This window comes from Microtus oregoni, unplaced genomic scaffold (assembly GCF_018167655.1).
Source record: "Microtus oregoni isolate MIOR12 unplaced genomic scaffold, Mior012 000050F_006, whole genome shotgun sequence".
Lineage (NCBI taxonomy): Eukaryota > Metazoa > Chordata > Mammalia > Rodentia > Cricetidae > Microtus > Microtus oregoni.
In genome coordinates, this window is record NW_024543230.1 from 651893 (window position 1) to 708043 (window position 56151).

General features: G+C 45.0%; 2 protein-coding genes across 12 annotated transcripts; both read right to left on the minus strand.

Annotated features, from left to right (window-relative positions):
• Positions 1 to 5133: 5133 nt before the first annotated feature.
• LOC121436899 (protein NYNRIN-like) lies at positions 5134 to 48843 on the minus strand. Of its 11 annotated transcripts, XR_005972868.1 has the most exons (10): positions 39873 to 39933; positions 37457 to 37574; positions 34899 to 35090; positions 19175 to 19285; positions 13122 to 13285; positions 12129 to 12153; positions 10221 to 10645; positions 9604 to 9708; positions 8857 to 8946; positions 5134 to 7131 (listed from the first exon to the last, which is right to left on the minus strand). XR_005972868.1 is itself a non-coding variant. In XM_041636801.1 (4 exons), the coding sequence occupies exon 4, from the start codon at positions 22636 to 22638 to the stop codon at positions 21487 to 21489; it is 1152 nt and encodes a 383-aa protein (XP_041492735.1). In that variant the 5' UTR covers positions 22639 to 23980; positions 34899 to 35090; positions 48227 to 48316; positions 48560 to 48843; the 3' UTR covers positions 20723 to 21486. The 11 variants fall into 11 exon arrangements, 3 of the variants coding, with proteins under 3 accessions (XP_041492735.1, XP_041492736.1, XP_041492737.1); XR_005972870.1 differs by lacking the exons at positions 5134 to 7131; positions 8857 to 8946; positions 9604 to 9708; positions 10221 to 10645 and having other exon boundaries at positions 12019 to 12153; XR_005972864.1 differs by lacking the exons at positions 5134 to 7131; positions 8857 to 8946; positions 9604 to 9708; ... (5 more) ...; positions 37457 to 37574; positions 39873 to 39933 and adding exons at positions 40020 to 40030; positions 41226 to 41284; positions 42427 to 42655; ... (1 more) ...; positions 48227 to 48316; positions 48560 to 48843.
• On the minus strand, positions 41537 to 42159 carry LOC121436900 (c-Myc-binding protein). Its single transcript, XM_041636804.1, has one exon. It carries the CDS (start codon positions 42037 to 42039, stop codon positions 41728 to 41730), a length of 312 nt encoding a protein of 103 aa, XP_041492738.1. The 5' UTR covers positions 42040 to 42159; the 3' UTR covers positions 41537 to 41727.
• Positions 48844 to 56151: the final 7308 nt, after the last annotated feature.

Consider the following 56151-nt stretch of genomic DNA (forward strand, 5'->3'; position numbering starts at 1 on the left):
GTAATAGGAAGGTGATCCAACCCAGGTGAACTCACGAATTAGTTGCTGTTGGTTACAGATGGCCACGTTGAACACGTGGGGGCGGTAGCAGGTTGTCGGTCCTGACCTTCTCCCGGTGAAGCCCCGAGCTCCAGGAGGCGCCAGAAAGCCCAGAGTCAAGGCCTCAGGCACCGGGACGGAAAGGTTCCCGAGTTGACAACGGCACCAATTGTTATTCTTGTTTCTGCCTTTCTTGTCTGCGGGGTTAGAGAGTGGAGACATTATGCAAGACACATGGCGGTGCAGAGTTAGGAAGGAGACACGGACACGTGGCGGTCCCACGTGGGTGCACTTTAATGGGGGAGGGGTAACAAGTAGGGGACGGGTGTGCAGAGACAAAAGGAGAGAGGGAGAGAGGGAGAGAGGGGGGGGCTCGTGGCGACCCCCGCTTTTAACGGGGAATGCAAGGGCGTCTGGGAGAAATGCCCTGTGCCTTTGCGGCTTCCAGTCCAGGGGGATGCTGGGAGCTGTAGTTTTCAAAAGGAACAACAGTAGGAAAAAAAAACCTGGTTCAGGAGTTTCATCAGGGCACCAATGAAATGGATTTACTGTGGGTGCCTGGGACTGCTGGGTTGAGACCATGCGCGGCAGGTCCCCAAACGAAGGTGGCTGGTCCCCAGTCGTCTGGCAGCTGGCTGGTCCCTGGTGAGTGGTGTGGGCAGGCGGCAAGTTGGAGGCACAGATGCTGCAAGTCTCCAGGACTGCTGGGGACCCGAAAGCAGCCAACAACGGCAGCTGCTCTGGCCCAGATGACACCATGGCAGCTCAGATGACAGTGGCAGCACAGCCCTTGGATGCCAAAATGGCCACAGGATATGGCTAGACTCTGGGCATCCATGTGGCTTTTGGTGGCACCATGGGCTACAGACATCACAGACTCTGATTTTGGTCCCAGGCAGCAGCCTAGGCTCAGATGTCTCCGTGGCACCAGGAGGCAGTGTAGGCCACCTAGATCATCATGGCCCCTGCAGCAGAGTAGCCCTAGGACACCAACATGGCCCCAGGTGGCAGCCCAGAACCCTGACATCAGCATGGCCTTCGATAGTACCTGGAGCCACGGCCATCGACTTAGACCCTGACCGCAGTAGGGCCACAGGCACAGACAGGGCCCTTGGCAGCAATCCTGACCTGGATGTCACCATGGCCCCAGGTGGCAGCATAGGCTCTCAGGTTCCAGCATGGTCTGGACTTAGATGTCACCTCGGCCCAAGGTGTCAGTGCAGGCCACTCTGATCAGTAAGACTCCTGAGACAATGTAGCACTTGGATACCAACATGGCTCCAGGTGGCAGACCAGACCCCTAGCATCAGCAAGGCCCTCAATGGTATCATGAACCACAGACATCCACACAGACCCTTGCTGCTATAAGGCCACAGAACGAGTCATGGCCCTCAGCTGCAGCCTGGGTCTGCATGCCACCATGGCACACTGTGGCAGTTCAGGCCACTCAGATCTGTATGGCCCCATAGCCTCAGATTCTTACCTGGCTTTAGGAGACAGCACAGACCCCAGGCATTTGCTTGGCCTTTGGTGGTATCAGAAGCCATGGATATCAACACAGACCCTGGCTGTAGGAATGCCACAAACCCAAACATGGCCCTTCATCACAGCCTGGGCCTGGATGTCACCATGGTCCAGGGTGGCAGCACAGGCCCCAATGTAAGCGTGGCCCTAGAAGACCAATATGGACTTGCATGTTTGACCAGATCCCAGTCATCTCCCCAGCCTTTAGTGGTTACTAAAGCCATAGACATTAACACAGACCCTGGGTGTTACAGTGTCATAGACATGGACACACACCCCCCAGCAGCAGCCCAGGCCCAGATGTCATCGTGCCTCCCAGTGGTAGCACAGATCAATGTGGTCACGGTAGCAGCATAGCCCTTGGACGTCAAAATGGCTACAGATGGTATCCCACACCCCAGGCATCCCCATGGCTTTGGTGGCAACATGGGTTATGAACATCAACATGGACCCTGGCTGTAAGAGAAGCAGATATGGCTGTAGGCATCAGCTCAGGCCTGGGCATCACCCTGGTCCCAGGTGGCAAGGAGGCTGCCAACATCAGCTCATTCCTCACTGCCCTCCCTCTTCAGACCTGCCTCTTACCATAGCACATGAACCACTCTGCTCTTTCTCTCTCGTTTCTCCACCATATACTTGCTCATCATATTGCCACCCAACCGCCCAGTACCTGCATGAGGATGCTTCAGGCAGCCCAGGCCACAAGAACCCAGGCTGCCCCATTGGTCAGATAAGGGTTTTTAAGCAGCTTTGTAACTATGCCAAATGACAGAAAGGAAAATATGCTCATTCGAATAGTGAACAGTAATCCTGCAACAACAACATAAATATGACCAGCCTGTAGATGTGGGCAGCTGCTTAAATATTTAGAAGAGTGGGCACAGCAAACCTAGCCAGAGCTACAGCAGCCTTGTGTGTGTGTGTGTGTGTGTGTGTGTGTGTGTGCGCGCGCGCGCGCGCGCGCGAGAGAGAGAGAGAGAGAGAGAGAGAGAGAGAGAGAGGTAGAGATTACTTAGATTACAATATAACACTGGAACACACTATTTCTCCCCAGTTAAACCAGAGAAAAACAATGAAAAAGAAGAATTCTGACTGCCCATTTGACCTAGGTCACATAGCCATACATTAAGCAATCAAATCCACCGTGGCTTGGGAGGTAAGACTGTGAATGGAAGACCCCACTAGAACTGCATGGCTGGAGAGAAAAATGGCAGGACAACAAACAGAACAACTGATTTCTAGTCCCTGAGATAGCTCAGTGGGTAGAGGTAACTACTCCAAGCCTGACCACACGGTGGAAGGAAAGAGACATCTGCAATGGTAAAAGGAATCACCAACTTCCACAAGATGTACTCTGACCTCCACATCAATAAAATACAGCAAAAAAAATGGAGTCTAACTGGCGTCCTGTGTTGTCAACTTTAATTGTGAGTAAGTACATACTCCAGGCAATCATCCAGATAATGTCAGTCCTGGATTGTCTTTTACAACAGAGATAGCTAGCTACCCCCACCCCTGATATCTGTTCTTTGTCTCCATCTTGCATTTTCATGCATACAGTATGAATTTGCAGGCTGCAGTTGTCTCTAGGATGCTGAGGACCATTAGGAATAAGAAGTACAATCCTGTTCAACCCACTGTGATTATTTGGATGTCTGGAAACTCCCACCTGAGCCTGCTAACTCTTGCCATTTTCATTTCCCACAGCTAATCAAGCAAAACAATGAAGTCCTTATGCGCTCAACTATGTTCATGGCAGCTTTGTCTGTCATAGTCAGAACCTGCAAACAACCTAAATGCCCCTCAACCAAAGAATGGATAAGAAAAATGTGGTTCATTTACACAATGGAGTACTACACAACAGAAAAAAATAACGACAGCTTGAATTTTGCAGGAAATGGATGGAGCTAGAAAACATTGTTTTGAGTGAGGTAACCCAGACACAGGAAGACAAATGTCACATGTACTCACTCATAGGTGGATTTTAAACATAAAGCAAAGAAAGCCAGCCTACAAACCACAATCCCAGAGATCTTAGACAGCAATGAGGACACTAAGAGAGACTTCCATAGATATAATCTACATGGGAAGTACAAAGTAGAAAAAGACAAGATCTCCTGAGTAAACTGGGATCATGGGGACCTTGGGGGAGGATGGAAGGGGGGAGGAGAGAGGAAGGGAGGGGAGCAGAGAAAAATGGAGAGCTCAATAAATATCAATTAAAAAAAGGGTCACCAATGAACTCCGCTGTTAAGTTCTGCTGTAAACGCTGTCACATGTGTGAAAGCAGAGAAGAGAACCACATTATTTAAAAGAAGTTCAATTAACTGACATCTAAAGCAGAAAAAAAAACCTGTTGTCAACAACAGCAGAAGTGTGGCAACACTCCTCAGGGGCTACTTATTCAGGGTGCTGTAGCACTAAATCCATGTCTTCCACGTGTATTTTGAGCATTTATTTGTGTAAGCTCCAATGACCACCCAGGACACACCCAGGACTGAAGATGTTCCCTTTGTGCTTTCCCACTTGGCAGACCGCTGGTAAGAATGACCACCACACTCTGACTGTCACTGGCAGCTGATGCCAACACCACTGGGTACCACTGCAGTAGTGTTTAGGGGCCAATGTACCACAACACATGTTTTCTAATTTAAAAAAAAAAACAATGAAATCCTTAAGAATGGATGTTAGAGCCAGGCCTGGGAGTACAGGCCTGTGATTTCAGCTACTTGGAGGGCTGAGGCAGGAGGAGAGCAAGCTGAAGACCTGCTTAGGTTCGAGGTCAGCCTTTGGTAGGTAATGGGATCATTTAGGTATGGTTAGTAGTAGAGTGCTTGTGGAAAGCCATAGGTTTAATCTACGGAGGGGAGCGGGGGGAAGGTGATGGTTAGCCAAACCACCAGGAGTTTGGAAAATAGGTTCTTCCAATTACCAATTCTGTTCAGCAAATGTCTTTATATCTATGTTCCTGTTTTATCATGCATGAAATGACATTAATGATGCTTATCTATCTCAGGCTTGCTGTGAGGACTTAACAAGATAACTCACATGGTTATTAATAATGCTTACTCTATGGTTCAGAGTGTTCCTACTGCTTTTAGGGCTTACAATTTCATCTGCTAAGGATCTTCAAAGATGGTACTGTTCCCCACAACTTAAGTGCCCCTTCACTTCATTTTGATGGGTTTCTGTCTCCAGTCCCATTCCTCCATAGGAGTCCCTATGCTGCCCCAGCTTGATCTTTGTAACCCTTGCTCTGAACAGGTCCTTTTTTTTTGTTTTGTTTTGGAGCCTGTCCTGGAACTAGCTCTTGTAGACCAGGCTGGTCTCGAACTCACAGAGATCCACCTGCCTCTGCCTCCCAAGTGCAGGGACTAAAGGCGTGCGCCACCACCGCCCGGCTTGAACAGGTCCTTCTTATCTGAAAATTATTGATAACTCTCCATCATTTACAAAAGTTCAGAGTCCTCTGGCCTGATAACCAAGCTCCTTTAGGACCAGGACTGTCTTAGTTAGGGTTTACAGCTGAAACAAAATACCATGACCAAAAAGCAAGTTGGGCATGAAAGGTTTTATTTGACTTAGACTTCTATATTTCTGTTCATAATCGAAAGAAGCCAGGACAGGAACTCAAACAGGAGAGGAACCCAGAGGCAGGAGCTGATGCAGAGGTCATGGAGGGGTGCTGTTTATTTGCTTGATTCACATGGCTTGCTCAGCCTGCTTTCTTACAGAACCCAGTCCAGGAATGGCAGCACCTACCACAGGCTCGGCCCTCTCCTATTGATCACTAATTGAGAAAATGCCTTACAACTGGATCTCACTGGGGCATTTTCTCAACTGAGGCACCTTCCTCTTTGATGACTCTAGATGAGGTCAAGTTGACACACGCAAGCAGACAGTACAAGGACCTAACTAGTCTTTCTGGGCCCACCTCCTGCCAACACACTGTACATCTCAGCCACGTGGCACTTTTCCTCACCATCGCCCCTAGCTGCGTATAAGGTGCTCCTGGTCAGGCCTTCCTCAAGTCTCTCCTCCTTTGGCTGCTTGGTTTCCTCTAATCTCTGTAGCTATTCCTTTCCTATCTTCCTCCAGAGTTTATCATTTTTTAATTACTTGCTAAAATCTGTAAGGATTTCTTAACGTTTCCCTTCCTGTTTCACTACATATTCTGTCCGTGAAGGATGGCATCTAATTTTAAGCACCTATGTACTTAGGACTCTCTGGTTTTAACTCCTGACTTCTCTCTTACATTTTGACCTCCCAAATCCTGACAGACGGCAAATTCCTAGCAGTCACCTCAACCTCAGCATGGTCAAAACTGAATCGATCTCCCCTCCCTCAAACCAGCTTCACCATTTTGCTCTGAATCTTCAAGGGGCATCACTGTTCCCCAAGCCTGAAGCTCTTCATTCTCCACAAAGGAAAGGTTCCCAAATCGTGCTAACTTGCCTTCTCAGCAACTCTCCATTCGTCTTTTCTTCATACCTACTGTCTTCACCCTAGTTCTCATCTTCACCCTCTCTAGCATGAACTCTGCAATAGACTCCTCCCTGCTTCCAATCGTCCATGTTTCCAAAACAACTAGCAACCTTTATCTACCTCCAATGAAAACCTTATCAAGGCACAGCCATGCTATAAAAATCTCATTGGTTCCCAATGCAAAGTTAGACAAAGGACACCGCTTCCTACTGCGTACCAGTAACTGAGCTGTGTATAACAAATGCAATATTGAAGACAAAATGCTCCCCGCCTTTAACTGAGGCAGATGCAGAAAAACTAATAATGTAAGGCTTGTGATGGATATACTCATAGAGCGTTATAGGAACAGAAGACAGAACTCCTTGAGGACAAAGACTATGGCTTCCTAAAATATGTAACCCCAACAGGACTGATTCAGCAGAGAATTTTCCCTGAATCCTGACCATATGCTCTTCTCTGCTCCTGAGCTTCCCTGTACATAAAATGTCTCACAGTGCACACTTCAAGTGAATCCAATGTATAAACTTTGGATTGTGATTTAAATAACACAACCAAGTAAGTCTGAACGTGGGCCAGATATCTGATTGGATTTTAGGTTTCCTATCAGTACTGCCATTTTCAACTTCCTGATCTTCTAGAGGTGTGGAAGAAAGTATTCTAAAATGAATGTCACCATGAAGGTGCCTGAAAAATTGCACAAGGCTGTGGAGTTAGGGGAGTCATACTTGAAACAATGCCGGCAATGCCTAGTAAATCATTGCTAAATCAAACTGATAGACAAAACAACAAATTGATCTTTCAGGGCCTCATATTTTCATAGCAATTTAGCTAAATTACAATATATTTTTGATTAGAACATCTAATGTCTCAAAACTGTTAGTTTTGCTTTTTCTCCCCATCCTAAAGGATGTAAACATCCAGCCCTCTGGTGGCAAATCCAGGGAGGACCAGTGGTGTGGGAACTAGAATCTCAACAGCTGAAGAACTATCCCATGCACCGCATTTCTCTTCTACCTGGTAATGTCACAGCAGGTACAGCACCACAGGGCTCCCAAAGCAGTCTCAGACAGGAATGGAAGTATTCTAAAACAAACGGAAAACAAAGAAATAAAATCACCATTAGAATCTCTGTAGCCAGGACAGAAAACCTGATGTAGGCACAAATATGACCTCTAGGCTGGAAGAAGGCCCTTCTTAGCCTATGCTGCTTAAATCCGTAAGCAATTTCGCCACCTGGTGGCTACTTGGCATTATTGCATTGAGTTGCTTTATACATTGTGTTCTGAGAACTCTAGTTGTTAAAAATCTGGACAGGGCATAAAGCCTCTGAGTGAAATGTTAAGTGAGGCTTTTAAAGGTAATCATATACTTCCTCATATCTTACAGAGTTTTTCTGAGGATCAAAAATGGTACTTATAATTGAGGGTTGAAATTCTTTATTTATGGGGTTTGTGGAATGGCTTAGCTATTATTCCATATCCATGGAAAAAGAAATTATCTGTTAAAAGCAAAACCCTCATGGACCCATTCAGTGCCAATGATACTCATCCTGTAGCCTGCTCATGAACACAATTCAGCCGCTGCTCTACGACAGTACTGTAGCATTTCCAGACACAAGAAGCCATACTGTTCATTTTTATCAGTTTAAATCCTTACTACTATGGGGGAGCACGGAAGCACGGTTCTTAGTTAAGGGAGCCACCTTAGGGTTGGCAAGAGACTTGAACCTAGAGTGGCTCCCAGATACCCAAGCCGAGGTCCCCAGTTAGTTCCTTGGGCAGCTGAGGATGGGGAACCTGAAATGACCCTATCCTAGAGCAATACTGACGAATATCTTGCATATCATCATAGAACCTTCATCTGGTGATGGATGGAGACAGAGACAGAGACCCACACTGGAGCACTGGACTGAGCTCCCAAGGTCCCGATGAGGAGCAGAAGGAGGGAGAACATGAGCAAAGAAGTCGGGACCACGAGGGGAGCACCCACCCACTGAGACAGTGGAGCTGATCTATTGGGAGCTCACCAAGGCCAGCTGAACTGTGACTGAAAAAGCATGGGATAAAACTGGACTCTCTGAGCATGGCGAACAATGAGGGCTGATGAGAACCCAAGGACAATGGCACGGGGTTTTGAACCTACGTAATGTGCTGGCTTTGTGGGAGCCTAGCCAGTTTGGATGTTCACCTTCCTAGAAATGCACGGAGGGGGGAGGACCTAGGACTTACCACAGGGCAGGGAAATCTGACTGCTCTTTGGGCTGGAGAGGGAGGGGGAGAGGAGTGGGGGAGGGGGAGAAGGGTGGGAGGAGGGGGAGGGAAATGGGAGGCTGGGAGGAGGAGGAAATTTTTTTTTCTTTTCTCAATAAAAAAAAAAGTTAAAAAAAATAAATAAATAAATCCTTACTACTGCTAAGAAGTTCTGACTCAAACATCTACGCAAAGCAAGATTATTATTGCATGCAGAGATTGACTGCACCCTAAATAGAATAAAACCTATGCATAGGAACTTTCTGAATGGCAGAATAACAACCTCCCCAAACAGCAATGACTGAGCTGGAGGTGTATGTTGCTAATGAAGCACTTGCCAAGCAAGCACTATGGGCTGAGCCAATTTTCAGTACTGTGTGCGTGCGCACGTGTATACACGCACACACACACACGGGTGCACACACAGACACACATTCAGCAGTCACAATACTAGCAAAAGTGTTGAAATCAACATTTTCAATGTTCTGGAAAATATTAAAATAATCTAATAATCAAGAAAACCATTTTTAAAAAAGCACCGATCTTTATGGCCTTTTACCATTCCTTAGTCCAATACTCCAATCTCCTGGTCACTCTTGAAAACCTTATAAGCTGTGGAAACTAGATGCTGCCAGCACGGGATATCTACCTGGAAAAGAAGGAAGTACAAGTGTAAATCTCTGTAAGCTTAGAAACTGACACGGACTTTTACAATGAATGAAACAAGAGCCACTGTGGCCCATCATGGCGAGGTCAATTGGTAGTGGCACTCTATAGCCGATATCTTTGAGTGCTCATTAACGAAACAATTCCAACAACAGCACTAGGAACCTTCTTATTAACAGAAATGATGATGTACCCACAAAAGCTATTGATAAATACAAATTATAAAATAAAAGGAAACTAAAATCAAGTATGGTGGCACATGCCTATAATTTCAGCACAGGGGAGGCAGAAGCAGGAATATAGTGAGTTCGGGACAGCCTGGGCTACACTGAAAGATCTTATATCCAACACACACACACACACACAGACACACAGACACACACACACACACACACACACACACTATCTGAATCCTACCACATTAAAGGAATGAAACTCCCATACTCGCTATAGGAACTTTTATTTTATTATATTTTCCTGACAAATAATGATAAAATAAGCAGACACTCCCTTGTAACTAACTTCTAGTAAATATACTTCTAGCAAATAAGCACCGTGACTAAAGAAAATTGAAGAGCCGAATGTCATGACAGATGTGTGCCCTGAGACATATGTTTCTGTAAGAATCAATCATTCCTACCTGACAGTTACTTTCAGAAGAAAGCGTTGCAAAGTCAAAACTTGCCCCAAGTTTGCTTTATCTCCTCACACAGTCTATGGGAGTAGGTGTGCACTAGGCCAAGGACTAGGGCAGAGAGAGGAGATCAATGTCAGAGGAAAAGGACAATCACTCATCGTGGGAAATCACTCGCTTTTCAAATGTGTGCGTGTGCACGTGCATGTGCGTGCCTGCCTGCCTGTCTTGCTGACTGCTTATTCCACACACTAGAATCTAAACCCTCCAAGCTACTGTCCATCCAGATGATGCATTCAGCTATAAAGCCTGGCTTTGGGGCCAAATGCTTGCTTGTATTAATAAAAAAAATCAATCTATGTAAAACAAGCAAATTAATTTATTTGGAATTTTGACCAAAGCTGAGGAGAAAGAAATTCTCAATTTCTCTGCCTTGCCCTTAGTGCTACAACTTACAGAAGAGATTAAACCATAGTTGGTTTACCATACCACTACAACTTTGTGGTAGAGTGGTTACATAGCAGGTATGAGACCCTAAATTAAATATATTACCTGAAAAAAAAAGATGAAGCAAACATCGGGAACTATGCAAGTGAAGATTTAGCCCAGGGGCCTCTAGTTACCTGAAGAGGAAAATATCCATACTTCTCCTAGTGCCGAATACCAGCGCTCTTCTACCAGGGCCTTTTTCACTCCCAACCTGGCATTTCCGGGGAGGTTCTCAGTTCTTGAGGCATGGCTTCAATCTTAGCATTTTCCTGCTCCATAGACAGAGGTAGAACAGGTACGTAGGCCAGTCTGGATGTTCTGGTTTATGTTCTTCTGTTGTTGCTGTTTTGCTTTGCTTGTTTTTGGTGTATCGGTGTGTTTGGTTGGTGTATCGGTGTGTTTGGGGCTGAGTTTCATTTGTTTCGCCATCTGTCTGGGGAGAGATTTGGCAGGGAGCCGATGGAAGTCTACGATTAATGAAAATGTCCCCTGGTGGGAAGGTTCCAGGGGCTGGTGTAATTGTGCACTGCCTCCTTCTAGGAAACTGGTGAAGGCCAATCTGTGAAAGGAGATGCCAAATAAAGATCAGCTGCAATTGCATTTCTGATTCTGTGTCCCTGAGTTAAAAAAAAAAAAAATGATTCTATCTTCTGAGAGAGTTTACTGTAGGTAGGAAAAACACTGCCTACCACACTTCTCCATTCTTCCTTTTTATAATTAACCTTTCTGTCAATTAGTCTGTCACAAATTTATTTTCCTACATAATTTACCCGAAATTAGAAATTTCATGTTGTTGATGGGAACGAGTCCCACTGTAAATAACAACCCGGAAAGGGATTTTAATTGAAAATGGAAAATTGCTCATCTTAAACTTGTCTGGTACAGGCAAACCTGAAGGAAAAGTCCTCTGTTTCATCTAAGAAGACCAGCTTTGTTCCACCACCCAAGCATACACAAGGACATCACAAACAATTCCACTCTAGTACAGTCAAATAAGTATCAGGAACTGAAAAAAGAGACCTAAAATGGTTGGAGAAAAGCATGACGTTATTTTAGGGGGAGGATTTAATAAAAACAAAACCAAAAAACCAATAAGCTGACCAAGAAGTCGCAGAGAGAAATGGGAGTACAGCAAAGGAACAACCCTAGAGCACAGCAAAGCAGGATAAAAAGACAACATCTGGGTCAGGAGGAAGCCATACATCACCTAAGAGACCGGTGCGGAAAATCTATAAAGAACCCAGTTGCACAGGGCAGTGGTGGTGCACGCCTTTATCCCAGCACTCGGGAGACAGAGGCAGGTGGGTCTCTCTAAGTTCCAGGACACCAGGGCTGTTACAAAAAGAAACCCTGTCTGAAAAAAGCAAGAGTGAAAAAAAAAAACAACGCAGTTGCAGGATAACAAATGACCCAGTTTTCAAGTGAATAGCTCTCAACAGACAATTCTTGAATAAAGGAATACATATATGTAGCCAATAAACATATGAAGAATTGCCCATGATACTGATATATATCTTCCTGTGGCACTGGTTAATTACCAAAATCAGTTCAGATTATTACCACAGATTGTCTATGTGAAGAAATAAAGCAAACTCGTGAGAATTTTTTTTTTTACTTTCTCAAATCATTTGCTTTATTTATTTAAAGAAGTAGAAAATGAGATCTTTTAAAGGAAATATGCAAAAAAATAATCGAGCCAATGAAAATATGTCATTGAACTGAAATAGTGTACAGAAAATTGTGCATGGCACTTTTTGCTTCTCTGTTCCAGTTACATAGAAAAACTACTATGTAGAAATAGTTCACCTTCATCTTAACTGAGAATAGGAAAGATTGAGTTTGCTTAGAGTATTATTGGATGCTAAAACATAATGGCAGAGAATCAGGTAATATTTGTCAAAATTATCACACAATCCACAGTCATTCATCAAAAAACAATTAAGATGATCTTTGTTTTTTTTCATTTTCCAATCGAGATGAATTCTGGTTCCAGGAGTCATAGAACTCTGTGGCTTCTTCAGCATCTATGCCTGCTTCCTCACCTGGCCATTGGATTCCTTGGGGATCCTGAAAATATAAAGAAAGGAAGAGTCCCCCACAATAACAGCATCTGTTTCATTTTAAATGTTCGTGAGAATTTTTAACTTGCAGTGAACTCTATCTAGATGGCTCAGGTTCGTTTTTTATCTTGTCAGGGAGAAGCGCTCCCCCTGGTGGTCTAGCTAGGGACTGCTGTCACCAATGTCTGCCTACCAAAGGGAAATGAACATCAGAAGGAGTGCTCATAATCAGAGCTCACCACAGCCTGGTGTGATAACATGTCCAGCCAGTCCGGCACTCATGAGGCTGAGGCAATAGGTTCATGAATTCCGGAATAGCTAGGAGTACATAACAAGTTCCAGGCCAGCCTGATCCAAATAGCAAGGCCTCTCAAAACAAAAAGGTAAGAAAACTACAAAAGTGAATCAGCATTAGCAGTGGTAATAATTTGAACTTATTTTGATTAACCAGTGTCCCAAAGAGATATAGATGTAAGAAGATAAAGCAAACTCGCCAGAATTTTTGACTTGCAGTGAACTCTATCTAAATGGCTCAGGATTATTACCACATTGTCCAGGAGAAGCGCTCCCCCTGGTGGTCTAGCTAGGGACTGCTGTGACTAATATTAAAGACACAGGCTATCAGGACAGGACCCTCGGCTCCGCAAGTGGTACTGCTTTTGTTTAGAGCTGGAAAGCACTGGGCAGCAGCTTGTACTATAGCTTTTCAGCTGGCCTATGTATCAGCATGACTTAGACCTTGACACTGGCCAGTGTTCCAGTTTGAGGCTTAGGGTGTCTGGGGTTTGACAGCTCGCTGGAACTCTTCTAGCAACCAGCGCCTTCGGTTTTTCTCTGAATCTTTACAGCGTTCTTCTACCTGTCTTCAGCCTCAGCTCCCTGCCCTTCCTACTTCCACAACCCACATTTCCCTGCGTTTTCAGACGTCTAAGCAGCCCACCCTTTGTCTGTGAGGGAGCCTTGACACTTTTGTACCTTGGCCTGCTAACCTCACAGGCCTGCGTCTTCAGCTATCGAGCGGCGGGCAGCCTTGCCACTGACAGCACCAGCTTCTGGACGAGCTGTTCCCGAGGCTGTGACTCTGCTGCTTCTTCCGTGTTACCAGTGCAGAGTTGGATTTTTCCTTGGGCCACCAGCTCCTAAATAATGACACGGATACTTCTTATTAATTATGAAAGCTTGGCCTTAGCTTAGTTTTTTTTTCTAACTAGTTCTTATAACTTAATTAACCCATATTTCTAATCTACACTCTGCCACGTGGCTCATAATTCTCATCCATACTGCATGTCCAAGTCTGGCTGGTGAATCTGCCTTTCTTCTTCCCAGAGCTCTCTCTCTCTTCCCAGAAGTCCCACCTATATCTCTTGCGTAGCTATTAGACACTCAGCTTTTTATTATACCAATCACAGCAATACATCATCACACAGTGTACAAATAACCCATAACACCATGTTACTCTAAGCAGAATATAAATAACCCCTTAGGGAAAGCTTTTTATTAGCTCTAACGTTACAGCACCTGGGGAAGCAGGCCAGGAGACTGTCTCCCAAGCTGACTCGCCAGGAGAGCCAAGGAGCTTGCTTACATGGTTGAAAGTGGGGTGATTTCTCCAATCATAGTAAATACATACCCAAATGAAGGGTTGTGCTTGTTTGTGTCCATGTGTTGGCATGGCTAGTGTCAAAAGGAGGAGAGGCTAGAGCTGCAGCACAATGATGGAGTTGCCTGCATGCCAAGACCCTGGCTTTTAGCAATACCACAAAAGGGCTGCTGAGACGGCTCAGAGAGTAAAGGTATCTACCACCGAGCCTGACAACCCGAGTTCAATCCTCGGGACCCCCAGTGGAAAGAGAGCCCCAACTACTGCAAGTCGTCTTCTGACCTCTCAATGGCTCCTATGGCACACAGTATACACACACACACACACACACACATATACGCACACAATAAATAAAAGAAATTAGTACATAAAAAGTTGACTGTTGGGAAAGATATGGAGAAGGGGAACATGTATTATTAGTGACGATGTAAATTTGTAGTGTCGTTATGGAAAACTACATGCACTTCCTAGAAATTAAAAACAGAAGAACCTATAATGCTTCAAACCTAAATTTGGGGGGCTGCAAAGGATCACACCAAGGATCTTTCACTGTTAGGTAAGTGTTCCACCACTAACTGCTCCTCAACCCCACTTTTTGTACACTCAAATTTGAAATCAGTATAAGGAAGAGATACATGCAGCCTATATCCATTGCTGTATTAGTGACAATAACCACATTAGGCAACATCAGTGTCCACTAACAGATGGTTAAAGCAAATAGGGCACTGATGGGGGAGAGTCTTCTGTTTTGTGTTGATTTCATTGGTTATATAAAGAGACTGCCTTGGTCCTTTGACAGGACAGAAAATTAGGTAGGCGGAGTAAACAGAACAGAATGTTGGGAGAAAGAAGCAGATTCAGTCAGTCGCCATGATTCTCCCACCCAACACAGACGCAGGTTAAGATCTTCCCTGGTAAGCCACCTCGTGGGCTACACACATTATTAAAAATGGGTTAATCGAGATGTAAGAGCTAGCCAATAAGAGACTGGAACTAATGGGTCAGGCAGTGTTTAAAAGAATACAGTTTCCGTGTAATTATTTCGGGTAAAGCTAGTCAGGTGGCGGGAAGTGGCCCGCCGCTCATACTACAACAGGGCACATCTACAGAATAAAACACTTTTCTCCTTATAAAAAGTTCTCTCCCTTTCAGCAATGCAGATGAAACCTCATATGAAATGTGACAGGTGTTTAAAGAGCAATAAATACTGGGTTGGCAGAGGTGCCACAGGAGTTAGTAGCACCTGCTGCTCTTTAGAGGACCAGAGTTCAGTTCCTACCACCCATAGCAGGTGGCTCACAACCACATATAACTCCAGCTCCAGGGGATCCAATACCTCTTCTGACCTCTGTAGGCATCTGCATATATCCCTTATCTCTGCTTCTCTCTCTTTTACACACACATACAAACACATGTATCTTTGAAAGCAGAGAGTGTGGCAAATTTTGCATAATATTTGAGGAATCTAAAAACTATCATGTTCTTGGAAACAGATGAAGATGGTGGTGACATTTATTTGTAAAAGAAATAATAATAATAATAAGAGCAAGCAAACAAAGAAAAAACCAAAACCTTTTACTGAAGAGTGATAAAAAATAGGAAGATGGTAGTCAAAATGTAGGAAGACAGCCAGGTGGTGGCACACACTTTTAATCCCAGCACTCAGGAGGCAGAGGCAAGTGGATCTCTGAGAGTTCGAGGCCAGCCTGGTCTATAAGAGCTGGTTCCAGGACAGCTAGGACTGTTACACAGAGAACCCTGTGTTGAAAAAGAATGTGGGAAGATTCAGATATAGGAGGAGTAAGTTTTGGAACCTATTGCTTAGCTTGGAAACTATGCTTAACAACATACTATGCATTTCAAAACTGCTAACAGTATATTACAAATGTTCCCACTACAAAAACAGTATTTCCGGTGATTGTCATATTATCTTAACTTATTCAAAGTTGTATGCATAAATCCAAATGTCTCTTTCGACCACTAGCTATTGATAAAATAACACAACTAAAATCTACAATATATTTTCTATTCAGTATGTAAAAAATAAAAATTAATAAAAGCAGCTAAGCAAACAAACAAAAACCTAATTTCATACCCATGATTTAGTTCAGAACTGACCACTGAGCATGAGTTAGTCTTTCTTACAGTTGCAATTTTGCAAAACACCCCAGGAATTGGAGTCCTCCATGAAATTCCATGCTAGAGTGAAAAAGCCTGTCTGGGCATGCCTGGTCCCCACCAAGGTCAGAACTGGAGTTACAGGTGGCTGTACGGAAGTATGTGGGAGCTGGGAATCCTACTTAGTGCTCTTCGAGAGCAACGAGTGCTCAAAACTGCTGAGTCCTCTCTCCAGCTCCTTTCTTTACTTCTTAATGTGGGCATACATTCGTCTCAGAACAAATTCTTATGGCCCGGGGCTCTACTTTTATTTTTGTTCTGAGACAGGGTTTCATGCAGTCCCGCCCTGTCTCCATCTCCCGAGTGCCCTCAGTTAACACAGTTCTGGCAATGGGAATACTCAGGGCTTCCTGCAGATTAAACAAGTTCTCTATCAACTGAGCTATATCCACAGACTTCTAGTTTAGTATTCTTATGTCAGCCAAGTGGTGGTGGTGCATGCCTTAATCCCAGCACAAGGGAGGCACAGACAGGCAGATCTCTGGGAGTTTGGGCCAGCCTGGTCTACAGAGTGAGTTACAGGACAGTCAGAGCTGTTATACAGAGAAAGCCTATCTCAAAAAACAAACAAACAAAATGTTTTTCTTATGTCCTCTCTATTCAGACCAACAGTGCTCTAGTTATAGCCCACAAACCAACATATTACCCCACGGTATTTGCACATTAAATTCAGGGCCTATCACAGGACAGCAGAAAGGAACTCTATGAATGGAAATCAGTGTCAAGGCAAAACTACAAGACTTGTGTCAAGGGGAGTAAGAGACAGTTTGTCCTGGAGCCAAGTTTGAGTGACCATGACCCAGGAGCATAGGCTCAGGTTGCCCTGAATATCATGTTCCAACATGACGACAGGTTATGAAGTTATAATGATAAAACAGCTGAAAGTCACAGAGCAAGGCAATTTTCAGGTAGACAGGCTAAAGCAAGGTGGAGAAATCTATTATACGCTTCGAACACTATGTGATGACATCATTAGGCTTTGAACTGGTGGGAGCTAGTGGTGTAATATTCTGGCTCTTTAAGAGACAAGCCACGCCCACTCCCTTCCTCCTAGCAGCCTCTGTCCTACTCTGCTCTCTTCCTGTCCCTGTCTCAAGAGGCAGCTTTTGCCTCTCTCCCCATTTCTCTGCTTCCCCCGCCCCTGTCTCTCTCCTCTTCTCCTCTTTCTTTCTCTCTCTCTCTCCCCCTTCCCCCTTTTTCCTTCCCCTCCATAACCCATCTAATAAATGTCTAACTTTATTCTGTATGGTATGTTTATCTGTCTCTCTAGCCCGCCCCCTGCAGTCACATGGAGCCTGCCACGTGGTCTCCTGCGCCATCCCTGCTTGGGACCCCGGGCAGCTTGCAGCAAACCCATCTGCATGGTGTGCATATCTGTCTGGCCCTTGCCCACCCACCGCCCACATGGCTAGCCGCCAGGGATGCCCAGGGGACCAGCCACCTTGGTTTGTGGGGACCCACAGCAAATCCATAACAAGTGGTCTGTTAGGAAAGCCTAAAGGGATTTTTACCTAAACGTCACAAAGCTGTTAGGCTAAGCACAGACATGGACAATAAATAGCTATTAATGAGGCTAAAAGCAGGGTGTGGTGACACCCATCTTTAATCCCAGCACTTGGCAGGCAGAGGTGGGCAGAGTTTAAAGCCAGCCTGGTCTACAAAGAGAGTTCCAAAACAGTGAGGACTACACAGAGAAACCCTGTTTTGAAGAAAACCAAATCCAAAACAAAGAATAAAAGGCTAAAATAGCCTGGGATAATTTGGCTCCAGATCTGCACTACTCCCGCTCTCCAGAAAGCACAGAAGTTCTAACCAATGAACCTTCCAGAATCTTTAACATACGTGCAGCCTTTTTCTAAGAACTCCAACCTGTATTTTAATAAGTTATCCAGATGATTCAGACACAGAGAAGTTTGAGATTGTCTGCTATCCTGTTGCTTCTCTTGCTAACAGCAGCAGGTTTCGGGGACTCCAAATCACTAGAAGACTGCTTGCTTGGTGGGTACACAGTTCCCTGCTGTGAAGTCAGTTTCCAACACCCAATAATTAGCACAGAAGTATTCCACATATTCCGGCCTGTGAGGTGCTGATCCCTGCATCAATGTCCCCATGTGAAATTACAGGCTCCGTGGGAAAATGGAGCGCTTGCCAGGTTAAGACTCATTCTCCAAGAGGGTGTTTCTGTTGCACAGGAAAATGATCTGACCACCAATTAACTACTTTGGGCCTTACGTAATATTTAGTCCTCCAACAAGTGGTACCCAGATATAACACCAGGAAGAAACACGATAGCATTTTAGTCTCCAGTGTTTCCTCCATCTTTCCCTTGGCCTTCCTTTCCTTCCATCTCTGTGTATGTGTGTGTGTGTGTGTGTGTGTGTGTGTGTGAGAGAGAGAGAGAGAGAGAGAGAGAGAGAGAGAGAGAGAGAGAGAGAGAGACTGAGTCAGGGTTTTGCTATGGAGCCCTGGAGAGAGAGAGAGAGAGAGAGAGAGAGAGAGAGAGAGAGAGAGAGAGAGAGAGGGGAGGGAGACTGAGTCAGGGTTTTGCTATGGAGCCCTGGTCAGTACTCACTATCTAGCAAAGGATGACCTCCTACTCTTGAGAGAGAGAGAGAGAAAGAGAGAGAGAGAGAGAGAGAGAGAGAGAGAGAGAGAGAGAGAGACTGAGTCAGGGTTTTGCTATGGAGCCCTGGTCAGTACTCACTATCTAGCAAAGGATGACCTCCCACTCTTGGGAATCCCCCTACATCAGCATACCACACAATGGGGCTTATCTTCAAAACCTTCCTTTTCAACTGTGTGTATGTGTGTAGAAGAGGGCACGTGCACATAGAGGCCAGAGGAGGATTTAGGCTATCCTGCTCTCCACTCTGGACATTATTCTCTTGAACTGGAGTGTCTCACTGAACCTGTTGCTAAGCTGGCTGGCAACAAGTCCCATGGATCTCCTTGTCTGTGATGGCACTTCTAGCTATTATGTGGGGGCTAGGGATTTGAACACAGGTCCTCATGTTTGCACAACAACAATTCGTATCCCAAGACTGACGCAGAAGACTTTCAAAGTGACAGAATTAATGTCATAAAGGACCTATTAATAGATTTGCTTAGGAGACATTAAGTCACACAAAGTAGAACTTAGCTAAGGGAATGCTGCCTTCATAGCACCACAAAGATACAGTGTGCTAGCCACGCCTGTTTGAGATAAGTAGTTACCATGCTAGGATGTACATTACTGTTCGCCAGGACTCACCAGACATTAGGTCCACCACCAAAGAACAAGTCTCCAACAGGCATCTTGAGGGGGCCATGCAGGGTCACAAACACCATTAAGTCCTGGGCTGCAATTAGGTGCCCTTGGCTCCTGTCAGGAAAATCACAATTCAGACAGGTGGGCAAGATGAACCTGGGTAACAAGTATTCAAAAAGAACAGAACAAGGCAGAGGCAGGCGGATCTCTTTGAGTTCGAGGCCAGTTACCTGGTCTACAAGAGCTAGTTCCAGGACAGGAACCAAAAAGCTACGGAGAAACCCTGTCTCTAAAATCCAAAAAAAAAAAAAAAAAAAAGAACAGAACAGGCGTACTTTCAAACAATCTTGGCAGTCTCCTATCTGTTAAACAGTTCGAGGTGTAAACCGGGTCCTGGACATAAAAGAAATTAAAAGATTACAGAGAATATAAAGTGAATACACCCGGCCGGGCGGTGGTGGCGCACGCCTTTAATCCCAGCACTTGGGAGGCAGAGGCAGGCGGATCTCTGTGAGTTCGAGACCAGCCTGGTCTACAAGAGCTAGTTCCAGGACAGGTTCCAAAGCCACAGAGAAACCCTGTCTCGAAAAACCAAAAAAAAAAAAACAAAAACAAAAAAAAAAAACAAAGTGAATACACCCAAGGCCTAGGAAAGCTAGTAAAGTCTTCTATTGGGGGCCTGCTCTTCTTTGGGCATTACCAATAGCTGGCCAGGTTTTTCCTTTATTAATCTCTAAGTGGGCTTTTCTCACTGTGAAGGCTTATTATTTTTACAAGAAGCCAACTCCCTAAGCCCTCTCAAAGTATCTTAAAGCACCACTCAGACCCATTCCCAGAGCAGCTTGGTGTCTACTATAGGTTTTTCTAACAGAAGACGGATCACCCTCTAAGCTTTGTCAGTGCCTGAGCGCCAAATGGGATGGAACTAGTGAAAGACCCCAGTGGTGGGCAGTCTTTCAGGCTAAGGAGACCCTCCCAAGGAACAGCGAGATCACTCTTCGGATGCAAACAGCAAGAGGCTTTATTCAGTACACAGGTACCTGGGGCGACTTAGTCTCTCAAAAGACAAAGCGCGCCTGCAGACTGGGGGAAGGTCTTTTTATAGGAAAGAGGGCAGCAGAAGCAGATTACAGAAGCAAATGCATCGTTAGTGGTCAGTTGGAATGGGGCAAGGGGCACAGGTGGTTTTTCCTCTCCCAGCACAGATGTATGGGAACAGATATCCTGTTAATTGGTGTCCTGTCCGAATCTATGGATATAAATATCCTGTTTTGCAGCCAGGGACCCTGACCTTACTCTGCACTTACAGTCGTTCGTCAAAAGCTTTGTGAAATGACGTTACAGCAGCTAAGCTGGGATCTTTCATAGGGGGAGTTGTCTCTTCTGTGAATTTACTGATATTCTAAGTTGGGCACATGTGCTGACTATAGGCATCCTGTTTCCCTAAGCAAACGGGATGTTCTCATTAGAGCAGGCCAGCTGCGGGTTCCTTATCGCTTGGGGCCAGATGGCTGACCGGCTGACCGCAGATATCTTGCCTGGCTTCTCCGCCCTTGTTCTCAAGTCGAACTTCCCTGCTCTAATGTTACTTGTGTTGCTCCAAAGTTTAAGCCTGGCATTGCTGCTGCTTAGCTGTTTGTCTATACTGTGGGGGTCTTTCATCCCCCCCTTTTTCTATAAACTGAATAAAATCCTTTATTCATTTAGCTGTGGTATCCATGTCTTCGGGATCAAACTGTCTAAGCTGATGATACTGTTGTGTCAGGACCAGAGCCTGGATGACAGACAGCCTGTCCTTCATGAATTGGACCAAGCGATTTAGGATACAAGGCCCAAAAAGCAAGATTAAAAGTATAACGATTAGGGGGCCCATGAGGAGCTAGGCTTCCAAAACGCATCCCCGGTTGTTTCACATCCTCAGGCATTACAGAATAAGCTTTCCCATCCTCCACAGCGTCGGACCTGGTCTCGCTCCCGCCCATCCCGGGGACAGACATAGAAATCTAATTGCCCCAGGAAGCATCTTCCTTCAGGGCTTCCGCAGCCGAATTTTCCCCCAGGAGAAAAGCGGCTGCCTGCCCGGTCCTTTAACTGTGTAGGTAGCAAATCAGGAATATCCCATATCTCTGATCCTGCTGCAAGCTGGCAGAAATCCAGGGTAAGTGGGGGCCACCAGGTGTCTATAGCATGGTTTGCCTGAATTTCCCAGACAACTTCTCCGACCGAGGACAATACCTGCCATTTTAGGGAGCGTACCAGGTGAGGGCTGTCTCCCCGGACTATCATCCCTAGTCCCAACAAGATCCATAAACCAGTCAATGGGGCCCCCGGGTAAGTCTTATCTTTAGAGGGTTTTGAGAGCGCTGGACCCTCCATAGCGGTTCTGCTGTATCTCCTTCCGTACGAGCTGCTTTTACGTGGGAGGCGTGGACCCAGGCCGCGATGCCGTCAACTTTCAGTGCCGTTGGAGTGGTTAGCAGCACGGTGTAGGGTCCTTTCCAGCGGGGTTCCAGATTCTTAGTCTGATGTCTGCGGACCCAAACTGTATCGCCAGTCTGGTAGCTGTGAGGTACCGCTGGTCTGTCTAATTGTTCCTTATAGGCTGCAGCAAGTGGCTTCCAGACCTCTCTCTGCACGATCTGGAGTGCCTGTAAATGAGCTTCCAGAGAGGGGCTATTAGCAAAGTCTGAAATGTTGGAGTCAAAGAAATTAATGAAGGGCGGGGGCGCCCCATATAGTATTTCAAAAGGTGTGAGCCCGTGGGGTCCTGGTGTATTGCGAGCTCTGTAGAGGGCTAGGGGTAGTAGGAGCACCCAGTCTCTAGTGCCAGTTGCAAGCGTTAATTTGGTCAAAGTCTCCTTAATAGTTCTATTCATTCTTTCTACCTGTCCTGAACTCTGGGGTCTGTATGCACAATGTAATTTCCAATCAATCCCCAATAGCTTGGCCACCAACTGACTTACCTGGGAGACAAAGGCGGGCCCATTATCAGTGCCCAGCACTTGGGGCATGCCATACCTGGGGAAGATTTCTTCCAGCAGCTTTTTGGTCACAATTTTTGCTGTCTCATGCTTGGTCGGGAAGGCTTCCACCCATCCCGAAAAGGTGTCCACAAATACCAATAAGTACCGGTATCCATACATGCCTGGTTTTATTTCAGTAAAGTCAATTTCCCATTGTACTCCTGGTCGATGTCCACGGATTCGCACCCCCTGTCCCACTTTGGTTTTTCCTGCATTTACCTGTGCACATGCTCTACATTTGTCCATAACTTTTTGGAGGATGCTGTCTCGCCCTAGTAAATAGCAAAAAGTTTCCTGCCGGTCTAACAAAGTTTTCATCTTTCGGGGGCTTAGATGGGTCAATTTATGTAAGTAATCAAGCATCTTATAAGTGTATGCCATCGGCATCACTGTTTTTCCCTTCCATGTCCATTCGCCCGTTTTCTGGTCCTGCTCCGCTCCCATGTCTGCCAGGAACTTTAGATCCTCCTCATCATATTTGAGGGGGGTCTCTCTTATCTTGGTGCATGGGCAGTATGGCTAGCGGAGCCTGCAGGGCCACCTGTTTGGCGGCTTCATCAGCCAGCCGGTTTCCTCGAGCCTCAGGGCTGTCTCCTTTCTGGTGTCCTGGGCAATGTATAATGCTCAGTTTCCGAGGCAGAAATAAAGCTTTTAACAAGGCTAAGATCTCTGTTTTATTTTTAATTTCCTTTCCTTCTGAAGTCAGTAGCCCTCTTCTTCTGTATATTTCCCCATGAACATGAGCAGTGGCAAAAGCATATCGGCTGTCAGTATAGACATTGAGCTTCTTACCTTCTGCCATCCTCAAAGCTTGTGTCAAGGCGACAAGCTCTGCTCGCTGCACAGAAGTCCCCGCAGGCAGAGGCTGTGCCCAGATCACCTCGGTCTCCGTGGTTACCGCTGCACCCGCCTTTCGCTCACCTTCCCGCAGAAAGCTGCTGCCGTCAGTGTACCAGGTGACATCCGCATCCCGGAGGGGTTGATCCGTCAGGTCCGGTCTGGTCCCGGGCATTTCCGCAAGGATAGGCTATTGGCCGCCGCCAGGGCCCCAGCCTTTGGGTCAAGACCCCTTTTCTTTCCAGTAGGCACATTGGTCCTTGTCGAGGGGTAGCCCTCTTCTGTCTCCCCCCTGTCTATCCTGTCTTTGCCCTGACACTACGGTGGCCAAAAGTTTACTCATTTCCTTATGTCTCTTGCGGTCCCTCTCTTTTTCCCTTTCCTTTTCCCTCTCCTCAGCTTCTTTTCTTAGGCGGTCCTCCCTCTCCTCCTGAGTCTCCCTCTTATTGAAAATCTTTTCTGCTTCCTTTAGCAGATCCCTGAGTGAGCTTTCCCTGAGGTTCTCTAGACGCTCCAGCTTGCGTCTGATATCTGGAGCTGACTGCCAAATAAAAGACATGGAGATATTGGTCTCCTGTTCGGGGTCGTCAGGGTCATAGGGAGTATATCTGCGGTAAGCCTCTTTGAGCCTCTCAAGGAACGCAGAGGGAGTTTCCTCTGACCCCTGTATAACCTGCTTTACCTGAGCCAAATTCGTTGGGCGTCGAGCCGCCCTGTGGAGACCCGCTATGAGCAACTGGCGATAGAGGGCTAGGTGATTCCTACCTTCCACCGTGGTGAAATCCCAAGAGGGGCATTCAAGGGGAAAGGCAGAATCTATTTCATTAGGCAATTGGGTGGAGCGGCCATCAGGTCCCCGGACTTCCTTCCGGGCTTCCAGGAGGACCCTCTGCCGTTCCTCCGAAGTCAGCAGGGCCTGCAGCAGCTGTTGGCAGTCGTCCCATGTAGGCTGATGGGTAATCAAAATAGATTCAATCAGAGCAGTCAACCTAGAGGGGTCCTCCGAAAAAGGAGGGTTATTATTTTTCCAGTTGTAGAGGTCTGAGGAGGAGAATGGCCAGTACTGCAGTTGGCTGTTCATTCCCGTGCGAAGAGGGAATGCCTGCGAGGAGGTTGTATCCGCTGCATGCAGCTGGTCCCTTCGTCCCCTCAGGCGTGCGGCCATCGGAGAAGGACCAGCAGAGGCCGGCGCTGCTTGTTCTTCTTTTCTTTCAGTTGAGTCAGCCTCATTCGGAGGCCGTGGAGCTGGCTCCTGATATGGGGGAGGGCCCTCCGTGAGGAGGTCCATCAGTAGGTCATCATCTGGGGGCAAGACTTTTGGAGGAGGGGGCTTGGGCACCGGGGATTTGGTGAGGGTTGGGTACAGGGAGGAGTGGGGCGGAGGTCCCGTTGGGGTGGGAAGGAGTGGAGGGGGTAAGGTAGGTGCAGAGGGGGTAAGGATAGGGGGTTTCGGGGTGACGAAAGGCTTGACCCAGGGCGGTGGGTCATAAGCCATCGCCTCCCAGATCACGATATACGCGACCTGGTCTGGATGCCCGTGAGGGCCAGGATCCATCACTTTAGCCTTTACCTGTAAGATAACATTGATGTCAAAAGTACCATCCCTTGGCCAGCCCACATTGAACGTGGGCCATTCCGAGGAACAGAAAGTTACCCAGCATCTCTTCCGAACGTCCACTGACTGGTAATTTGCAATGTGTTGGACGTCTCGCCAGTGCTGTAAAGTCAGACTTAGAGGGGTGGTTACAGATTGGCCCATTCTCTCAACCGCGGTGACAGTAACAATTAGACAGACAAACAAAATACAACTTAGACAGACACAGAAACTCGCAGCGCGGCTTTGGCGTAAAACCGAAAGCAAGAATTCAGACGGAGACTTTGAGGACCCGGGCTCCTCGTCTCCCAAAAGAGTCACGAATCCCTCAGACAGTGGGGCAGCCCCCAACAGTCCCAGTTCCACGCGACTCACAAACTGCAAATGGGCCACGAATCGGGCCCCCAAACACCACTGGGACGTCTCCCAGGGCTGCGGTCGGGAGTATGAGCTCGTCAGCTCCTCCCCGGGTCCGCCAAATACAAATCTGATTAGCTAACCAGTACAAACGCAGGCGCAAACATAAAAGACAGAAGACAGACAGAAAACAATTGTGCTGGCCAGCTTACCTCCCGGTGGTGAGTCGGTGGTCCCTGGGCAGGGGTCTCCAAATCTCGGTGGGACCTCCAAATGAAAGACCCCAGTGGTGGGCAGTCTTTCAGGCTAAGGAGACCCTCCCAAGGAACAGCGAGATCACTCTTCGGATGCAAACAGCAAGAGGCTTTATTCAGTACACAGGTACCTGGGGCGACTTAGTCTCTCAAAAGACAAAGCACGCCTGCAGACTGGGGGAAGGTCTTTTTTTTTTTTTTTTTTTTTTTGGTTTTTCGAGACAGGGTTTCTCTGTGGCTTTGGAGCCTGACCTGGAACTAGCTCTTGTAGACCAGGCTGGTCTCGAACTCACAGAGATCCGCCTGCCTCTGCCTCCCAAGTGCTGGGATTAAAGGCGTGCGCCACCACCGCCCGGCGGGGGAAGGTCTTTTTATAGGAAAGAGGGCAGCAGAAGCAGATTACAGAAGCAAATGCATCGTTAGTGGTCAGTTGGAATGGGGCAAGGGGCACAGGTGGTTTTTCCTCTCCCAGCACAGATGTATGGGAACAGATATCCTGTTAATTGGTGTCCTGTCCGAATCTATGGATATAAATATCCTGTTTTGCAGCCAGGGACCCTGACCTTACTCTGCACTTACAGTTGTTCGTCAAAAGCTTTGTGAAATGACGTTACAGCAGCTAAGCTGGGATCTTTCATAGGGGGAGTTGTCTCTTCTGTGAATTTACTGATATTCTAAGTTGGGCACATGTGCTGACTATAGGCATCCTGTTTCCCTAAGCAAACGGGATGTTCTCATTAGAGCAGGCCAGCTGCGGGTTCCTTATCGCTTGGGGCCAGATGGCTGACCGGCTGACCGCAGATATCTTGCCTGGCTTCTCCGCCCTTGTTCTCAAGTCGAACTTCCCTGCTCTAATGTTACTTGTGTTGCTCCAAAGTTTAAGCCTGGCATTGCTGCTGCTTAGCTGTTTGTCTATACTGTGGGGGTCTTTCACTAGCAGATCGTAAAGAGCAAGTATCAAGAGCCGCAAAAACTGGTACTCAGAACAGGTTTGGCTCTAAGAAGAAACTTCCGGCCAGTAGTTGGAATCTGAAACAAAAGGCCTAGCACACGGCGAGAAATTCATCCTACCGGGATCCGGATTCCGGCCTGCAACAACATCCCCCAGAAACTCAAGTTCCTTACAAATTCGCCGCTATCCTCCGACCAAAACAACTCCAAGATGCTCGGTATCCAAGCACCAGAAACAGCGATGCGGTCTGAAAACGTCATCAATGGTCGCCGAGTTAGATTCCCGCTCTTACTTCCTCCTCTCCTGGTCCCTCCTCCATTTGCTTTCCCTCGCTATGCTGCAGTAGTGGTGGCATTGGCCACCCTGACACTGTTCCCGCCCGGGAAGGCTTAAGACAAGTTCGCCACTAATTCCAAGTATGCTTCAGACACAGCATGAAGGAACCACACCTCCAGCCAGCTCTAAACTCTAGCCAGGGTTTGACTTCTGGGAGTTCCTGAGCACTAGCGAGCCAACTCGTTCTTACATCCAAGCATCTTTTCTGCTAAAACAAAATGCTGGGCCTGCCCCCTTTAAATCTTCTGAACCTGCCCGCCCAGCCAAATTTGTGTTCTAGGTTGATTTAGAAGCTTATCAAGCATTCTGATGTGAGAATTTCCTCTCTTTTATTAAAGATTCATTCATTCGTTCATTGGTTTTTTATTGTATATACAGTGTTCTGCCTGCAGGCCAGAAGGGGGCGCAATATCTCATTATGAATGGTTGTGAATCACCATGTGGTTAAACTAATGGAAATTAAACTCAGGACCTCTGGAAGAACAGCCAGTGCTCCCAAATACTAAGCCATCTCTGAAATTGATTAAATAAAAAACAATGCTGCAGGATCCCCAGCGGCTGCAGCTGCAGAAACGCTGCAGGTCCCCAAGTGGCGGCAGGCAGCAGTCCAGAGAGCAGCCAGTCCCAAGAAGGGACTGCGCAGGTCCCTGAGTAGAGACAGATGGGCACACCATAAGACCACACTGCAGGTCTCCCAAGGCGTCTCAGGCAGGGAGCCACTGGTGGCAGGCGAAAGACAAGAGACATGGCTAGGCACACCATGCAGAATGAGGTTAGATATTAATGAGGTTATGGAGGGGGAAGGGGAGAAGAGCAGAGAGAGGGAGAGGGAGAGAGACTAAGAGAGAAAAGGGAGACAGAAGGAGAGAGAGAGAAGCTGCTTCTTAGAGAGGGAGACAGAAAAAGGGACTCAGGCTGCAAGCAGGAAGATCTGCCTGCCTCAGTGGAGGGGGAGTGGGCGTGGCTTGTCTGTTAAAGAGACAAAACAGATCATTACAATCTCTCCTACCAGAAAATAAATTTTCTTTCTTTTTTGTTTGTTTTTGGTTTTTCAACAGCATTTATCTGTAGCTTTGGAACATATTCTAGAACTAGCTCTTGTAGACCAGGTTGGTCTCAAACTCAGAGCTCCACCGGCCTCTGCCTCCAGAATACTGGGATTAAAGGTGTGCACCACCACAGCCCAGCAATAATTAATTTTCTTATATGAACAATTGATTGTGATTCATTTAAGCTATTGGACCAATCCTGACTTGGAATGTGCCATTTCTGATGTGTTCATCTTGAATCTGTAACTTTCTACTCTCTGTTCCCCATTTTTTGTATCTCATACCTAATTCTTCCTGTATGCCTGAAGCACAGGACCTTTTTGAAACCACAATTTCTAGGTTAGACTCTCCACTAATTTGTTTTTTATCTAAACCATGACATCTTGAGAAAAAAAAAACACTGAAGTATGTTATTCCATTGTTTCCTCTTCTGGAGTATGGACGTAATAGCAATGCATACCTCCAACTGGATAATGAAAAGAGAAACAATATACTGAACTAGAAATTATAATTCATTAAATTGACAATATTATCTTCTCATGGAATAGGCTGTTGGAGTAAATAATAAATGATAAAAGCTAAATTTTAGGAGTTGTAGATGACAAAGCAGTGCTTACACATTTACTTTTGATTTATTTCCTAACAACATTTTGGTGGTTGTTAAATACACTCTTCTCACTTCTTGTTTATGTTTTGGTGGTAGTTTAAAGGCAGTCAGACCTCCTGTGTCACCAGCCCCAACCCCAACGTTCAAAGACTTCCTCAAAGGCTTGCTCGTTGTTCTACAATAGTATATCTTATTATACAAAGAATGGTTTACCAATGTTAATATTACTTTATTTTTACTTAGACAGACTCCACAAATCTCTTATCTTAACCCACATACACAGTTAAGAAAATGAAAAAAAGCTTCAGGATTGTGTCAAAGAAGCAGGTGTGAGTACCCAAAGTGAATATACTGGATAACTTCCTGATGTGGGAGTGATTTCTTATTAATAAAGAAACTGCCTAGACCCATTTGATAGGCCAACCCTTAGGTAGGCGGAGTAAACAGAACGGAATGCTGGGAGAAAGAAGCTGAGTCAGGGAGTCGCCATGATTCTCCCACTCCAGACAGACGCAGGTTAAGATCATTCCTGGTAAGCCAGCTCGTGGGCTACACAGATTAATAGAAATGGGTTAGATCAATATGTAAAAGCTAGCCAATAAAAAACTGAAACTAATGGGTCAGGCAGTGTTTAAAAGAATACAGTTTCCGTGTAATTATTTTGGGTAAAGCTAGCCGGGTGGCGGGACACAGCCCGCCGCTCCGTACTTCAACAGAGTGGCGCCCAACGTGGGGCCACGTAAAAATGAAAAATTCACAGAGAGTCTGGATTATGTACATTGTGTTTTCTTTAAAATTTTTGACTATGAAGGAGCTAAGTACAGAGAGACATTTCATTCTATGGGCTGCCAAATGGAACCAAAACGGATATCATGAGGGTATGACTTCAGAATTTGGGTCTAAGGATATGATGCTTTGGAAAGGGTCTTCTTTTGTTTTCACAGAGGACCAGACCCTGTGGATTACATCTATCCCGATATGGTATGATAGACCACGACCTCCTGAAAATTTCCTGTGAACACCCTCAAAAAATTACTTCACTCAACTGGCAACTGAGATAAACCTGGCACACAGGTTACACCCTAAATGATCTGATTAACAGCGCCCCCATTCAGCAGGAAGCAGTTTGGAGAGAAAAAACTGCGCCCATGTTCCCAAAATATTGTTTGTAAATGTTCTTTTACATTTAAAGGGGGAAATGATATAGGTATGAGTAATTTGCATTGGTGTGGATTTTACAGTCAATTTTGTTATATGTATATGTATTTCTGATCTTGATTAAGGTATTGTGATTGTGTAGTTCATTTAAAAATGTAATGTATAATTAAGAAATATAGGTTAATGGTTAATCATCAATAATAGTCAATCTTGTAGTCATGTTAGTTAGATTTTCTAGATATATAGAGATACATTTCAGTTAGATAGACATTCTTCATATCTTTCAAAGACTGCAGAATATGGCATTTAATGTTTTAATAACTTAGGACTTTTCATGACAATGAGACATATCTGCTCCTGGTGGCACCAATCTACTTCGAGAGGAAGATGGGCATCGAAGAGGATCCTTATGGAGTTGGATAGCCATTTGGGCAAGAAACTGCTCTTGCCTGGACTGTTGCATAAAATGGACACAGAGAACCCACAGAGAGAGGACTGTTGAACTTGCCTAAAGGTGAGACGGTCTTTTGGGGTTCATGACTCATGAAAGAGTCTGCGAGACATTCTACAGGACACAGCAGATAGTGACTGAACTGTCTTTGGAATTTCCTGCTTCATGGAAATATCTGCTGGATACTTTGGGCCTAAAGGCTGAAGATGGATGCCCCAAAGGTACAAAAGAACTTTGGGTGACTGTCCAGGCAGCAAGATGTCTCTGTCATTTCTAGAGTTTTCTTATTTCTTTTTTACTTAGGTAGTATTATATCCTTCTGGAGTCTTTGATGGAGTTGAAGAATGAATAGATAGTTATAGTTTTCCTTAGTTATGATAAAAGATAAAATAGATATAAATATTGTAACTGTAATTCTTGCTTGATAACTGTTTTGCTATATGTAATTTTACTATGTTAAAGTTAAAGCCTTTCTTTTTTGTTTAAACAGAAAAAGGGGAAATGATGTGGGAGTGATTTCTTATTAATAAAGAAACTGCCTAGACCCATTTGATAGGCCAACCCTTAGGTAGGCGGAGTAAACAGAACGGAATGCTGGGAGAAAGAAGCTGAGTCAGGGAGTTGCCATGATTCTCCCACTCCAGACAGACGCAGGTTAAGATCATTCCTGGTAAGCCAGCTCGTGGGCTACACAGATTAATAGAAATGGGTTAGATCAATATGTAAAAGCTAGCCAATAAAAAACTGAAACTAATGGGTCAGGCAGTGTTTAAAAGAATACAGTTTCCGTGTAATTATTTTGGGTAAAGCTAGCCGGGTGGCGGGACACAGCCCGCCGCTCCGTACTTCAACAACTTCCCCTTCCAATAGTTCCACAACTGTCCACTTCTGCTCATTCTGTAGTCTGTGGATGTAAAAAGGCCACTCGGTAGCAGCAAAAATAAAAACCTTCTCTACTAGTCTATCTATACAAACCACTTGCCACCCTGTTAATTTTAGTCCACTTTTTATTAATTCAGCCTCCTGTGTTTTGGTTTTCCTATTGCTTCATAATAAGTCTAAAACACAGTGGTGGAAAAACTTCTACTTGTTTTGGACTCAGAGCCTGTGCTTCTAGAGTTGAAACAGAGCTGGGTGTGGTTCTGCAGGGCTTTAATCCCAGCACTTGGAAGGCAGAGGCAGAAGGATATCTGTGAATTAGAGACAAACCTGCTCTCCATAGACAATTCCAGATCATTTAGGACTACATAGTAGGACTCTGTTTCAAAGGTAAAGGGGTTGACACAAGGTACAACATTTATATATGCCTCCTATGGGAGGTGAAACCAGGCAGGCTTTTAGAGAAATGCAGATACTGTGTGTTCTCACCTTTGTGTAATCTAAATCCATTGCAGTCACAGACAGAAAATAAAGTGGTGGTGACAGGAAACTGGAAGGTGGGTTGAGTGGAGAGATGGTGGTCAAATATGGAAGTTTCAATTAGATAGGAGGAATAGTTTTTGTAAATCATTTTCATTTAATAGTTCTGTGTATGGATGTTTGACTGCCTGTACATCTGTGCATCTCATGTGCACCTGGCACCTGCAAAGGCCAGAAGAAGGCATTAGATTCCCTGGGACTAGAATTACAGACAGTTGTGAGCTGCCTTGTGAGTGGTGGAAATTGAACCTGAGTCCTCTGCAAGAACAACCAGCTCTCTCAACTGTTGAGGTATCTCTGCAGCCCTAGGGGACTAATTTTTGAGGTCTCTCATCAGCATGATCACTATGGGAATAAGAGAGCATTGGACTTTGTCAATTACTATGAGTATATTTCTAATGATCATATCAGATGAGCTAAGTTTGCCAGGCAACGGTTATATTAATTTGACTGAATCATTCTGAGACAAGTTTAAAACCACAGAGAAAAGTATGGTGATACCTAACCAGGAAAGAAGAACCTCACCCCCAGAATATGAGAGAAAGAAACTTCAGCACAACAGGAAATTCGAGCTACCTGCAAAAACAATGCCTCCTCTCCCAAAGACATCTCACACAAGGTTGATAAAAACAACAAATGAACTGTTTACGCAAACCCTTAATGTGTGTGATCTTGAATTTAACTATATTAGCCCCTGTCAATGTGAATCCTGAACAATAGAACTGATAAAACACCTTAATGGTTACATTTAGAAAAGGAAATTAAGGGCTGGAGAGATGGCTCAGAGGTTAAGAGCACTGGCTATTCTTCTAGAGGTCCTGAGTTCAATTCCCAGCAACCACATGGTGGCTCACAGCCACCTGTAATAAGATCTGGTGCCCTCTGTATACATAATTAATAAATAAATCTTTAAAAATAAGAAGGAAATTAAGTAAAATAAGCAAACCAGTTCATATTTTATTTAATTTTAATCTTAACTTTTAAATATTGCTTAAACCTTTAACCCACTATAAATTATATCCTCTGAGCAGTTTAAAAGACACAAAAAACATATGTATATCTAGTGATAAGAGGAAGAGAGGAAGGAGACAAGAGAGGGTAATGGGGTTGTGTATTATGTATGAAAATCACTGTTCTTATAATATATGCTAACAAAATTTAGTATACCTCTACCTCGTGAGATGCTCAGAATCATGTCTTATGTGTATACTACCCCCTTAATGCCTGCATTAAATTTGCAGTGTGTGCTACTTACTATCCCTACTTCATAAGCTCCCTAAAATGTTTCATTAAAGCTTATTATGAAATAGTTTTTATTAGCAAAACCAGGTATCTGAGATGAATCTCACTGCCTACATTGACAATTCCACATTGTATACGTGTAATAACTTCACATTGAACCTCATTAACATGAAGATACAAATAAAAGTAAATGAAAAAGTTTTCTATGTAGTGTGCAACAAAATTCATCTTTGTCTCTGAGCTAAATTCACACAGATCTGACCACTGGCAATATGCCTAGCAATCCAGATGTCCTTTAGGAAGGAGCCCCAAGAAATGCCAGACTTGTCAGGGAAATGATTCATGGCAAGAATCTTCCTACTTGGTACCAGGAGAAAGACCTGTTTGGTAACTTGTGTCTGAGGCAGGATAAAAAGCCATGGAAAATTATGGGGACATGAAAAGGTAAAGAAGAGGCTGGAGAGATGAGTCAGTGGTTAAAAGAACTTGCTGATTTTTGAGAGGTCCTGAGTTCAATCGCTAGTACCCACATGGTGGTGAAAAGGGGTAACTATTTTCAAAGGTTTCAAAATGACATTTATTGTGTATGCCACTATGAAGGCTTTATGTTGGGCTCATTTGCTAAGGAGTAAAGGCATATAAATAGCAAGAACAAACAAACAAAGACAGCCATTTTAAAGACCCATAATGGCCTTTTCTCTTGAGAAGCCCATACACATGCCTCAGGACTATACACTGTCTTTCCCCCATGATTTCCTATCTACACACTTACTAAATAAGCTCACTAACTTTGCTTCACTTTGGCTTGTCATGAAATTATTTCTATGTCATAATCAAGGAACTGCCTGCCTTTACCTGAGCAGAAGTCCTATGGAAAAAGGTTGACTTCCCAGGTTGCTAGAAGTTCGTATTCTGTGTCTCCCTGCCTCCCTCCCTCCTAGTCTACAACTAAATATGCATATAATCTCTTCTATGAATTGTAACAGTGATATTGGCAAGGCCAAGAAATACTGAGAAATTTTTGCTCCCCAATTTTGGATACAACACTAAATGAACTCAGTTTTCATTTTAAAAAAAGATTTCCACTAATGGCCTGCAAAATAGCCTAGTCCCATATCTACAGAAAGAAGAGAGCTAGAGACATGGCCGAGAATTCTATGCACTGGCCGCTCTTGGAGATGACCCAGGTACTATTCCAAGTACCCACATGGTGACTCACAAACAGTTCTAATTCCAATCCCAGGGAATCCAATATCCTCTTCTGGCTTCTCAGGCATTCACACAGTATACAAATATACATGCAGACAAAATGCCCACACACATTAAATTTGAATGTATGTTTGTAACCACTTGCATTCCCAGTGCCAACAGATGCCAGAATAGAGCATCAGATTCTCTGGAACTGGAATTACAGATGGTTACAAGCCACCATTCAGATGCTAAGAATTGAACTCAGGTCCTCCGTAAGAACAGTAAGTACTCTTAACTGCTGAGCCATTTTTCCAGGCCCAAGTAACTTTTAAAGGTAGAACTGAGCCCACAAAGGTGCCTTCTGACTACCACATGTGGCAACAAATGAATTATAAATATTCATTCATTCATGTTCACAAGTATGTACTCTTGCGTGTGTGCACATGCACACATATACACACTAGTAAGTAATTTTTAAATTCTGTTAATGAAGCAGAGTGTTGTTGGAAAGCCCCACCCAGTCCCACTCCTCCCATTCCAAACCCCGCCCCTGAGGAAGCCTGTTATCTGCAGCTCCTCCCCTGGAACTGCTTATGACAGTCCACACGTTATTTAAGACCCCGCCCATAGTTCTGTCATGTGTTCTCCTCCTGCCTTCCTGAGAGTCACCGGGGAGTGCTCTGCTTTGCTTTGCTGTTTATTAAATCCAGATTTATTAATTCAGTTTGATTTGGCTTATTACTTCAGCGGAAGAACCCAATAATAGGGGACCCAATACTTATCAAACATTCTGACTAAAACCAAAGCATTATAGTCAGGGGCTTTGATTAGACATTAACGCTCACTTAGGTCAGACTGGTTTACATAACATCTCTTTTTGCTTGTTTGTTTGCTTTTGAGACAGGGTTTCTCTGTGTGACAGCTCTGGCTGTCCTGAAACTAGCTCTTGTAGACCAGGCTGGCCTCGAACTCATGGAGATCTGTTGTGAGGAGGCGTGGGCCGCATCCCGCTACCTGGCTAGCTTAACCCCCGAAATAACCACACAGAAATTGTATTAATTAAATTACTGTCTGGCCCATTATATTTAGCCTCTTATTGGCTAACTCTCACATCTTGATCTAACCCATTTCTATTAGTTTGTGTTCCCCACAGGGTTGTGGCTTACCGGGATGAGTCTAACCCACTGATAATAACATCTCTTAGCGTGATCCTAAGCTCATTAGTCAATATACCCAGGATAATACTCAATAACTTACTTTTAAAAAACAATGGTGAGGCTGAAGAGATGGTTCAGTAGTTAAGAGCACTGGCTGCTCTTCCAGAGGACATGGGTTTGATTCTCAGCACTACTTCTGGTTGCTCACGCATCCTGTAATTCAGGCTCCCACGTATCAGGCACCTTCTTCTGGCTCCAAAGGGCATTGTGTACAAGTTGATATGCAGGCAAACTACCCAAAGACATAAAAATAAACAAGAAAACATTTTAACAGGAATTTTTTTTTTGAGAGTGTGTGTGTATTTGATCCTCTGGAGCTTGGGTTATAGGTCCTCGTGATCCATCAGAAGGAGGTGCTGTAATTTCATGACTGGGGGTTGGTGGTGTTCGTGTGCCTGGGGGTGAACAGGTTTACCAGTGTCTGAGGACACAAGCGAACCCCAGTGCTATCCTCAAGAAGGCTGTCCACACCCTTTGAAACAGAATGTTTCATTGGTCAGGAGTTTTTCAATTAGGCTCAACTGCTGGCCAGGGAACCCTCATAACACTTCTCTCTGTATCTGCTTTAGTGAGGGCTCTGCATGCTTCCAAGAGCAGGCAGGAAGTGCCAGGAAGCGCACTACCTGGATTCCAGCCTACTCTAATCTCTAGCCAGTTTGATCCCCAAAGTTTGGGTTACTACCAGATTTCAGTGCATACCTAATGAGCACAGACAGATTCTGGAACTGAGTGAGTGGCCAATCTGTCACTAAGCAAGCATGTGAACTGGGAGGAGAATATGTGCTACAGAGTAGCTCACTGTAGAGCTCTAACAACCCTGGAATTCACACTGTAGCCTAGGGCTGAACTCAAAGCAGGTATCAGAGGGCTGAAGTAACAGGCATATGCCACAACAGCCCTTTGGAATTGCTATAGTTTTATTGTTTTGGTGACTACCTGGCTTTTCTCTTTTTATCCTGTCTCATTTATTCTATTTTAAATTTTGCACATTATCACTCCTCACTGAACTGGTCGTTTTTTAGCAGCCCATGGGGACCTGCTCCTTCCGAGAATTTGGATTACTCCACTGTACCACTATGTCGGATTCAGTGGATTTCGTTGCTTTTATTTGTTGTGCATCTGCTGGATCTAGACTTGCCTTTGTTGTGTAACTTGCCTGGACAATGATCTGGAAGGCAGCATGAAAGGAAGGCAGCTTAATGAAACTCCTGACAATATGTTCTGCCCATTTACAGGCTGGCAACTGGATGTAAAAGGCAGATGTAATTATCTGCCATTTTCCAGGAGACTATTAAGACCAGTCTCTAAAAGGTGGCTTTAAATGAAGATTGGCCATAGCAATATTTCTGATGTGCTTTTACAGCGACAATGTCTTCTGTGGTAGGGGAGATCATTACCAAGGGTGAAAACAAAACTACCTACATTGTTTTCTAAATATTGATTCCTGATATGCTTTCTCTGCCCATTAGTCTGTCCTTTTGATGCTTACTTCACATATAGTTTATTACCAGAAAATAGTCAATGTCCTTTTTCCTTGATGATGGATTGAGTACAACTCTAAGTTCTACTGTAAAGAGAAACTCAGAGGGGATGAAAACAAGTATTTTGTGTTATTCGCTTTGTGTACAAACCACCAAAGCAATCCATAATGGTGGGACTGGAGAGATGGCTCAGAGGTTAAGAGCATTGCCTGCTCTTCCAAAGGTCATGAGTTCAATTCTCAGCAACTACATGGTGGCTCACAACCATCTATAGTGAGATATGGTGCCCTCTTCTGGCATGCAGGCAGAATACTGTATACATAGTAAATAAACCTTAAAAAAAAGAAATTGAAAACCACCTTTTCTTAATTTAATTTAGGGAAGACCACCTTAGTAGTACAATGCATACAACAATACATATGACAATGAACAACATGAACAAATATACTTTGTTATATGAGATCTGCGATGTAAAAATTCTAGATATAAAAATAAAAAAATTATAGACCACTGGTCTTTGTAATGAGTTTTTGACCTTACTCCAAAAGGAATGAATGAAAACACTAATATATGGAGTTCTATCAAATCAAAATTCCTCTGAATAGCCGAAGATGTGGCAGCTGAACAGCTTGAGAGAGAAAAAAAAATCAAAAATGTCGTGGGATATTTGTACACCGTGTGAATATGTATTTCTGTGATTGGTGTAGAAAAAGCTGGATGGCCAATAGCTAGGCAGGAGGTATAGGTGGAGAGAGAACTCTGGGGAAAAGAAAGATTGAGTCATCAGCCAAACACCGAGGAAGCAGGATGGGCATGTGTCAGAAAGTAGACTAAAAAATATGGGTTAATTTAAGTTATAAGAACTAGTTAGGAACAGGCCTGAGCTAAGGCCGAGCTTTCATAATTAATAATAAGTCTCCGATCATTATTTGCGAGCTGGCGGTTCCAACAAGAAAGTACGACTACACAAGGGCACAGGTAAATGCTGGAGAATTTATGGGCTAGGGAACTCAATGAAGATTAGAGGGGAAATTAGTACTTCCCTTACTAATTACAACATTTGAAAACTCAAAAAGGGAAAAGATTTCAACATTATATACATATTAATTCTACTTACATTATGGGTCTTATGAATAGAATACAGATCCAGGCACATGTCAGGCAGGAGGAGTTCTACCACTGAGTGATGTCGCCAATCAGAAATTTTTCATATGAAAATGATAAGAAATTGGTAACTGGAAGGAAGAGATACATGCCAATACTGAATGAATTAAGCATTACCAAGATGGCAAAATTAATCATTCGTCAACTGAAGGGTGGATAAAAAATTGCATATATATCGAGACCAGCCTGGTCTACAGAGCTAGTTCCAGGACAGGCTCCAAAGCCACAGAGAAACCCTGTCTCGAAAAACCAAAAAAAAAAAAAAAAAAAAAAAAAAAAAAATTGCATATATATACAATTGAACACTCGATAGCCTTCAAAAAGAAGTAAGTTCTGAGACTGGGTGATAGCACAGTTCAGTTGCTGAAGTGATAAAAATCTATAAAATACTTGCCATGCAAGAAGAAGGACCTTAATGCCATCCTCAGGACCCAAGTACAAAATACTGGGTCAGGGGTCTATGGAGAACTCTCCATCTGTAAAGTGCTCATCCCCTAAGCATTATGATCTGAATTCAACCTCCCAAATTCACATAAAAACTCCTGGAGGGGTAACTTGGAATCCTACCCCTGGGCAGGTAGGGAAACAGAAGCCCCAAGCAAGTGCTGACCAGCCAGACCAAGTGAATCATGGGTCCTCATTCAGTGTGTGATTCTGTGTCAAAAAATATGACATTGAAGATACCCAAAATCAATCTCTGACCACCATATGGTACATATACATATATATATGTGTGTGTGTGTGTGTGAATGTGTGTACACCCACATACAAGTTCATACACACACACACACACACACACACGTACAGCCTGAACACAGTCCAGGAGTGTGAGGAGAATTCTGAGTAGTTATGAGAACACTCCAAGAAAACAAGAGTCTTGTGACCCGAGTTCCTTCAAAACATGGAATTGCTCCTGGAATGTGTTTTCATGCTCCTCCCAGGCTGACAGATAGGAGTGCATTTACTTCAGATTATTCTTGCTTGCTGCTGTTATTCAACTAAATGTTTAAACTATTCTTGATATGCCGCTATGGAAAAACATGTTTTTGCAATGTGTGGCTTGTTCTTGTGATTGTATACAGCTTGAGCTCGTGGGACCTTGACTCATGTGATTCTTCTTATCCTCAGTGTATAAATTGTCTGATGCTTTGTTTAATAAAGCTGGCTACTGCATGAGACTTTAGTCTGCTTCATTTATTGGTCTATTCTCCTAGGTCCCACTAACTCTAGAGTGGACAAACACACACACACACACACACACACACACACACACACACACACACACACACACACATGCTGCCCATGGGGCTGGAGAGATGGTTTAGCAGTTAAGAGCACTTGTTCAGCACCTGCATGGTGGCTCACAACTGTCCATAACTCCAGTTTTTTCAGGGGACTGAAACCCTCCTTCCTGATCTCCAGGCATGCACACAGTGCACAGACATACATGTGAGCAGAATATTCATACACATAAAATAAAACAAAGGAATCTATTTTTAAAATGTTGTGACAGGGCTAGGGAAATAGAGACAGGCAGATCCCTAGACCTCACACCTACATGAGAGGTCCCAGGCCAAGGAGAGACCCTAGCTAAAGAATAAAATTGTAGCTACCTTCGGAGACCTACTGTGGTCTCTCTGAGACTGGCTGTTCTTGGGACCTGCTGCCCCCTGCCTGAGGGGGATCCTGAAGCAAGCTACTCAGGGATCCGCAGCAATTTTTAATAATCATTACATACTCTCTCTGCCATGTCTGCATCCTCCTCTCTCTGTTCCTCCTCCTCCTTCTTCTTCTCTCTCTTTCTCTCTCCCTCTGTCCCCCTACATTTTCCTTCCATAACCCACTGAATAAACTATACCCAACCCCTCTCTCTGCATGGCATATTTATCCCTCACCTGCCTCATCTCCTTGTGTGACTGGCTGCCACACTGACCTGCTGAGGTCTCTTATCCACCACCTCCCACCCACCCCCTTTGGATGTACAGAGGCCTCTGGTGGTAGGATCCCGCCCCTCGTGGCCCTCTGTCCGCTGCTGCCCTTCAGAAAACTGCACAGCTTTTTATCTAAACCATTACAGTAAAGATAGTGGTAAGCATTGATATTGAAAGTGCATTTTCATAAGTTTCAAGATAAAAATTTTAGATATTAAATTAATTAAAATGACGGTAGTCCTACTAGATATCAATGGTGATAAATATTTGAGATAAGAATGGAGAAATATTCAGGAGGATGCCTATATGTTTTTCTTTGGGTTCTCCTTATTTTGCTTCTCTAGGATCACTAATTATAGGCTCAATGTCCTTTGTTTATGGCTAGAAACCAAATATGAGTGAGTACATCCCATGCTCCTCTTTTTGGGTATGGCTTACCTCACTCGGGATAGTGTTTTCTATTTCCATCCATTTGCATGCAAAATTCAAGAAGCCCTTGTTTTTTACTGCTGAGTAGTACTCTAATATGTATATATTCCATACTTTGTTCATCCATTCTTCCATTGAAGGGCATCTAGGTTGTTTCCAGGTTCTGGCTATTAGGAGACAGAGACAGAGACCCACATTGGAGCACCGGACATAAATCTCAAGGTCCAAATCAGGAGCAGAAGGAGAGAGAGCACGAGCAAGGAACTCAGGACCGCAAGGGGTGCACCCACACACTGAGACAATGGGGATGTTCTATTGGGAACTCACCAAGGCCAGCTGGCCTAGGTCTGAAAAAGCCTGGGATAAAACCGGACTCTCTGAACATAGCGGACAATGAGGACTACTGAGAACTCAAGAACAATGGCAATGGGTTTCTGATCCTACTGCACGTACTGGCTTCGTGGGAGCCTAGGCAGTTTGGATGCTCAACTTACTAGACCTGGATGGAGGTGGGGGTTCCTTGGACTTCCCACAGGGCAGGGAACCCTGATTGCTCTTTGGGCTGAGGAGGGGGGGGACTTAATTGGGGGAGGGGGAGGGAAATGGGAGGCGGTGGCGGGGAAGAGACAGAAATCTTTAATAAATAAATAAATTAAAAAAAAGAATGGAGAAATAGAGATCAATTAAATTGTACAGAACTTTGAATCTCTGAATAAATTTTTAAAAATTTTTAAAAAAAAGAATAAAATTGTATGTATGGCCTGAAGAATGACGTGGAAAATTCCCTTCCAGCCAGATGTTTGCTGGGGAGACAACCAACAAGACACACATCTACTGACCTCAGAAAGGGAGCCTGCAACAGTCTAAAGTAACAACTGTACCGAAGTCTGCCTTGCTGAAGCAGTGACTTTTCACTGGAGTTACTAACAGGAGTATGGGGAGGGCTCACTTTACAGCGAGCAGAGCTACCTCAAAAGCAGCCACATCACCAAAGCCCTTCTCATCACGGGCAATGTTCAGAAAGGGTTGCTTGACAGTCTGAGAATCTCTTCTCTCTGAAGCTAGGTTTCCCGGTCTCCAAACCCAGCGGCTGTTTACTCCTTATACTGCTAGTGAGGCCCTCAAAAATATTCCAATTCTCTGTTCTCGCAGACATCTGTCTGCTTACAAGACTTCCTGATCCCTCCTGGACAGTGTTTCAATTGGAGGAAGCCACCATCCAAAAGCAGGCAGTGCACATGTGCCTATATTAAAACATGCCCCCTGCCACACCCAAGAAAGTGAATTCTTTCATTTGCAACAGCATATATGGAATATGTATGGCGTGACAATAGCTAGGCCTGCCCAGGCCCAATTCTCTACCTTCTCACAGGCTGTAGAAATCTCAATCAGATTCATGGGAGCAGAGTTGAACTGTGAACCTGGAGGGTATAGACAATGGAGAAATAGTAAAGTGAGTTGAATTTTCTTTTTTCTCCTATTTTTAATGTGTTTTTTAATTACTTTTTCTTGAGACAGGGTTTCTCTGTAGATTTGGTGCCTGTCCCAGAACTAGCTCTTGTAGACCAGGCTGGCATCGAACTCACAGAGATCCGCCTGCCTTTGCCTCCCGAGTGCTGGGATTAAAGGCATGCACCACCAATGCCTGGCCCTTACTTATTTTTTTTTTTTTTTTTTTTTTTTTTTTTTTTATATTGAGTTTTTATTGGTGATTCTATGTATATGTGTTTATAACATTAAAGTGTGATGAGTGGATTTTACATATTAAAAGTTTATAGCATCTTTTCAGGAAAGATTATATACTATACAAGCTATTCAAGTGATACAAAACCAGTTTTCAGTGTCTTTTCAACTGAGAAGAATCCTATTCAGCACGCTTCTCCTCCTGAGGTGGCTCATACTGAGCAAGCTTTGCTTTCAGTTTTTTATTTTCTTCTACAGTAGCTTCATATTTCTCTTTCATTTCTGCCAATTCTAGGCGAAGCAGCTCTATTTCTGGGCTTTCCGGGGTAGCAGCTCCTAAGTGATGCTTTAAAAAATCCAGAGCACTGGTGGGCTTCTCTGGCTCTTCATATAAGGCTACCAACACTTTCGTCAGCGTGTCCAGCACCCCCGACTTCTCCAAGTACCTCCGGAACTGCTCGCGCTTCGAGTCCGCGGCTTTGTAATGGGCCATAGTGACAGCCACAGCGGCGTAGCTGGCGCCGGAGACACGGGCTGGCGGGCTCCAAGCCGCACTGCTCCCCTTACTTATTTTTTAAAAAACAATCTTTTCTCATTTTACATACCAATCCCAGTTCCCACTCCCTTCCCTCCTCCTGCTCCCCCTACCTTCCCCATCCCACCTCCCCATCCACACTCCTCAGAGCAGGTAAGGAAGTCAACAATGTCTACCACATCACTTTGAGCAGGAGCAAAACCCTCACCCATTATATCTAGGCTGAGCAAAGTATCCCTCCAAAGAGAATAGTATCCCAAAAAGCCAGAACAAGCAGTAGGGATAAATCCTGGTCCTACTGCCAGTGGGCCCGCAGTCTGCCCCAGTCATACAACTGTTACCCACATTCAAAGGGCCTAGTTTGGTCCTATGCTGGTTCCCCTGCTGTCAGTCCAGAGTCCGATTAGCTCAGGTGAGCTGTCCTGTGGGTATCCCCATCATGGTCTTGACACCTTTGTTCATATTATCGCTCCTCCCTCTCTTCAACTGGAGCTTGGCTAACATGGCACCTTCAACACTCAGCCAGTGACTGTGGATCTCTGCATCTGTTTCCATCAGTTGCAAGATGAAGGCTCTACAATGAAAATTAAAGTAATCACTAATCTGATTGCAGGGGAAGGACAGTTCGGGCACCCTCTCCACTACTACTTAGTGTCTTAGCTGGGATCATCCTTGTAGATTCCTGGGAATTTCCCTAGCGCCAGAATTCTCACTAGCCCCATAATGGCTCCCTCAATCAAGATATCTCCTTCTGTGCTCTCCCTCTCTGTCCTTGCCCCATCTCGACTATCCCATTCTTTCATTTTCTCCTCCCCCTTCCCCTCCACCGCTCTCCCTTCTCCCACCCCCTCCAAGGCTCCCAATTTTCTTAGAATATTTAGGCAAGTGCAAGGTCCTGGGTTCAGTCCTCAGCTCCAGGGTTGGCGGGGGGGGGGGGGGGGGGAGAGAGACAAAATAACAATAAAGACAAAAAAAATGAGGTAACTGGCACACAGTTTTTTTTTTAAACTTCATTTCACATTCCAACCACAGTTCACTGTCTCACCCTCCTCTAACCCCTCCCCCCACCTACCCCTGAGCCTATCCCCCATCCACTCCTCCCAAGGGGTAAGTAAGGCCTCCCACGGGGAGTCAACAATGTCTGGTGTATAACTCGAAGGCAGGACCAAGCCCTATTCTCCAATATCTAGGTTGAACACAGCAGGCCACCATAGGGAATGGGCTCCAACAAGCTCTAGTTCATGGACCAGGGACAGATCCTGGTCCCACTGTACTTACTCATAAGTGAAATACTAGATGTTAAGCAAAGGATAACCAGGTTACAATCCACAGCTCCAGAGAAGCTAGGCAACAAGTAGGATCCTAGGAGGGATACATGAATTGCCCTGGGAAGAAGAATTAGATGAACTCGTGAGTTGAATTTTCAATTAGATGGGAGGGAGTCCCATCTAATTTATTTATTATGTATTTAATATTCTGTCTGTGTGTATGCCTGCAGGCCAGAAGAGGGCACCAGACCTCATTACAGATGGTTGTGAACCACCATGTGGTTGCTGGGAATTGAACTCAGGACCTCTAGAAGAGCAGCCAGTGCTCTTAACCTCTGAGCCATCTCTCCAGCCCTAAACCCATTTCTATTACATCTGTGACTGTGGCTTACTGGCAAGATTCTAACCTACATGTCGTCTGCCACACTTCCCTTCTTCCCAGCATTCTGTTCTGTCTACTCTGCCCACTTAAGGGCTGCCCTATCAAAGGCCAAGGCAGTCTCTTTATTCAACCAATGAAAGCAACACACAAACAGAAGAACCTCCTACACCATTTGCAAGTATTGGTGCTAATTATAAACAGTTAGTTTCTTTGTTTTTTCCAGACAAGTTCTCCTTATATAGGTCAGGGTTGCCTTTAAATTGTGATTTTTTCCTTCCTCTGCTTCCCAAGTACTGAAATTACAGGCATACCAGACTAGGCTCTACTAATGATAAGCTGTTTCTATTATGCTAGGGAGATAGCTCACTCAGTAAAGTACTTGCCATGCAGGCGTGAGTCTAGGGTAAAATAGCCAACTGGAACAAGAGACCAACCAATCACTGAACACCCTGACTCTGAACCCAGAGCCAGGGAAAGAAACACACCCTGAATCTGAGACCTGAGTCAGGGAAACAACATCTTTATCCCTGAACCCAGGACCAAAGAAACAGGTCCTGAGTCTGAAACCAGTGCCAAAGAAACACACATTGTCCCTAGAATCAGAGTCAGTGAAAGAAATATGCTCTGGCCCTAAGATTAGAGCCTAAAGGCTAAAAAAGACCAGTGAAAGAAACACAGTTTGGTCCTGAGATCACAGCCATCTCTGCTCCTGACCAACTACACTAACCAATCCCTGAGCAGGAAAAACTGACCAATCCCCCTTCGCCCTGGGAAAACTCCACCCCTAAGAAGCCCTATATAAACCTCTCTGCAGCTTCAGTTAGAAGCCACTTTCCTGGACTCCTTCCCCAATTAATCTCTTTCTCTAAAGAGTCTTGGGTGAAGACCTTCATTCGCCAGCAGAGAAGAAGGACCTGGCTGGGACGTCCCTCAGGGGACCAAGCTGAAAAACCTTGCTGAGCTGCTCCTTAGGGGGCTGAGCAAGGCTGCGGAGCACAACAGAAGAACCTTGCTAGGACGCTCCTTAGGGGGCTGAGCAAGGCTGCGGAGCACAACAGAAGAACCTTGCTAGGACGCTCCTTAGGGGGCTGAGCAAGGCTGCGGAGCACAACAGAAGAACCTTGCTAGGACGCTCCTTAGGGGGTTGAGCAAGGGAGCTGAGCACAACAGAAGAACCTTGCTAGGACGCTCCTTAGGGGGCTGAGCAAGGCTGCGGAGCACAACAGAAGAACCTTGCTAGGACGCTCCTTACTGAAGCTGAGCAAGGCTGCGGAGCACAACAGAAAAACCTGGCTGAGACCTCCTGAGGGGGCTGAGCGAGGCAGAGCAGAAAAGTAACAACTTCTCGCAGAGCTACATTTCTGCGGGGGCTTCCCCTAGAGGAGTAAACAGAAGAAACATCTTGGGCAGGAGAAGAAGCAGATAGCTCTGCTAGGACGTTCCTGTAAGGGAACAGCAGAGCTCAGCTGTAGCGGCTCCAGGAGAAGAGCAGGATCCCTATATCCTGTGGGGAGACCATACCCCACCTTCGGGCAGCCTGGCTGCCCTAGTCAGGACAGCTGTCAGGGCTGAGCTGTCCCTGCTGGCAGCTCGAGCCTTCAGATAGCCTGGCTTCCTGAGAAGTCAGGATATCTTTGCACCTCCAGAGCTGGAAGACTCATTCCCTACAATGAGGGCCTGAGTTCATTCCCGAAAACACCTAAAAATGCAGTGTGTGTGTGGCGGCTGTTATGTCTAAAATTTCTCTTCAAACATTCTTATAAGCTCCAGGGAGCCAATTTGCCCTACCTAAACAGAGGCCAGACTCACCCAATAAGTATCATTTAAAATTCTTTTCTTGTCATTCCTGGTATGGGGAACCCCTAAACCCCCTCCCCCTCTATCTTCCATCTTGGGACTCTCCTCTATTAATCACTAGGATCTAATTTTTTTCCCTCCCAAACATAATTTTTCTCCTTCCAGCATCTTGCGAGGTCCAAACTACCAGCCGACCCAGTTCCTCAGAGCCTGGAAAATACAGCCGTGATCAGCCACCCCAGGATGTGGTCAAACATCCCAACTCGACACCCACAAAGTCAGCGTGAAGCAGTCATGAGAGACTTTATGGTGCCCCATTCCCACCCATTAAGATCTTCGAACTCCCCAAATTTTTCTAATAAACAAAAGGGCCCTCGTGACCCACGGGTGCACCTGCGTGGTTACCTACAAGTGTGACTTAAGCCCTTTTGAGCATGTGTGGGTCGCCCGCCATCTGCGTCATCAGTGTCTGACATGGTCACGTCTTGCCCCTGTGCGCATGTGCTAGGCAGTCTTTAAAAGCTAGACACGCCATCTTTGCCCTCTCCCCCATCCCCACACGTTTCCTCAGGCCTGTGAGCACCCCTCTCTTCTAATAAACTCCTAAATGGGTTTGTTTGCATCTCGTGTCTTCTCACTCGCTTTGGACATTTCAGTGGCCCTACCACTATTAGGCAGAGATAAACAAACCCCTGTGTCAAAAAACCAGCTGAACCCGAGTGTGGTGGTGCACATTAGTCCCAGGACTCAGTAAGCAGAGGCAGGCAGATCTTTTTGAGTGACAGTACAACATGAACCTCTCTCAAAAAAACGGTGGATGGTGCTGAGTTGGGAGCATAGCCCCCAGCCCCTGGCATCCATCCCAGCTTCCCTTACTCCCAGAGTTGCTTTGGTCTGGACTCCAAATCCCAGCATGCCAGGTCCTGACACCTCTCTGGAGGAGAAACACGTGCTTTTCAGGTCTGCATGGGCTCCCTGATGTCATGTCTCCCCACCATGTGCTAGGCCATTCTTAATAAGATGATGGGCATTTTGATTTGGCCTAATTGGATTTCTTGTGCCAGTGGAGTTGACCTTTTTCTTATTTCTTACTTAACAGATGGTACAAGGTGGAGCACTGGCACACACAGGCATCAGTATGCACACATATAGACACAAATTTTTCCAGGTGACATGTAAACAAACTCCATTTGGGAGTGTTTTAGGCTTCCAAGAGTTCCCAAGTGCTATGAGTCCCCAGGAATTAGGAATCCCACAAGAAATACCATTTGGCAGTAGGAATGGATCAACCTAAAGGTCCTGGTATGTGGAGGAAGGACTAGTTCCCAGTTCTTTTAACCTGATTCCATAGCTCAAACTATAGTCACGTATTTCCTAATATTTGTTTCATTTTTTTTCCTATAACACTGCCAAGGGCAAGGCAGAGAGAGAGAGAGAGAGAGAGAGAGAGAGAGAGAGAGAGAGAGAGAGAGAGAAGAAGAAGAAGAAGAAGAAGAAGAAGAAGAAGAAGAAGAAGAAGAAGAAGAAGAAGAAGAAGAAGAAGAAGAAGAAGAAGAAGACGACAGGTCTTTCCTTAATTTTAACAAAATAAATACTATTTTTCTTGCTACTAGAAGAGAGCATTCTGAGCCAGGTCAGCAGGAACACTACTTGGTAACTTGCACTGAAGCCCTCCAGCAACACTTTCATGTTTACAGGTGAGCTCTGTTCCAGGATGTGTTCAAATGTTTGACATTGTAACAGAAAGTTGTGGCCTAGCAATGTGTTGGGTCACATCCATAGTTATGCTGATACACATGTAAGACACATGAATAACAGCTCAACAATTTTCCAAGGGTGGGCCTATGGTGAATGCTTTTTCCTGGAAATTGTTAGACATCTAAAATCTGGAAAACATCCCACAAAAACTGATGGAAGAATTCTATTAGTGAAGCCCATTCGTCTGCGTCTTAACAAGTCCCTCAGATAAAGACGATGCACAGACAAATTTAAGAATTAGTAACTTGGATTACCTTCTACACTCTAGTCTATCGTTAACAAAGAAGAAGGTTGGGCCGTTCAGACTCATTAAAAGTTTACTTCAGATTTTGATGAGTTTAGGGTTTCATGCTGTCAACTGATTGGCTTATTAAACAAACAACTAGCACAGAAGAATTTCAGATGCTTGGAGCGTTGCTACGTCCTAAACAGATTACAGACAGATCCAAGAGAAAGGGTAGACTTTGACCTCAGTTAAGACTGATTTTCCCAGAGGGGTCCTGCTCTTAAGTATAGTATCAAATTCTCTTGCCAGCAATAAACCACTTTGGGCCTGAAGTATTACTAGATCTCCTCTGCTCCCCACTTCTGACAAACAGCTGCACAGGGAGCTAAAAGGCACTGCGGGCGGCGGGGGGGGGGGGGGATGTCTGGAGCAAAGTATTGCTTTACTTGCTGCCCAAAAGCTGTGAAAGCGGTCCAATCCTTCCCCCAGGGCAGTCTCCAGATTCCTAACTCTGTGCTGTGATTGCTCCAATTCAAAAATAAATAACAACTTCAGAATGTAAAGTGCGGCGAAAATAAAACCTAATTTCCTCCCAGCACACAGCCTTCAGGGAAGCCACAGAATGTACCAGCAGCAGCAGTCAATAATTTGTACTAAAAAACAACCACCCCACCTAAGACCGAATGAATTTGAAACCAAGGGCCCAATGAGTACCGGCCAGCAACACTTTCTTCCGAGATCTTTTCTCCGCTTTATCTTTCAGCGTCCATCCTTGCAGACGGCTGCTCGCGGACCGCCAACAACCTAAATAAAACAAAAAACAAAAACAAAAACCAAACACCGAGATCAGCACTCCGGAAACAGCGATACACCCCGGTGTGCCGTCATCAACAGTCGCCGTGAGTTCGTTCAGTCTTATTCCCACCTCATTTCAGTTCCCGTCTCTTTGAGCCTCCTGTGGCTGTACGTTTCTAGCCTTGATTCAGAAAGAGGAACCGCAACATCCCGCCTTGTCCACCCCCTCCCCTGAGACCGATCGGGCCAGACCTGCGGCCTCCAGGGAGTAGCAGCAGCCTCAGTAGCCATACCGGACCGGGTTCCAAAAGCCTTTGCGAAGGTCGCAGCTCCTGAGAATCTCGCGGTATCCTTCCGGTGTCACCTAGGACACGGTCCCACCCCACCAAGCGTTCCGCAGACGTCCGCTGCCCACTCCAACCTCCAGCCCTGAGAGTTGCTAGGCGTTGGCGGGCTAGCTCACTGTTACAGCCGAGCATCTTTTATGCCGAAGCATGTAAAATAACTGGTGTTCAGGTGGAAACCTACTGGTCCCCCCTCCCTCCCGCCATCTCTCTTCAAACCCTTTCAGGCATGAGAAAACCCGCCCTTTGTCAGCTCCTCCCCCAGAGATGCTCAAGACCACACCTACAGGGCATCTAAACTGTCCCCCTAGAGACCGGCTATGGGGTTTATTGCTCTCTTTCCCCCTTCTCTCTGGTGGTCGAGAAATCATCTGGGAGCTCGTACTCATTAAATCTGGACTTTTCACCTTTAATTCGGTTTGAGAGGTTCAATATCTGCGTGCAGAGATCTTTCAACTGTTCCTCCCCTTTCTCATTTGTTGGAGGTTGATTCACAAGGTTACCAATCACTGTGAAGTTGAAATTCATTTTATGTGATAGTTCATCGTGACCCATTTAAGCTTCTGGAGATGAAAAGTTTTTACACCCCGTTAAGCCTCTCAGTCGATGCAATAATCCAAATCAGACCAAATCAAACCGAGTTAGAAAAAGCCAAGGTTTTGTTTTGTGTTTTTGTTTTGTTTTGTTTTTTTGTTTTTGTTTTTTGTTTTTTTCCCTAACAGATATCACGGAAGTAAAGGCCCAGGTTTAATGGAAGCCAGCGCTCCCGGCAGAAAGACCGGAAAAACCCCCGGAGAGGGGAAAGGAAGACTGGAAAGACCACGTGTTTGTTTGGGGGTGGTGTGATTTAAATACCATGTGGCCGTGGTCTTGAGTCTCTCTGGGGAGGGGTCATCTTTTGGATGCTTTCTCGTAGGTGGAGTCTGAACTGAGGCAACTCCCAGAGGAGGAGCCTGGGATGCATTTCAGACTCCCAGGACACGTGGACCCAGGGGCTGGGGAGACACTTCCAACCAAATACATAGAAGAGCTTCCCTGCCTATAAGAGTGTCATGATCACACTACCAACCTGTGCACTTGTGTCCAGGGTCTGCCTGATGGTGAGGGTTCAAGCTACAATGATTTTTTTGCCTTAAGAATAACCAATTCATACTGCATAACCTATTCCAGAGCCTCTCTTCAAATAATGGCAAAAGCAGTTTGTTTGCCTTCATCTCTTTCCCTCCCCTCCCTATGTCCTATCCTGTTTTTCTCATTGTCCTGCACTAGTCAGCATGCCCTCTGTAAATCACTTGCCCCTGGTCCTGCTCAGCTTCTATTTTCAGATAATCATATGGGTGACTCCTATCTAGCCCATATTTTTCAGAGACTGTGTAAAGTAGGCCTGTGTGCTCTCCCTGTGTTGGTGTTGGCAGAAAAGCTATATACATCCACAGGAGTCAGGAGTGTGATAAAGTACAAATTAAAAGCCTCTCAAATCAGACTTGAACATGTGGCCTAACTTTAAAATGAGGCACACTTTGTTCCTAACATCTCCTGTTTTGCTGAGACTGACACACCATATTCTGTCAAATTGGAAAGGATGATATGTATGTATATGTGTGTAATTTCATTGTAATTCCTTGCCACTGTAGGACATGGAAAATGCTTACAATTATTAAGCAGAGGTGTTTATTAAATGTTTTAATTAGATTACAATTATTTTGTGTTAGCTGTTCTTGTTATGATAGAAATGATCATAAACTGATTTTATCAACCGCTTTGTTGTCATTTATTTATCTGTAAACCCCAGTATGAAAATGAAGGAGGAACTCTGACTCAGTGACTAAAGCCTGGTCTACGGATGTAGCTCAGTGATAGAACACTTGCCTAGTGTGTGCAAGACACTGGGTTCAGTCCATGGTAACAACAAGACACCTGAAACCCCAAACCCTTCATCCAAATTGTGAACTCATTGCTTGTCTCTGTAGCCCTCACAATCTCATAGCTTATATGAGGACTCATAAGTAGACAAGCTCTACGTGCTATGGTTCAAAGAATAAACAGTGATTGGTTGGTTGACTTTGTTTTTTCGAGACAGGATTTCTTTGTAGATCACAGAGACCTGTCTGCCTCTGCCTCCTGAGGGATGGGATTAAAGGTGTGCACCACCGCCCGGCTAGAACCAGTGATTTAAACCATGCTCTGTGGTAGGTTGAAAAGCAGCTCACTCAAAAGATATATCTACATCTTCATATGTGGAGCCTGTGAATATTACTGTAGATGAGAAAAATAGTAGATTCAGTTAAGGATTTTGAATTGAGGACTATATACTGAAGTAGATCATTATGCCTGAAGCCTTGTGACAGTGTGGTTACAGACATAAGGCAAACCTGGTAAATGTTGTCACGACTAAGATGCAATGTAAAGATGAAGTCACGAGTACCAGAAGGTATGTGCAGCCACCAGAAGCTGAAAGAGAAGGAACTATTTCTCCTCCTTGCAACTCTGGAGTGAGTGTGGCCTTCCCAGACCTCAGACTTTCAGCCTCCAGAACTGCCTGAAAAGAAATTGAAATTTTCATTGTCTTAAGTTACCAGCTTTGTGGAGTTGTTTACACTAACTTCAGAAATCCAAAATAGCACTCAAGACTAAAGAATTTCTTGTCCTAGGTCATGAAACTGAAAAGGCCTTGGTTCAGAATAGTTATTTCCGGATATGAGATTGCTTCTTGAGGGAGAATTTGTCTTTGTTAAAAACAGAAAGAGAGAGAGAGAGAGAGAGAGAGAGAGAGAGAGAGAGAGAGAGAGAGAGAGAGAGAGAGAGAGAGAGAGAGAATAAATACAAAAATATAAACCGGACTCTCTGAATGTGGCTGACAATGGGGGCTGACGGAGAAACCAATGATAAAGGCACTCGGTTTTGATTCTACTGCATGGACGGGCTTTTTGGGATCCTAGTCTGTTTGGATGCACACCTTCCTAGGCCCGGATGGAGGGGGGAGGGCTTTGGACTTCCCACAGGGCAGGGTACCTGCCCTCTCTTAGGACTGCAGGGGGAGGGTTAGTGGGGGAGCAGGAGGGAAATGGGAGGAGGGGAGGAGGTGGAAATTTTGAATGGTATTATTTATAAAGCAAAAAATAATATGTTTGAAAAAATAAATAAATAATAGGTAATGCTTTGATCCCTGGAGATTACACCTTACCATGGATAGTTTGGACAATTATAGCTATTTCTGCAGACTTCAGTCTGGGCATGGACCCTATTCCCTTGCTTTGAGAGCATTCTTAGCCACAACTTCTATCATGGCCATTACAAAAATTTGTCTGGCTCTTACTTTTAGATGTGTGATTTCCCATCACATCCACTTTTCCAGCTAATGTTCCAACAAATTGTCGTATGGCAAGAAGTACAAGGAAATCTGACATGCAAATTCTGACAAAACTCAAAACATGGAGGTTCAAATAAGCATAGAGGAGAGGTTGATGCGTCATTGTGACACCTTGAATAGTGAAGATATGGAACGATTACATCATGCTATTTTATTTTATGTGCAGGGCCCTACAGGGCAGTCCAGGCTGGATTTAAATTTTTGCCAATCCTCCTGCCTCAGCCTCCTGAGTGCAGAGATTGCTGGCACGAGTCATATTCCCTGTCTTACACCCTGAGTTAGTAATAGTTTCTTCTTTTGTGTAGGCAAAAATCTACAGTCCCCAGGAGGGACTGAGAACAAAAACTGCCTAGCTGTACACTCAGCTTCTTATATAAATCCACTATGAAAGTAAACTTACAAACTGAGTACAAGATTTTTTGGACTTTAATATGACTCATGATATTTGCTGAAATAAAACGTTCCTGGGAAATGTAAACGTACTAGTTTTTGGATAGAGCATGCTCCTAGGCCTCAGGATGCTGCCGAAGGGGTTTCCACTTGCCCAACACTTATTTTCAAAATGCTTCACAACTTCCTTTGCATATGCAGTCACTCATTCAACCTCACTAGTCCTAGACAGACCTCTGTGGATTGCAGCACTGGGGACTGTATGCAGAACACCATCATTTGTACAGTTTTTAAATTGGCCAACTCAATTAGATCTTAAGGAATGATAATTTTGAAAGCTACATTCTCAATGCAATACATTTTCTTACAATCTAAATAAAGCAGCCACATTCAGCTGGCATGTCAATACCTCCCTCCAGAACATAGGGCTGGCTAGCTACATCTCTGAAATCCACTTTCTTGGATTGAAGTAATCACATTGGGGGGAATATTAGTGGGGCGAAAGGGTGGAGGGTGCAATTCTGTGGTTGAACAGTTGTGAGGCATGCTCAAGGTCCTCGGTTCACTTCCCACCATATAGTGATGCACACGTGTTTAAAACTTGCAGATTTTGGTTATCCTTTGAACAAATTACCATAACTTCATATCATTTATACATTCTAGAGATGATTTAAAGTCTTTTGGGAAATGTGTGTAGATTATGTAAGCATTGCAGCTCAGATGGAAAGGGATTCTGGCAGTCGAGAGCCAAGGAATAAGTGCTACAGCTCAGATGGAAAAGTATACCGGTAGTCAGGGACCAGGGAATGCTGAGTGTTACAGCTTGGATGGAAGCATATTCTGGCTGCGGGGACCAGGAAATAACACTGGTCAGGGATGCATACATTCTGGCTCCGGGGAAAGGTTTGTTCAATTTGTAACAACTCTGCTCTGATAGGAGAGGGCTTCCTGAACCATAGATGTAACAGTTTGGCTGGTGCCCCAGCATGTAACAACTCCATTCTGCTGGGTGTTACAAGCCCTTCCCCGCTCTGCCTCTGCTCCGGAGTCTTCACTCAAACCTCATTCAAGAGGAAGGAATGCAGGAGAGTGACTGCCTCTGCCAGGGTGGAAAAAGAGCAACACCAAACTTAACAGACACAGGATTTTTTTTCCCCTTTGGTATTTCGAGACAGGGTTTCTCTGTGGCTTTGGAGCCTGTCCTGGAACTAGCTGTTGTAGATCTGGCTGGCCTCAAACTCACAGAGATCCACCTGCCTCTGCCTCCCGAGTGCTAGGATTAAACGTTTGGGCCACCACTGCCCGGCCAGATGCAGAATTTATATAGGGTTTCTTAGTGGAGGAGTTTTTCACTGGAGAAGATTTTAAGGGTGGGAATTAGATTTCAGTCCCTTGAGCTCAGATTGGCTAGATTGTTTTTTCTGTTCAGGGATTGGCTGGTTTTCGGCTCAGGGATTGTTTTTCTGCTCAGGGATTGTTTGGTTTTCGGCTCAGAGATTGTTTTTCTGCTCAGGGATTGGCTGGTTTTCGGTTCAGGGATTGTTTTTCTGCTCAGGGATTGGCTGGTTTTCGGTTCAGGGATTGTTTTTCTGCTCAGGGATTGGCTGGTTTTCGGTTCAGGGATTGTATTTCTGTTTAGGGATTGGCTGGTTTTCTGCTCAGGGATTGTCTGGTTTTCTACTCAGAGATTGTTTTTCTGCTCAGGGATTGGCTGGTTTTCGGTTCAGGGATTGTTTTTCTGCTCAGGGATTGGCTGGTTTTCGGTTCAGGGATTGTTTTTCTGCTCAGGGATTGGCTGGTTTTCGGTTCAGGGATTGTATTTCTGTTTAGGGATTGGCTGGTTTTCTGCTCAGGGATTGTCTGGTTTTCTACTCAGAGATTGTTTTTCTGCTCAGGGATTGGCTGGTTTTCTGCTTCTGGATTGGTTGGTTTTCTGCCTAGTTGGTCAGGGGCATATTTGGCTCTGGGTTCACGACCAAATTGTGTTTCTTTCACTGGCCTTTTTTAGCCTTTTAGCTCTAGTTTTGGGGCCAGGGCATATTTCTTTCACTGGCTCCGATTCTAGGGCCAAAGTGTGTTTCCTTGGCTCTGGTTTCAGAGTCAGGGTGTATTTCTTTGCTTCTGAGTTCAGGGCTAAAGCATTTCTTTCACTGGCTAGGGTCTCAGACCTAGGATGTGTTTCTTTCACTGGTCCCGATTTCAGGGCCGGAGTAGGTTTCTTTGGCTGGCCATTTTATTCTACAGATAATATACAAATACCCTATCATGGGGCTGGCGAGATGGCTCAGCGGTTAAGAGCATTGCCTGCTCTTCCAAAGGTCCTGAGTTCAATTCCCAGCAACCACATGGTGGCTCACAACCATCTGTAATGAGATCTGGTGCCCTCTTCTGGCCTGCAGGCATATATGTAGACAGAATATTGTATACTTAATAAATATTAAAAAAACAAATACCCTGTCATTTTATTTAAGGACTTGAGTTTCCACCAATTTTATTTTTAGGGATCCTGTAATCAGTGTTATTCTTAAAAAATATGGGGGGTTCCCAGCGGCAGCAGGAAGCCATGTGGCAGAACCCCCAATGCAGCAGGCACATGTGAGCAGACCCATGGAGCCATAAAAGCAGCTGCTAGCCCAGAAGAGACGGTTGCCGGTCCCCAGGGCGAGGGCGCACGCTGCGCAGATGGTGGCAGCGGGTAACAAACACATAAACACATAAGATAGGCATAGGTATTTATTAAAAAAGAAAAAGAGAGAGAAAGGGGGAGGGAGAGAGAGAGAGAGAGAGGGAGGGAGGGAGGGAGAGAGAGAGGAGGAGAGAGGCAAAGCCCCTTGTGTACACCGGGAGAGAAAACAGGGAAAAAGTGATGGTGGGCGAGGTTAGAGGTTAAAAGGAGTGGGAGTGGCTAGGGCTGGGACCGAAAGAATAACAATCAGGATTAATCAGATTTTTTTCCAGGGATGTGTATATACATTTTGGTGTTTTTTTTTTTTTTTTTTTGAGACAGGGTTTCTCTGTAGCCTTGGAGCCTGTCCTGGAACTACCTCTAGTAGACCTGTCCTCGAACTCCCAACAGATCTGCCTGTCTCTGCCTCCCTGTCCCTGCCTCCCGTGTTCTGGGGTTAAAGGCATGTGCCAACACCGCCTGGCTTTTTTATTTTTATTTTTTGTATATACATTTTAAAGGGAGCATTTAAGAAGCTGGATATTAAAACAAAAACATGCCTCCGATGGATGTTTGGAATCACTTGGCTAGAATGCAGGAAAAGTTAAGTGCTAGGAGAAAGGAGCCCCCATGTGCCACCTAGTAAGTTGATTTGGCATGAGCCAGCCATGAAAGGCATAACAATTTCGGTCGAACAAGTTAAGCTGCATAACATCAACGGAAGCAGGGTTGCGGGCCATTATCAGCAGTAGTACATTAAGTCTCCTCCTTTGAGAGGTAGGGAAGGCTTCACTGAAAAGATAGCACTTGAGCTGGGGATTTAGGGATTAGCAGAGGAGACTGGCAGGACATTCCAGAGTCCGCAAGAGAAAGAAAGCACCGAACACAAAAGAACCTTACCGTCCAGCAGCTCTGAGTAGCCTAGCAGCTGTATTAGGGTTCTTTTTGGATTAAAGTGACTTAAAAGAGAGGCGGGCATTTTTTCCCTTCTCTCTAGGGCCCATTTCCCTTACAGCTAGCTCATTGCTTTGACCGGGCACACATACTGCGGGGGCTCAGTATAAATAGAAGCAGA

Coding starts and splice junctions, on each gene's coding strand:
- LOC121436899 (XM_041636801.1), bottom strand. CDS start 22,638: ATGGGAGCGGAGCAGGACCAGAAAACGGGCGAATGGACATGGAAGGGA.
- LOC121436900 (XM_041636804.1), bottom strand. CDS start 42,039: ATGGCCCATTACAAAGCCGCGGACTCGAAGCGCGAGCAGTTCCGGAGG.